This window comes from Prionailurus viverrinus, chromosome C2 (genome assembly GCF_022837055.1).
Source record: "Prionailurus viverrinus isolate Anna chromosome C2, UM_Priviv_1.0, whole genome shotgun sequence".
Classification (NCBI taxonomy): Eukaryota; Metazoa; Chordata; class Mammalia; order Carnivora; family Felidae; genus Prionailurus; species Prionailurus viverrinus.
Genome location: NC_062569.1, coordinates 96,660,918 through 96,733,006, shown reverse-complemented (window position 1 = coordinate 96,733,006; position 72,089 = coordinate 96,660,918). Strand labels below are relative to the sequence as shown.

Here is a 72,089-nt window from a genome sequence, read left to right as displayed (position 1 = left end):
TAAAAATAAGGTAGAGGAAAGCATCTGAAATCATTCCAGTTTTTGCTTGACTTAAACATCATCCAGCCATTAAAAAAAAAAGTTATAGAGAGCAAAGGTGAGGTTACTTGTTAAGTCTACCTTTAAACATAGGGTTCTTGAGCTACTTGAGTGCATTCCAGATAAAAATACCTAGTAGGCAGTTGGATATAAGAATCTAGATTACCATAAAGATTCCTAAGGAAATGTAAAAAAGAAAAAAAATGTGCCTAATGATCAAATCACAAATGGTTTAAAACAGTTATAATGAAAAAAAAGTTATAGTAACTACTATTTACATCTATGAACATCTCCACTTGAAATCAAGACAGGTATATGTGTATTTCCAGATTTTGCCAATGTACAGTCTATCTCATATTACTACACAGCAACTTTATGTCTCTATATTTTTATTGTTTATTTTTCCAAGTTCAAAAACGTGCAGCCATCTCCTCTCACAAACTACATCAAATCTGTTAACAAATTGTCTTGTATTGCCTTCAAAACATGTCCAAAATTAGACCTACTGCTATTGTTGTCCAAGCCTATCACTTGGATTATTTCAATAGTCTTTTAAGAGTTAACTTTGTTTCTTCCCTTCCTGAATCTCCCATACTGTCAACACAGGAACCAGTGATCTTTTTAAAATGTAATGCATATATGATCAATTGATGTTGAAACAACCCAGTGAGCTAACAAAATGCGGAAAGTCTTTCCACGTGGACCTCTATGAAAAATAAAAACAAGAACAAAATCCCTCCTCAATCCGTACTGCACTTTACATACAAAAATGTATTTGAAATACATCACAAACCTAAATGCAAAAGCTAATATTATAAAACTTTTAGGTGAAAGTATAAAATACCACTGAGAACTTGTGAAAACATGTTAAACAAGACATACAAAGTATTGATCTGAAAAGAAAAAAAAACATTAATGGATTTCATCAAAAGTAAAAATTTACGCTCATCAAAAGATCCCATTAAGACAATGAAATAGGCAAACTGCACCCTGGTAAAAATATTTAGAATGCATATATCTAAAAACAGCACTTTTGTGAGGTTATATGCAGAACTTCCACAAATCAACAATACAAAGACAAGAGACTCATTTATAAAATAGACAAAGCCCATGAACTAGCATGTCACAAAGAAAATATAGAAATGGCCAGTAAGTTGGCATTGATGTTCATCATTAACTAACAGAAAAATGCAAATTAAAACAACAAAGACCAGGGGCGCCTGGGTGGCGCAGTCGGTTAAGCGTCCGACTTCAGCCAGGTCACGATCTCGCGGTCCGTGAGTTCGAGCCCCGCGTCAGGCTCTGGGCTGATGGCTCGGAGCCTGGAGCCTGTTTCCGATTCTGTGTCTCCCTCTCTCTCTACCCCTCCATGCTCTGTCTCTCTCTGTCCCCAAACTAAATAAACATTGACAAAAAAAAAATTAAAAAAAAAAAAAAACAACAAAGACCATTTCACACCCACATGTATGAATACAATTTGAAAAAAATATTACTAATATCAATGGAGAACAACCACAATCCTAAAACAATGCTGGTGGGAGTATAAAATGATAACCACTTTGGAGAACTATTTGGAAGTTTACTATAAAGTTGAATATGTGTCTACCCTTGGCCCAGCTCCCCAGCTAGGTATATACTCCAAACAAATAAAAACATATGGTCTCAAAAATACATTATAGCAACCTTACTAATAAGAAGTGAAAACTGGAAACAGCCCAAATATCCATCAACAGGAAAAGGGATACATACAAAATATAAACAAATAAACATTAGAATGCTGTGCAGCAATAAAAAGAAATAGACTATTAATTTATGTAACAACAAAGATGTCTCTCATAGACATTGAGTTGAGCAAGAGATGCCAGACAGAAAAAGAGGACATACTAAATGATTCCATTAATGTAGCTTTAAGAACAGGAAAAGAGAAGAATTGAATGGAAATGGAATGAGGGTACTTTCTTGTGTGATAAGAATGTTCTCTATTTTATTCTGAGCAGTGGTTATGTGGATATATACAAATAAATAATTGTCAAGATTCTTGGAGCTGAAAATTTAACACCAGTGCATTTTATTGTGATAAATTTTGTTTCGTTAAGTTAAAGGAAAGAAAATAAAAATAATTAAAAACACGGGAGAGTATGCAGTCCTATAAGTCAGTCAACATTTTTACAAAAGCCTTACAGGTCTGAACATAATTTTCCTTCCCTCAGACCCACCCTGTTACTTTCAGCCCTCATCTCTTACCATACTCCCTTCCTTCCTTCAGTTCCAGCCGCTCTGGCCTCCTTGCTGTTCCTTGAACATACCAAGCAGAGCCAGCCTAAGGGCCTTCATACCTGCTGTTCCCTTCTTGTGAAAAACCCTTCTCCAGAGCTCACAGTTTCTTCCACTGCTTCCAGATGTCTGCCCAAATGACATCTTATCATAAAACCTTTCCTGCCAACCCTAGTAAATATATAGAAATAACTTCACACACACACACACACACACACACACACACACACACACACACACCCCTATATACTACCACCATTAACAGAATCCCCTTTCATCTTAACTGCTTTATTTTTTCTCTGCAGCAGTTAACACTGTCCTACTTATAAAATTTACTTATTTCGTTTTTACCAATTATCTCTCCTAAGTAGATAGAGGAAGTGTTCATTAGAGCTGGGACTTTTTATGTATACTTCTTCATCTTCATATATCTAGAACTGTGCATTATATAATAAACTCTTGAAATATATTTGCTGAGTAACTATTACTTCAACATAGCTAATTTCTTTTAAACCTTAAATAAGTCATAAAATATGAAAAAAAAATAGAATGCATGGCCAAGGAACAGAAGGGATGAATGAAAATATATGCAACTATGTAAAGGTGAAAATAATAATAGGGCACCTAAAGTTTTGAAAAGTTTGTGAGTCAGGAAGTAGTCAAAGTCTACACGTTTGAATATGTGCTTAACCTCATTCACATCTGCAAGTATTCTGGTTGTAAAGACACACTGCCTCATCATAGTACTGCATGTGATGGTATTCAGTGTTGTAAGAGACCTGTTAATCGTGTCTGAATGAAATAGGAAGCTGTGAAGCATGTGGGGCTATGAGAAAAGGTGTTTTTTTTTAATCCATCCAAGTTGTATTTATGTTCATAAAATAAAAGTATGATAATGCCAATTTTAGTGAAATAAAACACTTTGGATCTTAATAGAAAGTACACGGAAGTCTATTTAGAGCTTTCCTTTGTAAATAATTATGTATTATTTTAATTTTCTAAATTAAATTCTGACTGTTGGAGTGTAGCTAATCCATCTTTTTTCTTTGAGAACTTAGCAAGAAGTGTGCTCCTGTCATCTCAGTTCCACTTCAAAAAATTTTTTCTTAATGTTTATTTATTTTTGAGAGAGAGAGAGAGAGAAGAGAGAGAGAGAGAGAGAGAGAGAGAGAGAGAGCGAGCATGAGCGGGGATGGGGAAGAGAGATAGGGAGGCACAGAATCCAAAGCAAGTTCCAGGCTCTGAGCTGTCAGCACAGAGCCTGATGCAGGGCTCGAACCTACCGACCAGCAGATCATGACCTGAACTGAAGTCGGACGCTCAACTGACTGAGCCACCCAGGTGCCCCACCTCAGTTCTACTTCATAATGAGCAAAATAAATGGGCAAAACAAATATAGAAATTAAAATAAAGGAAAGGGCCCTTAGATAGATGATAGATATCCAAGATGAAGACATGAATCTGGAATCTGAGAAAGTAGGTAAAGGATATTATGACATTTCATAGAAATGCTATGAAAGCATCTAAACAAAAGCAATTATTTCATATCCTTCTAGTTTATTCAACAACCAAAAATAAATGTTAGCCTAGAAGTTGTAAGGATTGAATTAGAAACTCTGTAAATATAGTAGGAGACAAGAAGTAGTCGCTGAAACACACAATTTTGAACAGCTTAAAATTAGAAGGAAGCTTACCAAAGAGAGGACTGGGATGGGTGACTTGCCAAGTGTGGTACTAATGTAAGTTCTATCTGTGGCTGTCCTTAATTCTAAAGTCCAAAGTATGTAGAAGAAAGGTCTCTATCTACTACCTTCTAAGTCAGAATTTTTACTGGAAATTATTGTGCATTATAGGAACTGAATGTCTGAGCCTTTTCACTCCCCGTTTCATCATGCAATCTAGGTCATAATGTACTGATCTGCACCTCTAAGTTTGAAATTCATAAAATCATACCATATGCATATGCCATATTGTCATATTTCAAGAAAAATAATTGATACGTCACAAACACTTAGGTACATTTTAAATACACACACACACACACACACATACAGAACACTGAGGGTGTAGAAAACAAGATGGGAAACTTACATTTTTATATTTTATTATTATTATATTATATTTTAATAATCTACTTTAGCTAGTGTCAAAGACTGATCTTTAATGCCAGGTTATTTTCATTGAGAACTGTGATGCAAAGTTCTAGCACATACATTATAAGCACATCAACAATGTCCTGGATGGCATCTTCTCATGTGGCAGAATTCTTCTAAGAAATTCACACTCTTTCCAAGCCTTTATCCTTAGGAACAGTAGTACTCTTAGAAAAAAAAAATCTGACACAGGATATATCTTTTTACACAAAGTAAGAAAGTAGAACAGAAAGTTATCTTGTGGGTAGCTTTTCCTTTTCTCTACTCTCAAGCAAGAATCAATGAACTGTCAACTAACACTTGGCTTACGGATTTGGGAAAGAAAGTAGATTTAAGGATTTAGGAAGCAGAGGAATTCTTGTAAAATTCATGCCTGAAGAATTTAATTTAAAATAAATGGGAGGAAAAAAGCACAGCCCCATCCAAAAGACACAGGGATGACAAAAGATTTAAAATAGGAACTCCTAACCTTATAGACTTCTTAGTCTTGAGGTTAGATGTCATTAATGAAATGATAGAACCCTGGGGACATTAGCCAGGAAAGATCTAAATAAATAAAAGGAAATAAAAATATGTGTTTGGGCATGGGGGAAACAAAATAATACTGAGTGGAGGGTGGCAGGTGGGTTAAGGAGACAGGACTAGTCATGAAAAATCTGAGTGATAATGGCCTGATTGTGTTAAAAGCATTGTATGCATTCAGGATACTGAAAAATATAAGGAAACTCTTAGGGTAAAAGTAGAATGTAATTGCAGGACCATAAAAGCGGAAGTGAGCCATGCAAGAGAATCATCACACCATTACCAAGGACCATCATTGGTACTCTAATGATTAATTGCTTAATAAAGCTCTTCTCCTCTAGAGTCAACCTATATTTATTACAAAATAAATAGACTTCTTTGGCTTCGCTTTTTGCCTACTTAAAGCTGGGAAAACCACCAAGTGTTATGGTTTAGCCAATGCCCAGGTATACACTAGGTGCTCAAAAAATTCCTGTAATTTGATATCTAGGTTATGACAAAAGTTCCACAATAAAGTAAAATCATTCTTACTTAACATGGTTTAAAAGGCTTCGTTATTTTAGGTGGGTAGAAAATATTAAGAAAAATCACCCGAAATGGAAAAGAGTAGCATGTTTATTCCAATTAAGGAACCATTAAATATTAGCAAAGATCTCAAAAGTTTCAGAAGTCCTGCTCTATTGGATTCTACCTTTGTAAAGAGTGCTATGTATACTCTTAGAGACAGAAAGGGAAGATTATCTGTCATGTAGGATACAAATCATGCTTGCTCAGAAATGCTGTCTTAATAGTAAATCAGTAGAAATTACTGCCTAGAAGAAGATATTATTCATTTTCAACAAGCTATCATTTGCAGGTGAGAACATATTTATCTTATTAATATGTACAATACAAGTATAATTCACCTGACTGAAGTGTTTATGTTTAGCCCCTGGCAAAATGCGTATCTTCATGGCTCCCTCTTACTTTTCGGAATAACATTCCATGCCTTCTAAACTTTTAGCCCACCAAACCCACCATCTCCTGTCCTAACCAACTCGGAGTATGCATTTCAACATCTATGCCTGCCTTCAAGTCTGATACTCTGGTCCATTTTACTTAAATACATAACTAGTACCTGTTTTTCATATGTCTACCCACTAAAGTGTGTCCTGTCTCCTCTAGTTGGAAGGAAATCCCAGGTTATTCTGAATAGATCCATGCTAAGCTGTTAAGATCTGATCATAGGAGCTACTGCTGCTCCTCTTAATATTTTGATCAGGGGATAATTCCTTAACTGAAAGGTGGAATTGCAGCGGTCTGTGGCAAACTAGTACAGGAAACTTTCTGTTGCAGAACTTTATGAACCAATACAGTCTTTCTCAGAGAGGGTACATAGAGAGATGAGGACGCATCTCAAAGGGATACATATATTATATAGATATAGATATAGATATAGATATAGATATAGATATAGATATGCAGTGGTAGTTGTGCTTCAACTATAAAGCTGTATTCTATAATCATTTGTAAAGTAAATTCAATGGTCATTAGTTTATTCATTTTGTGGTGAAATTGTGGGTTTCTTCCTAAGTCTGTACTAGCAAACTTACTAATGCATTAACGAAAATAACTTAGAAGTATTTTCTTTTTTTAATTTTTTTAACATTTATTTCTTCTTGAGAGAGAGAGAGAGAGAGAGAGAGAGAGAGCGCGCATGAGGGGGGGAGGGGCAGAGAGAGAGGGAGACACAGAATCTGAAGCACGCTCTAGGCTCTGAGCTGTCAGCATAGAGTCTTGACAAGGGACTCAAACTCACAAACCGTGAGATCATGACCTGAGCCGAAGTTGGATGCCCAAGCAACTGAGTGATGCAGGCACCCCAACTTAGAAGTATTTTCAAGACACATACTTACCCTCCAGAAAAAGTTATCGTTATATAGTATACGTAAAGGATATAACAAGACTGGAGAATCTATTATAATTCCATTTTCCATAGATCTCAGCATCCCTTGCTATTAATTTTCATTTTCACTCATTCATTTATTCATTTAATCAACAATGAGGTCTCATTATATGTCCAATGCTGAGTTTGATGCTGAATATGGAGATTTTTCTTCTAGAGCTCCTTTACTAAAGTAAAAGGCTAAAGTTCCGTTAAGGAATAAGATGTGTGCTTGGGGTGGAGTATTCATACATAGGGAGAAGAACTTGTACATGATAGCCAAAAAATGAATCAATTTTTAGAGTGTGGCAAGAATATATATATTCTAAAAGATATACATAGGAGCAAGGAAATATTGGAAAAGGAAAGGGACAACATCTGTCTCCTAAGATAATACTTGATTAGAGTTTTATTCCAAAATCCAAATACAAATGTTGGAGAGAATGGATTTTGCCATGATGATTATAGAATTTCTAAATATTCTATCAACACAAACATTTTTAGTAGTGATCCAATGATATTTTGTTTAGTGCAGGCTGTCCTAAGTACCCTGTTTATGCTTTGCATCATATAAGGTATCCAGTTCAACATAATACTATCATGTGCTGTTGACATTTTACATACAGGTGCAAAAATATTATTTATTTGGCTTTAGGGAAGAGAATGAAGGAGAGGCTGAAGGTGGGTGATAGGATAGTCTGGGTAAATTGGCAGCCAGTCAGATGGATAAAGTAAATTCTAGAAAGAGGAAAATATAAAGAGTGATTTCTCAAGTGTAAGTTAAGTCCAAGCTGAAACTGAGGCAAAAAGACCAATAGGATTTATATGTAATGACAAGTGATAAGTGATCACCATAATGCTTTTCCTGGAATGGAGTCCTGCTAATCTCCCCTCTCTCACACCAACTGCTGTGGCTGTTCTAATGCTGTTTGAAATGGTATGTGTGTAAGCACAAGCAACTGTATTGTCAAGAAGGGATTTTTTTCTTATTTCTGTCTTTAAAAAACCAAAACGTCTTTTGGTTAGTCATCTTTAATATTTGGAAAGAAGAATATTAATGCTTTCATTGTTATTTTTATTTATGATTCAACAAATGGATTGAATGTGGATAGATTTATTTGTGTGGTGGGGAACTGGGATGTGGTGACTTGAAAATAAGACTGCAAACCACCTTATCTTTGGATCAGAAAAATGTGCCTCGAGAGAAAAATCCATTTCATTACAGATTTTACAAATGCCTTAAAACAAAAACAAAAATATGAATTTAACTGCTAGCTTTCTGCTTGCTCACTTTGCAGTGTCTTCCAGAGTCAAGAGAGGAATAGTAAATGAATATTTAACCAAAATGTTCTGAACAAATGCTTTCCTTATATACATAGTCTCAGTACACAGTCGCTGCTTTGCTGACCTCACTCTTACTACCTGACAATTTATGGCACGTCAATTATATTTGACTGAGATCACATTTTGTCTTTCTCTCTTTCCTTTATTCTATATCATTAAGCACTCAGATTTAGTCATTTAAGAGTCAGCTCAAACGTTACGTGCAGTGTCAAACTTTTAGGACATGTCCCTCCTTAGTCAGAATCAGTTTCTCCTTCTTAAGAATTCCCATAGTAATTTGTTTATACTTCTCTTCTTTCTACCCCTGACACCTTCCTACCCCTAACAGCTAGAAGGCAGAGATGTTACCGTACTCTATTTCTCTATCCCAAAGAGCCTAGAAGATGGAGAGACAGGTTGAAGAAGGGACTAAAAAGGCCTAAAAAGCACATATTTAGTGATAGCTCAGATATACTGAGTGCCCATCCATGCCAAAATATTAGATTAAATATGTTGCATATTCATCTCATATAATCAAACAATTGCTAGCTAGTGCCAAGCACTTTACATAAACCATTGTTTTCAGTGCTCACAGAAACTCCTTAAATTGTAGTTCTTAATATCACCATGTTACAAGCAGTGGAAGGAAGACTCAGAGAGGTTAAATAATCTGCCCAATGTCAACCAACCAGCAAATTACAGAAGGCATATGAAGCCTAGTTGGAATGATTCCAAAGTCCATGATCTAAATAGCCATGAAACACAATTAATTTGTGGAGAGCTAAGGACTCTGGCAGATGTAATCTAACTGTTAACAATATACACTCTTAGGACAGATGATGACGGTAGCTGGTCTGCAGCTAGTCTGGAGACTGGAGAGATGAACTGCAGTCATGAGAAAAATTAGAGAAAATGCTGCAAAGGCAGTGACAAGATGGAAAACTTATTCCCATGTGTGATAATAGATAACAACCCTGGGCTTATGGAATATGACTCAGAGTTCATTCTGGTACAAAGCTTAGCTTCAGACCAGATATAATTTCAGTTTCTCTAGGCATCAATCAGAACAGCAGTTAACTTGAGATACGGGCCCACTTTCATGTGGACCTGAAGCTATGAGACAGTTCCAGAATCTCCAGGGCCAGCTTGTGGGAGTCCTCTAGGCTTCATTAAGCCAAAGGAAAAGTTCCAGGTGAGAGTCATTGGTAACCTGGACTCTCCAAATCCTGCGAATAACTGGCCAGACTAAAAATGCACCCTCCATGGAGAGTTCTTATTCAAAGATCACTAGAGAGTCATACATACTGGCTCACATTCTGAATGGCCCACAGCTCCTTCCCAGGAGACAGACAGAGAAATAGAGCTGCCAATCATGAAGGAACCTTCTAGAGTGGAAGATGTCAGTGTTTTTGAAGTGAGAAGAAGCACTGCAGTCCAGGTAAGAGTTAGTTAGGATGTCTGTTGGTATGTGACACACCAGTCTGAGTTCTAATCATACAGGTGGTCTTCTAATTGTGGTTCATACCTCTCTGTGAAGGTTTTTATGTCACATAACAACTACAACACAACGACAAGTGAAACAAAAGTAACAGCACCAGCAGTGACAATGACAGTTACAGAATAGTTACCACAAGCCAGGGACTCTTATGTACTTTACTTCTATTAACTCCTATAAGAAAGATAAATATAGAGAGATGTGTATATAAATAAAATAGACATAAGCCATACATAACCCCAACTCATGTTAATTCTCACATATAACCTATGACCAAATCATCCAATTATCAGACAAAATCCAGAAAGCCTCAACACTGGAGTCCACACATTCCAGGTTTGGGGATATTCATGTCAGTAATCATGTGACAAAACTTAGTGTAAGAATGGAAGCAAACCTTTTAGGATTTTTCTAGCATTAGATGAGGGCAGGAATCAGTTCAACTTAGAGAATAGCATTCCACATATGGAATTTGAGATCATAAAAACTGAGATCATTGTTTAACCAAAAGTAAATTCTGAGGGATATTATTACTGGTAGAGAGATACCAGGTAATAGTAACATTTTATGCTGGAAGGATACTTGGGAAGACTTAAAAATTAAGAAAAGAAATCTAATAAATAGATGTGTATGAATAGGAAATAAATTGTTCCAATTATCTGACAAGCATGAAGAGTATTCTGGCAGCTAAATAAAATGTTCTGTTGGCCTCTTACAATTTGCCAACCAATATCTCTTCTGCTTAATGTCACCCACTTCCATCTAAAAATAATGTTTGATTCACATCCAGGTAGGAAAACATGTCCCTTGGATTCAGAAACAAAAGATCTAATGGTCTAGGATATGGCTCGGGAGGAAACGAGGTACCACTTGCATGTTGCATTGGCAAGGTTTCTTTGCAATCCCACCAAATATTTGTGCCAATTGTAGTCTTTTATTCTTTTGTTAAGATCTTTTTTTTAAGTTTATTTATTTATTTGGGGAGAGAAAGTGTGTGAGCTTGAGAGGGGCAGAGAGAGAGGGGGAGAGAGAGAATCCCAAGCAGGCTCTGAACTGTCAGCGCAGAGCCCAATGTGGGGTTTGAATTCACGAACCATTAGATCATGACTCGAGCCAAAATCAAGAGTCTAAAGCTTAACTAACTGAGACACTCAGGAGCCCCCAATGGTAGTCTTTAATTTCCCTATCTATATACAATCAAACATATCTCAGGTTCGTACTCTCACTTTCCAAATATCTACTCGGACATCTCCTAATAGCATATCTATTTACTTCATGCCTATTAAAATCTTAAAAAAAATTCTTATCACCTCTTACCTACTCTAAGATCAGTCTCATTCTTTAGACATACTTTCTAGTCTATGTATATCTACTTACAGTTTGGGCTCTGAAGCACCTCTTGCTAAATAATCTTTGAGGGTAAAATCTAATAAGGTAATGCTGAGATGAAGTTAGACTATGAGATGGTGAGTATAGATGTTATTTCTTCCAGCTTTACCAAAACTCTAAATACAGACAAGCTTTTAGAAATAAGAAGGCAGTAATAGAAATATATTGACACATGGTTGTATCACACATAAGAAATTTTCATTTACTTGTTCCTTACATCAAGATCTTAAGTTTGTCTTATTTTCTGTGTATATATATTTATTTATATGATATACATGAATACATATTATATATAAATATACATATATGTGCCCATATATATACACATACCTATACTTACATGTTTGTGTGCATGCACATCTATATTATTTTAAGCTTACAAAATGTAATCCAATTTGTAGATGTCTCGAAATTGCTAAAGAAGTAAGGAATAATTTCACAATCAGTGATCAGTAATCAACAGTCCATGATTTAAAACAAAAATGACTTCTGTAAGAAAGAAATATCTTAAAGCATGACCTGGGAGGATGCCACAACTCTACAATGATATTTTTAGGTGTTATATATTATTTGGAGGAAAAAAAGATCTTCAGTGTCTGAATTCACAATGGCAACCTGTCTTCCTACATGTATAATAATTCAAGAAGTGTAGGATATCAAATGAGTTCAAGGACTAGGGGATTGGGTTGACAGCTGTCATTTCCAGTTGTTTCAACCAAAACCCTATTTAAATCCCCCAATGTAGCTTAGCTTTTCCACATTCTAGTTTTTAATTTGTAAATCGGGATTTAAAGTGTTTAACCTCTTTGGAGCATATTTAACAATTTCCAGTGACATTAGATCACAGTAATTAGTATTTGTAAAGAGATTTGGGATTCTGGATGAAAGCAGTTATAAAAGTGCAGAATACTAGCATGTCTGTATATCATGAGACAATCTTAAGCAAAACAGATATAGAACAATGTGGTAATCAAAGATAAATCAAGGAATCAAGTACATTAAGCCTTCACCTTAACAACAACAGTAGTATTTTTTCCTTGGTTTTCAAGAAGAGTTTACTTTAGCAAATATATTTTAAAAAATGTCAAATATATTAAGTCAACATTTTTGTAGATAGACACATGTAGGCTTTTTCTTTTTTCTTCCCTGAAAGATGGGATTAGGCAAAGCAGCGGTAGCTGTCGGAAGCTCAAACTCCCTGCCTCCCAGAATGGGTACTTGTAATTAAAAGCTTAGCTCACCTTATCCTTCCAGTTTCCCAGGCGAAAAGTCAAAGCCTGCATTTAATTGCATATATATATGTGCATGTTTCTAAAACCAAAGCTCCAAAGAGAGTCAGTACTTAGGAGGCAAGAAGGCGATGCACAGACAGATATTTGACACAGAATCAAAAATAAAGAAAAATAGAGAAAACGGGATGATGAGACAACAGAAGTCTGGCACTTCTCTTTTGGCTTGTTACCAGCTAGAATGGGGAGTGCTTGTTGTTTGGCATTTCTATATAGATAAGCAGCAATAATAAACTGACCTAAGTATGCTCTATTGCCTGAAGGTTTGCCATAAGCATTTTCCATCTTTTGGTTGGTATATTTAATCAGAGTGCTGTCAGAACCGGAATTAGAAAGTAGCAGAATCATTCTGTTGAGGGAAATCCAGTACCAAGTAAGACCACTGGAGCCTATCTGTGGCATGACAGGAAGGCTGGGTGAATTACTGGGAGAATGGTAATTCAGGGATCAGCACTATGACCAACCTGAAGGGAAGAAAAAATGTGCAAATCTCAAGAACTCTGGGCCAGACGCCAAAGTATCTTTTTAAACAGAAAAAGGACAACAAGATAAGAGTTTCCAACAGTAGCTAATAAGCAAGGGCTAGAAGGTAGGAGTATGGTGGTAATGATCATAGGGGGACTGGAGATTAAACAGAGAACATCCAGCCTTTGAGAAGGTTGGATATAGAACCTCAAATACTCACTTGGAAATAAAGAATATTTTAACCGGAAATAAAGACCATATCATGATCAGCAACAGCAAATTGGACTCAGTGATGAGACCTGCTATGGGCTAAAAGACAAAGCCTGAGGATTATAGATCCAAAAGGACGTTAAGGGTTATCTATACTCACACATGTTAATGTTAAGGGTTAAGGGTTATCTACATGCCCAGCACACAGTAGGTTCTTAATAAGAATGAATGCATCTTCCTTGTACAAATGGAGTAACTTAGTCCCAGACCAGGGAAGTGACCTGCCAAAGTTAAAATATTAGTGCATCATCACAGTTAGAATCCAGCTCTCTTCCAAGTCTGCAACATTTAACACTAAACTCTGCTACCTAACTCTGGGGAGCAATATGGAGATTTCCTGTTGCTGAGGGTTAAGTAAGTCCTGGAGCTGAGGTAAATGGGAATCAGCAAGCCCAGGCAGGCTTTTATGAACTGACACTAAAACTTTAGAAAAGACAAATCATCTTTGTATCAAGATGATTGTGACAAATGCTATGGTCATTACTATTTGTATGGTGATGGGGTTTTCTACAGTGTGGTTTTGGAAAAGATGCTATTCAAGAGCTTAAACTAGTGAAAAAGCATAGAGTTTTTAAAACGTTAGTAACTAGGGGGTCACTGAGGTGAAATGTGCCTGTCGGGACCAGAGCTACAGAGCACTAATTCTGTACTGGAATAAGTGAACAGCCTAAATTGGCCTCACAAGTTGGATATTTTAATTTCCTTTTTGGCCTCTCTGAGTTCCTATGATCCTTAGAGGTCTGGCCTGATTGACCTCTGGTGAAACTGCTGAAGTAAGTAACCTATTTCCCCTCTCAGGGTCTCAACCCTCATCCAAACATTCATCTTGCTGAGGATCCTGCTCAACTATAGCAATTAATTTCCCTAAGGTATTTGCTGATAAAACTGCAGTATTGTCTTTTAGTAGGTCTTCCTTCCTTCCTTCCTTCCTTCCTTCCTTCCTTCCTCCCTCCCTCCCTTCCTTCCTTCCTTCCAAACAGCGTGTGCTTAATATGGCACAATCTTTTTTTTTTTTTTAAGAGAGAGCAGGCACACAAGCAGGGGAGGGGCAGAAAGAGAGGGAGACACAGAATCCAAAGCAGACACCAGGCTCAGAGCTGTCAGCACAGAGCCTGACACAGGGTTTGAACCTACGAACCGGGAGACCATGACCTGAGTTGAAGTAGGATGCTTAATTGACTGAGCTAGCCAGGCACCCCTGTCACAGTCTTTTAATAGGCAGGGAAATAAATCCATTATTGAGTAAACTCAGTCATAGACAGGATGAGTGAATAAAAAAAAAATGAGGATCAGTATTATCTTTTTATTCCTACCCAAATCACACAATAAAGCAAAACCCTATTATAGCTTAGCCCTAGAAACTATGAAGGACTAAAAAGGGAGCCTATGCTACATGCCCCAGTAGACATGGTTTATTTTTTGAGTGGGGGTGGGGAAGATGAGCAAACTCACTGGACTTAACCATAGAGAAAATGGAGAAAACTGTTTTGTTAAATTTCCAAATGAGACAGAGACACTCCTTTGTTCACAGTGCTACAATCTGGGCTGCAAAGTAACTTGGTAAGATGCTCTAAACTGAAAACCTCACTCATCCCCTTGTGAAATTTTACATGGCTTTAGAGAAAGCAATTTCTTTCTTTTAATAACAACTCTCATCTTAAGTTGTGCCTCAAATACCAGTTTTCTATTTCATTTCAGAAGTTCCTTCTTCAGAAAATCATCTTTGTTATTCTGTTCTCTCAATCTCTGCTAAGAACTAGGAGATCTTGTCTCTGAGTAGTTTGCTCAGCAATCTCTAGTATATCCTCTCCTACAAAGGGACACACTATCCCTCTACTTCCAGAAAACATAAGACCACAGGCTTATTGATTTATAGCTTGTTTAGCTGGTGTCTCCTAGCAACTGTTTAAGATACAGAGAGGAAGAGTTTTTCAAGTCATAGAATCCCTTAGAACACAATAACATGGAACTTTAAATTCTTTCAGCAAATAAAAAGGAAACAACAGCAAACATTAGAAAGAGGTTGAAGAAAACAGAAAACCAGAGTAGGGACAGAAGGTCTTCTTCACCTAAGCTCTGTATGGATTTATCTCTTTTTGTTGTACTTGTGTTATGATGGTCATATTATATAGAAACATGGCTATCCTCTGAAGTCTGTGTAGAACCAAGGGCACTGTATGACAGGTGAGGCCAGGGAAGAAACTGTCAACTGTTGGAGAGGAGGCTTCAATTTAGTTCATAATACGTGTTGGCCTCTCTTGATCTATACTTTAGATAGTCTGGTACAAAGCAATATAGTGTTAGGTGCTGGCTACTATGAAACACTCAAGAAATAACAAACTTTTATGAAGAAATCATCAGTAACCCAAGAAAGTAAGATATGGTTTTTCAAATCAGATGATATCCAAAAAAGATTCTTAGATTATTCTTTGTGGCCCATTTATGGACACTAAAGAATCCATGAGTTTTATTAATTATATACAGATGTGTTGCATGAGTATTTATCTGTAGTGTAATCAGTAAGAAAATCTATGATTTACATTAGATTCTCAAATGTCTATAAAAGCACAAGAAGAAGACTTTTATCCTCTGTTGACTTTCCTTTACTAGTATATTGCCTGAATATACTGGACTTGTCTCAGCTATGGTAGGGATATTAGGTGAAGAGTTATTTATACAGGCTAAGACCAGGGTATTTACAGAGAAATCAAGTCTTATACGCACTTTTGAGCTAGTGGCATCATTAGTAAGAAAATCCATGGGGAAAGTAGCCTGCAGAGGCAAAGTGGTATTGCATGGTTCAGGTCCTCTTTTTTTTTTTCTTTATTATTTAAGAATAGTTGACATACGGTGTTATATTAGTTTCAGTTGCACAGCATAGTGATTTTACAATTCTATACATTACACAATATTCACCAAGATAAGTATATTACCATCTGTCACCATACAACATTATTACATAATTTTTTACTATACTCCCTATGCTGTATTTTCATCTCTGTGATTTATTTTAGAATGAATGAATTCAGTAAAGTTGCAGGAGAAAAAATTAATACACCCAAACCTGTTGCATTTCTATGTAGCAGGAAGAGAAATTAAGAAAGCAATCCCGTTTATAGTTGGACCAAAAAGAATAACATACGAGGAATAAATTTAACCAGGAAGGTCTAGCCCCTTTTTTTCTCAGTAATTAAGAATATCAACAGCATGAGTCCGTAAATTTTGAGTGTTACTTTTACCCCTCAAATTTTTTTTTCTGATAAGAACCAAGAGGATTTCTGTAAAAATGACATCTAATGCAGCAGATGCAAATGATATGCAAATGAAAGGCCAATTGGCACCTGCTATTTTCTTTTAGCAGAAATCACAGATTTTAAATAATAGATCTGAACTATAAATATACTAAACTATCATTCTATTTCCATGAAGAGATGGTAATGAAAGGCAAACTTCAATCAGTATTTGCTGGACCATCAAGGAAGCACACATACTAGCTTGCGTCAGTTTACTTAAGTGTATATTGTAGCTGCCCTGCCTACCTCACAGGATAGTCATAAGGGTCAGAAGGGCCAAGTGATTCAAAGAATATGAAAGCATTTTACAAACACCAAAGAGTGGTTCATTATTGCCATGTATATATGTTAGCACCTGGATCCCTTAAGCATTCCCTGGTGGAAAGGAAAAATGGCTCAAACATCAGACAGTCTGGAAAAATGAATCATAATTCAAAATTTGTACTCTCTTATACTCAACAATTCAACTAGGAATGTAACCCAAAATTATATAACAATATATAATCATATTAATATCAACATTGTATTTTTAAGGTTCACGAGTATTGTTTACAAGAATGTAAAAATTGAAATAACCAAAATGCTCATTAATAAGCAGGTGATCAAACATAATAATTTTAATATATAATGTAGCCATTATATATGTAGGTCTATCCTTGTTAACCTAGAAATCTCTCCATAATATATTTATTTAAAAATGAGAGAGTATATGACTTAGTTTTCTTCTATATTAGCAAAGAAAAATATTGAAAAGCTATATAAATCAAAAGTTAAAAGTGGATGTCTGAGGAGAGGGGTCTAATAAGAGATTATTTTATCTTTTCTTTCTCTCGTACCAAATCCATACTTGTATAATATATGGATGGATTGCCTTAATGATCAGAAAAAGTGAATAAAGCTATTTTCATTTTGTATTTTTCATTTTTAAAATATTTTACCTTTTTCCTTGGATTATGAATTTACATTTTATTTTTTGGTAACCTCTATACCCGACATGGGGCTTGAACTCATGAGATTAAGAGTCATATGCTCTTCCCATTGAGCCAGTCAGGCATGCACCTTTTTTTCATTTTTAAATGAGAAAGAACAGTCTTCAAAGCTTTTAGCTCCTCAGAGGCCCAAATACGTAGACCCAAAACAGCTCCCACCCACCATTGTCAAAATTCAAGCATGAAGAGGCAAACTAGTGAGTACTGCAGAAACATATACCACCTGCTTCACAGCTATGTCTTACATCCACGGTGCTTATCATTGGCATTAAAGCAAGCATGGCCAACAACCCATCAAATTTCCAAAGACCAAATTGATATTTTTCCTTCCTTCTTTCCTCTCTCTTCTCTGCCTACTCAGTTTTCCTAATTCTAGGCAAATTCTCTTTATAACTTCATATCAAAGGAAAGAAAGACTGTTTGCTGGAAAGATTGGAGAGGCAACTACAGGTGACCCTTGAACAACATAGGGGTTAGGGATGTCAACCCCCTCCCCCCAACACAACACACACTGTTAACTAGATGCCTTACTGATAACATAAACAGTTGATTAACACATTTTCTACATGTATTATGTATTATACTCTTACAATAATCACTAAATTTTTCTCAGTTTTCTTCTCTTCCCTTCTCTTTCTTTTTTTTCTTCCTTTCTCTTTCTTTCTTTCTTTCTTTCTTTCTTTCTTTCTTTCTTTCTTTCTTGATATTTTAGGCTATATAGTTTGTCTACAGGTTTCTTCAAATTGTCACAAATATCAAAAAAAATCCCAATACATATATTGAAAAACATCTGTGTTTAAGTGAACCCATACAGTCCAAATCTTTGTTGTTCCAGGGTCAATTGTATTAGCAAGTTTCTCTTGTTTTAGACTTGAATTCCAATTCCTACCATATCAATATAGAGGGCTGGGAGGAGGGAAAGAAGTAGTATGTTTTGAGCCTTGAAAACATGCCAGTTCTTTTAATGTAAATAACTTTTACTTAAAGTTCAAAATTACCCAAGAAGTAGATTTCTTTTTCTTTTTTTCTTTTTTTCAGATACTAAAACCAATGAACAATGAATAACTTGCTCAAGGTCACCTGAGTCCTATATGGCATAACCCATTTCTGATCTTAGATCTGTATGACTCCAAAGCCAAGGAGTGTGCATCCTTAATTCAATAAACCTTATTGTCTACTACATGCCAATCACTGCATTAGGTACAGAGACTATGTAGCCGTGGTCTTTGCCTTGGACCTCACAGACTAAGAGGAGACTCTGGGAAGACAATGAGATGACACAATGATTTGTGTCATTATTTCTATAATAATATGGGGATAGCAGTTCTTAAGCTGTTATCAGATATTTATTTTACAAACACAAACTCAGAAAACAAACACTAAAACAAAACTCCTGAGATAAATCTGGCCTGTCCTAGGTAGCACACCCACTCTCTCCATTTCTATGCTATGTGTAATACACAAATTACTAAATACATGTAATCTCTGATTATATTAACAGTTTTATATTATATATGCAGATTGTGTTGTACTGATTTGGTGTTCAAAGTAAATGTTGACAACTGTTATTAATATTCACTTACCTAAATTTACAAGTTGATCTAAGGAAGTTGGCTTGAAACATATGCTAATTTTTTTAAAGGAACAATTTTTAATTAGGGAAGATTTGAAAATCTAGGGAATGTGTTTTAATTCCTTGAGGAGTTAAAGAAAATAGATATTAAAATAAATAAAGGAAGTAAGCTAAGCATAGTAACCATCAATTAAAAATATATATACAAGTTTCAGGGAGGATCATAGTAACACAGGTCATGCTCATTACTGAATTATAGATTTGTCATACCATGTCTTCGTTGCAAATCTGTAGCTCAAATTTCTCAATGTTCATTCATGACATTCCAGAAAAATGCTATTTATTTATGTATGGATTCTTTAACAATAGAATAAAATATAAGAAATGAATATTTGTGTCATATTTAGTTAGCTTTTACATATGGTGCTGATTTCTTTCTTTTAGTCCTGTGGTAGCATTTTGCATTTCATACCTGCTATATTAGCAGCCTTGGTGAAAAGATATGAGATTTTCAAATGAGAGATGGATATCCATTCCCATTCCTGTAAAAATGAACAAGTATATACGGAAGAGTAAGAAAATGAAAGCCTAGAGATACTTATCATTTTCTCTTTTGTAAGGCTTAATGTACAGAGCCAAAATACAAATGAAGATGGGGACCTGGGTATACCCTACCCTCTGGAATTTGAGGCTGCCCCACACAACTGCCTGTCATGTTGACCAGGGGTCCCTATTGTGAAGCTCTGGATTGAATATTAATGGTGCTCAAAATCTAACTCTATTTCCTTCTTTCTTCCTTCTAAGTTGTGAATACGAATACATTAGCATCTCTGGCTGAATGAGTACCTAGCAGCAACCTCACAATATATCTAAGGTAAAACAGAAAACATAAAAAAGCTACTTTTGAATGCTAAGTCAACAATGCTGTTCAAATGGATGGGATGTCAGTAATTGCACCTAAAAATACTATTCACTATGTTATTTCTCCTTAAAAGGTGGTATGTGTCAAAATGAAAGCTGCTGACTTTGGCTTAGACTTCTACCACTCATCAAGGGCAGCATGGAACCTGACATAGGAATCAACACAGACCTCAAAAGCACCCAAAAGGGCAAGAGAGCTTCACAGCTGCTCTACGATAAACTCTCTACTTACTTAACAGCACTTTGTAAACCCAAACTACTAGAATGTCTCTAACTGTTCAGTGTCAGTACATTGTCAAAATGACTGGTACCACTTGATATCTTTTTAATTTGCAGCTTTCTAGTACTATTTGAGAAATGGAATATTTTTGATATTATGCAGCCATCGCCCCATAACAACCAAGTTTTAATTTCATACAAGGAGCATACAAAGTGGACACAGGGGAAATGTGCAGTTTGGTGCACACAGGATAGGGAGTAACATCCCACAGGATGGCATTTTAATCATTGCTCCCCAATTCAGGGTTCTAGGAGGCTTGTTATTTTCCAAGTCCAAACTAACCATTCAACTGCACAACTTTTACAAAGGCAGAAAGGAAAGAGGGGTACAGACTGCAGAATGATTTATTGGAGTTGTAATGCTAGGACAGCACAAAAACCCCATAAATATTCTTCTTAATGTTTTACTTTATATGACAGCCTTCAAGCGATATATCATCTGACAATTTTCAAGATGGCTATATAAACACATTCTTTGCTGCAGTCTAATATATGATGAAGTCTCTGCAGGCTAATATATGGAACAGAGTGTGTTTTAGTGTGCATAGTCTTGATAATTGAGATTTCTGTACCTAAAAAATCTATCTTGACTTTGTACAGTGGGTTTCTTTTTAACATCTCAAAAGAAAAAAAAAAGTGAAAGCAAAAGCAAAAAACAAACAAACAAAAAAACAGTCAAGAGTAGTACCACACCTGTGTTTCCATTCTTACCCAACCAACCCTGAGTATCTGTAATTTTTTGCGTAAGCAGAACTCACAGCACTACAATCTCTTTTCTCATCTTTATGGAGCCCTATACCAAACCTAAAGTTTGACAGTACCTTTTAAACTACATGTTTAAAATTAGACATACGATATTTTTTTCTTGGTAAGGCAGCCATCAAAGACACTAAAAGTATAATAATGCTGCAGAAAGAATCCTAGTACCCACTGAAATGAGAAACTATAACACAAACAATTATTTATTATTTTGTTTCCAAAAATTGGCCAGGGGGGTGACAGAGTGGCTCAGTCAGTTAAGCATCGGACTCTTGACTTTGGCTCAGGTCATGATCTCGCGGTTCGTTAGATAGAGCTGTGAGCCAGGTTCCACGCTTACAGCATGGAACCTGCTAGGGGTTCTCTCCCCCTTTCTCTCAAAAATAAATAAACATTTTTAAAAATTTTTTAAAAATAATAAAAAATGGCCAGAATTTGAAACTCTGCATAACTTAAGCCTGAGCCATGCTGTACCTTGCAGCAGAGGAGTGGGGAGGAGGAAGCTGTCTAGAAACACAGAAATTTGTGCTCTGAAGAGGTATCCTAGGGTAGATGTGAGAATGCCAAGGGAAAAGAGCTGAAGACCAAACTGCTAGATCCAAAATAACACAGTGAATCCTCTAGGTTTAGGCTGGGTTTTCCAAAAGGTCTGATTAAAGAAAGGGAAACAAGGGAGTCCACGGAGGGATTGGCTCGATACCCAGCAGTAGGTGAGGGTACTGAGCCCTGCTGTCATGAGGTGCCACCAGGATTCAAGCAGGACACTGTGACTGAAGGTGCTGGGACTAGGATGTAGACCCTAAAGGCAGAAATCTGCAGGAGTGAGAAGGGGACCAGAGGCCTACACAACTGGGCTTGGGCTTTGGGTTTGTTACAAGGGGCTCAGAAGGGCAGGCAGCTCCGAAGAATGGAATGGAAATGTGGCAATGCACAGGGAAGGGGAGGGGTGGTGATTAGAGAAAGAAAGCTCAGCTTGGTGCTGATGCAGTCCTTGGGAGAAAAGGGACACCTGGCATAGGGCTACAGACTAATTTTCTTATTCCTGCTGGTAGAGAATTAGTTTCTAATATACCACCAGGCCTGAATCTTAATGATTCAGGAATTAGGCAAAGCTGAGCAATCTGTTGGGAGCTCTTCAGTAGCCACAGCTGGGAGTACAGTGGCAGAAACTGACAAAGGAGTCCATACATAGCAGGGATCTTTTTTTATTTTAGGAAATTTAAAATAAATGGGAGAATCCATTTAAAGGGACACATTCGATGCTTCAAGAATACACAACGCTTAACTATTTCGAGGAAGAGAATCTGTCACAGTGACTTTTTTTGTCAGTTGCAAATATATAAGCCACATGTCCAAGAATTATTCTGTAGGGTACATTCAGTCTGGTCTGACCATGCTTTTAAACAAAATGTGTTTCTAGGGAAAGTCTCAATGCAAGTCCTCAGTTCTGTTTTCAGTATCAGAAGAAACGCAGAATTGTGGCTACTTCCTCACAAAAGAAGAACTTGGGAGAAGAGGGTGTGGAAGTGTCAATAAGATGATCTTTAAGGTCACTTGTAACTTCAGCATTCAATTATTCTATCACGCATTCATTCATGTAGCACATGGGCAGTACCAGAGGCTGCATCTCTAAGGAAAGGATTCTTCCATCTGCACACGGACTATTTGGAGAGGAGGACACTCTTCGATGCTTATTTGCTTTGACTGTGGTTAGCCAGGAGTGAGGAGTCTGCAATCTCCCCATCCTCCACTAATCCAAACTATCCACTTGCCAGGGAGGTGCTAGTTTACTGAAAAGAAGAAAAACTGCTCTAAAATCAAATCAGATGAATTCTGTAGTAATGCATACTCATTGAATCAGAATCTCTCCTGGAAAGGCAGAAGTTGGAAAGCCTCGGGTAGAGCAACTGAGCCTGATTTAGTCACAAAGCTTCCTAATCCCATCTATAGAGCACAAATGCACATAGCATCATTTCCCTTCATGAAGATAAACTCAGTTTCCCAAATGTCTTTGAAGAGAGAAAAAAAAGGACTTTTCTAGCAACAGAGCTGACAAAAACTACATAGACACTGCTGATTTTTATTTACTGGATCAATTAAGTATTCTTTTAGAAATTCTTGAATGTCCTATGACTACTTTAATAGATGTTTCTCATCTTATGCAGTTTTAATTCAACAACCATTGAGGGAACAAAAGAGATTAAAAGTAGAGGAAAGTTGGGGGGGGGGAAGGCAGGGAGTTGGGGGAGTGCCCCTGGGTTGGGGGGAGTTAAGCCTCCAGCTCTTGATCTCAGGTCAGGTCATGATCTCATGATCTCATGATCTCATGATCTCATGATAGGATTGAGCCCTGCACTGGGCTTTGCACTGATAGCCTGGAGCCTTTCTGGGATTCTCTCTCTCCCTCTCTCTCTGTCTCTCTCTCTGCCCCTCCCCCACTTGGGCGCTCACATGCTCTCTCTCTCTCAAAATGAAATGAAATAAAATAAAATGAAATAAAGTAAGATTAAAGTAACAGTATCTGCTCTCATGGTACTTACCACCTTTATCTGTACTGTTCAGTACAGTAGTCACTAGCCACATGTGACTACTGAGCACTTGAAAGGTGACTGATCTCTATCGAGATTTAATACAATGTTAAATACATGTGAGGTTTCCAATATTTGGAACAACAACAACAACAAAAAAAACAGAATGAGAAACATTCATTAATTTTTATGTAGATTAAATGCTGAATGATAAATATTTTGTATACATTGGATTAAATAAAACATATTAAAATTAATTGTGTCCTTAGGCCCTAATGTAAATGCTATGGGCTTTGGATGATAATGATATATCAATGTAGGTTCATTAATTATATAACAGAATTGCCATTCCAATAGGTGATGTTGATAACAGGGAGGCTGTTTGGGGGCAGGGGATGTATGTGAAATCTTCACATTCTGCTCAATCTTCTTGTGAATCCAAAACTGCTTTAAAAAATAAATAGCATTTTTTCAAAAAGAAAAAAATAATGATTTCCTTTTTTAGCATTTCTTAACCTGGCTACCAGAAAATTTAAAATTACATATGTGGCTCACATTAGTGGCTTGCATTTTATATGTTTTGGACAGCACTGATCTATAATATGGTTGATATAGAGCCAGTAAACCCAAACCTATGAGACAGTGTATCAAGTGCTAGAAAGGGCTACAAGTAAAATATAATGGAAACTTGTAGAGAGTGTAAGTTATCAAAAGGAGATTTTCCCAAACTCTCTGCCCCCAAACCTGCACATAATTGGGAATTCACACCTTACTTTCTGTCTTTTCCTGTTGCCACAAATAATTAATTAACTTCCTGTTTAAGGCTAATTCTTAGTTTGCTTTACTTTCTTCCCTGAGACTTACAAGAATTTTCCCTCTCTTCTACATTTTCAATTTCGATCTTTCTACTGGACCTTTCTCTGTAGTATGTAAACATATGATCTTTCATAATTTAAAATATTCCTTTTTCACCCCATATTTACCTTTAGCTTCCAATGTCCTTTTTTTTTTTTCACTGTTTCACAATCTTCCTATAATAGCTCTCACTTGGAGTGTCACCATTTTACACTCATTCCCACCTCAATCCAGGGTAGTCTGGCTATACCCCCAGAGTTCCACTGAAGATGTTTTTTCCAGAGCTCACACTGATTCCTTTTAGGGCAAATTTAATAGGCACTTCTCATTCCTTATCTTACACAACTTCTTAGGAGCATTTAACTCTTGCTTATCTTTAACTTATTTCCTGCTACTGTGCCATCACACCCTCTTGCTTTTTCTCCCTTTGCTTTTCTGGCCATTTCTGCTTAGACTCCTGGACCATTTCTTAAATATTGGTATTCTTCAACTTCATGTTTTAGCTTCACACTCCTGCATACTACTCTGTTGTTAAGTTAGTGACCACAGCATTCTGAAGATTCTCAGATCTAAATTTTCAAATTATAGGTCTCTCCTTTCTTGTTCTGTATACCCAGGTTCCCACTGGATCAACGTTGCTATTGTAGTTTGATAACAACTATTATAAACTCTACTTCCTCCCTGTATCAGCTTCCATCACTTTTTTAATTTGTTTTATGTTCATATTATTTGGAAATTCTCTCCATTCCTCAAATGTTCTGTGTATTTTGTTTCATTTCATTTCATTTTATTTTTATTTTTTATTTTTTTAACGTTTATTTATTTTTGAGACAGAGAGAGACAAAGCATGAACGGGGGAGGGTCAGAGAGAGGGAGACACAGAACCTGAAACAGGCTCCAGGCTCTCAGCTGTCAGCCCAGAGCCGACGCAGGGCTCGAACTCATGGACCGCAAGATCATGACCTGAGCCGAAGTCAGCCGCTTAACCGACTGAGCCACCCAGGTGCCCCTATTTTATTTTATTTTATGTTGGGGCCTTAACACATGTTTCCTATCTGCATGGAACCTTTTTCCCTCATCCTTATTCATCATTCCTACATTTGGTAAACTCTGATCCCAGCCTTGGCATAAATGTCACTTTTTCACAGAATCCTTTCACTGCTGAAGACTAGGCCAAGTTCCCCTCGAACCCATAGAACCTTGTGGGTCCTCCCTCATAGTACTCTTTGCACATTGCTATGTTTCTCTTTTGCCTCTCCTTGGGCTTAAAAATCCTGAAGGCAAAAAAAAAAAAAAAAAAAAAAACAAAACAAAACAACTATCGCTAAATTATTCACAATTGTATTTCTAGTAACTAATGGTCTTACTAACACATAGTTTGTCATCAGTAAAACTCTACTGGAAAGAAGAAAAGAAGTTCAGATGGACAGAATAAATGATTTTCTGGTACAAATAGCATTTGTGCTGGATCTTGAAAGATGATGAAATTTTATCAGTTCAGTAGGCATTATTTTATACAGTGGAAATAAAAGCAATTGGCCAATACGGACAGGAATCCAGGAAACACTTTATAGGCCAGTTTAGAAGCAGATACACATATTTAAAATAGTATCTTGTTATGAAATCTTGTTATGAAAGACCTTGAATGCCAGGCTAAATTTGCCCTTCATTTTCAAGTTATCACAGGGAGGAGTAACATAATTGGTGATATTTATGAAAAAAAATAAGTAGCAGGAAGAGTGGTCCAAGATGGCATTGCAGGAAGATTCCAAACTCCCACGGACACACCGAATCTACAGCTACATATGGATCATTTCCCTCTGGAATAGATCTGAAAACTAGATAAACAGGTTTTCCATAACACAGGATAAAAGGATCACATCTGGAGAAGTAGGAACAACAGACACACAGTCTCACCAAAATCCCCACCCCTGGTACAATGACACACAAAGAGAGGGATCTCACCAGTCTTACCAGATTTTCCTGGAGGAGCAAGGGGTGAATGCCCCTCATCAGGACTCCCGACCCTTGAGCTCCGCACCAGAGAAATGAGCTCCTTGGCTTAGAAAAACAATGGAGTTGCTGGCCAAAGTGCTATAAAAAACTGAGATTCTACTTTAAAAGACTTGCATACTATCTCACTTGACCTGGGATACAGTGCAAAGCACCAATTAGAAAAGCACCTGGAATGTATGTGAAGGAGATTCATTTGTTGTTTTGGGGGCATCTGCTGGAGGCGCAGGGGAAACCAGTGAGGCTCTCTGGAGACGAGATGCTGGCAGATGACACTTGTGCCAGTCTCCACCTACACTTAGCACAGGCAGACATGCTTGGCATGGTACCCTCCTATTGCTTTGCATGTGAATGGTCATGGCATTTTCCCACTCCCCTGCTCAAATCAGGAAGCAAGAGCAGTTTTAAACTCCCCAGCACCCTACCAGGGGCCATCAAGTATAGGTAGTTACAGCATTTTCCTGCCCCAACCTGGTCTGCTGGGCATGCACACACAGCACAGTTTCCTGTAGCATCTCTGAAGACCATCGGTATACCCAGACAAGACATTTTCTGGCTGGCTGCCTTTCACAAGCCAGTGAGTGTCCCTGTCTCCCACATTCTACAGTGGTCCTGCTAAAGACAGGGTGTCTGTGAAAATCACTTAGGGGATGTGGTTATTTGCCTGGCCATCATGGCCAAAGGGACTAGTGGTACTGAGTTCCAAGAAACTATAATAAACAGAAAGAGAGTTCTTGACAAGCCAACACTCCCAGTGCACTCCACAGACAGCAGACACATGCACCGCTAGTCTTCTTGTGAAAAAGGCCTATTTACTTATCATAGAGCTTCAGCCTGAGTGACAGGCTTCAAGTTTTCCACACATCTAGAGGCGATGGAGGCACTCCAAGGTAATGTAATCAGGGAGACACCATCCTTGCACACTCTCTTGGTTTTACTACAGTTCAAGAAGGCCTCCCTGAGGCTCTTGGTTTGCTCAGTCAGTTAAGTATCTGACTTCATCTCAGATCATGATGCTGTGAATTCGTGAGTTTGAACCCCACCTTGGGTTCTCTGCTGTCAGCACAGAGCCTGCTTTGGATCCTCTGTTTCTCTTTCTCTCTGACCCTCCTCTGCCTCATACATGCTCTCTCTCTCTCTCTCAAAAATAAATAAACATTAAATTTTTTTTATGTTAAAAAAAAAAGAAGGCCTCCTATAAAGGACCTTATCCATTCATCTGCAGCCCCAATTTTTACAACCCTTGCCCAAGTGATACTACTATATCTCCCAAGCTGGAGGTCATCAGAGTATGACTGTGGCCCCATAGGTCTGTATATATTTGCATATTTTAAAAGCTGATGCCTGACGGTTTTGAATCTGTTTGAAACCAAATGCTAAGTGAGATTCCTCCCAAGGAACACTGACAGGTCTTGACATACTTTCAACAATGTGGGGACATATCAAATATAAATCAGGCTGTTTAGACAATCACAATGTTTGACAGAAAAGAACTAGGACAAGAGTGAATGAGAAGTCTTACCACCTACCCAAGGGCACTCCTTTAAGACTGCAAGAGGTAGCTATTTCACCTAATAAATGAAAATACAGAGAGCCAAGCAAAATGAGGAAACAAAAATAATATCCAAGTGAAGAAACAAAATCAAACCTCAGAAAAAAAAACCTAATGATATGAAGATAAATAATCTACTTGATAAAGAATTCAAAGTAGTGGTCATAAAGATACACACTAAAGTAAAAAAAAAAAAAAAAAAAAAAAGAATAGATGAGCACAATGAGGACTTCAACCAAAAAACGGAAACTAATAAGGTAGCAAACAGAAGTCAAAGAGTTGAAGAATACAATGACTGAACTAAAAAATACACTACAAGGGTTCAACAGCAGACTAAATGAAACCGAAGAACAGATCAATGAGCTGGAAGACAAAGCATTGGAACTCATCCAGACAGAACAACAACAACAACAACAAAAGGAATTTTGAAAAAGTGAAGATAACTTAAGAGATCAATAGGACAGCATTGAGCAGGATAATATTCACATTATAAGAGTCCGAGAAGGAGAAAAGAACATGAAGGGGCAGAAAAGTTAGAAGAAATTATGGCTAAAAACTCCCCTAATCCAGAGAAGGAAACAGACATCCAGGTCCAGGCATCCCAGAGAATTCCAAGTTAGACGAACAAAAGGAGATCCAAACCAAGACACATAAGAATTAAAAGTTAAAAGTTAAAGATAGATTGGGTGCCTGGGTGGCTCAGTTGGTTAAGCGCCGACTTTGGCTCAGGTCATGATCTCACGGTTTGTGAGTTTGAGCTCTGTGTTGGGATCTGTGCTGACAGCTCAGAGCCTAGAGCCTGCTTCGGATTCTATGTCTCCCTGTCTCTTTCTGCCCCTTCCCCACTCACCCTCTGTCTCTCTCACTCAAGAGTAAATAAAAAACAAAAAACAAAAAACATTTTTTTTAAGTTAAAGATAGAAAGAGAATCTTAAAACCAGCAAGAGAAAACCAACTTATGTACAACAGAAACCCCATAGGCTATAAGGAGATTTTTCAGTAGAAGCTTTGCAGGCCAGAAAGGAGTGGCATGACATAATTAAAGTGCTAAAAGAAATACAACAACAGTAAAAACTTCCAATCAAGAAATCTCCACCTGGCAAGGTTATCTATCATTCAGAATTGAAGGAGAGATGGGAGAGTTTTCCAGATAAGCAAAAGCTAAATCACCACTAAAATGGCCCTACCAGAAATGTTAAAAGGACTTTACGCTGAAAAGAAATGGCACTAATAACAAGAAAATAAATGAAAATAAAAATTTCACTGGAAAAGGTAAATATGTAGTAAGGGTAGTAGGTAAATAACTTATAAAGCTAGTACAAAGGTTAAAAGATAAAAAGTAAAATTAACTAAAACTATAGTTAAGGGGTACATAAAATAAAATCTGTAAAATGTGGGATCTAAAACATAAAAAATTAGGGGTGGATAAATTTAAGTTGCTATCCAACCTAAAATATATACATAGGATGCTATTTGTCAACCTCATGGTAACCACACAGCAAAAACTTATGGCAAACGCACAGAGGAAATGAGAAAGAAATATAAACATAATATTAAAAGAAGACATTATACCACAAGGGAAGGGGGAAGGAAACAAAACAAAAACCAAAGAAAAAACCAAAAACGAAACAAAAACAAAAAAATTGAAAAGAAAACAAAAACAAAAAGAAAGGAACAAAGAAGAACTAAAAAAACAGCCAGAAAACAATTAACAAAATGCCAATAAATATATTCCTATCAATAATTACCTAAAATTATAAGGCTGTAATATCTGGGAAAAGATATTACATCCAAATGGGAGGGGGGAAAAAAGCTGGTGTAGGTATACTCCTATCAGACAAAATAGATTTTAAAATAAAGATTGTATTAAAAGACAAAGAAGGACATTTCATAATAATAAGGGGCCAATCCAACAAAAAGATATAACATTTATAAAGATGTTATATCCCAACATAAGAACACAAAAATAAATAAATCTAATATTAACAGACATAAAGGGGAAAATCAAAAGCAATACTGTATGGTAGGGAACTTCAGCACCCCACTAGCATCAGTGGATAGATCATCCAGACAGAAAAATCAGTAAGAAAACATTGGCCTTAAACAACACATTAAATTAGAAGTACTTAATAGGTATATACAAAACATTCCATTCAAAAGCAAGAGAATACATGTTCTTCTCAGGTGCATATGGGACATTCTCCAGGATGGATCATATGTTAGAACACAAAACAAGTCTCAATAAATTCAAAAAGAAAACTTCTCAAGCACCTTTTCTGATTACAATTGTATGACACTAAAAATCAACTAAAGAAGAAAACAAACAAACAAACAAATTAAACAACATGCTAGTGAACAACATGCTAGTGAACAACCACTAGGCCATCATAGAATCAAAGGGGCAATTTTTTTAAAAAACACCCAGAGACAAACAAAAGCAGAAATATGACGTACCACAGTTTACGAGATGTAGCAAAAGTTGTTGCTAAGGAAGCTCATAGCAATGCAGGCCTACTTCAAAGAAACAAGAAAAATCATAAATAAACAATTGAACATTACACCTCAAAGAACTAGAAAAACAACACATAAAGCTGAACATTAGTAGAAGGAAGGAAATAGTAAAGATCAGAGCAGAAGTAAGTGAAATAGAGACAAAAAAAAAAGCAATAGAAACAAAATCAATAAAAGTAAGAACTGTTTCTTTGAAAAGATAAGCAAAATTGCCCAGCCTTTACCTAGATATGACAAGAAAAAAAAATGTCAGATAAATAAAACCAGAAATTAAAGAAAAGCTGCAACTGATACCACAGAAATACAAAGTTTTATAAGAGACTACTGTAAATAATCATACACCAACAAATTGTACAACCTAGAAGAAATGAAAAAAATTCTAGGAACATACAGTCTCCCGTGAGAATCAGGAAAAATAGAAAAATCTGAAGACCGATTACTAGTAAGAAAATTGAATCAGTAATAAAAAAATCACCTTGTTAACAAAAGTCCTGGACTAGATGACTTTACTGATGAATTCTACCAAACATTCAAAAAAGGTTTAATACCTCTTATTTTCAAACTCTTCTAAAAAACTGAAAAGAAGGGAACACTTCCACATTCATTTTGTGAGGCCAGAACTACCTGGATACCAAATCAAGACCCCCCCACGTCCACCCCCCCAAAAAACTAAAGAAAGAAAATTATGGGCCAGTATTCCTGGTGCATATAGGTGCAAAAATCCTCAACCAACTGGTAGCAAATCAAACTCAACAATACGTTAAAAGGGATCACACACCATGATCCAGTGGCATTTATTCTAGGGATAGCAAGGATGGTTCAACATCTGCAAATCAACCAACATGATACATCACATTAACAAAATTAAAGATAGAAATCAAATGACGATTTCAAAGATGCATAAAATACAAATTGACAAAACTCAACATCAATTTAGGATAAAAATTCTTAATTAAGAAGGCAGAGAAGAAATGAACCTCAATATAATAAAGACTACCTACATAGGACAACTCAACAATTTATATTATACTCAATGGAGAAAAGCTAAAAGATTTTCTTCTATGATCAGGAATAAGACAAGGATACCCACTCTCCTTATTTTTATTCAGTAGAGTGTTTTAGTCCTAGCTGTAGCAATTAGGCCAGAAAAATAAAAGGCATACAAATTGCAAAGGAAGACATAAAACTGCCCCTATTTGCAGATGACATAATAGTGTGTGTGTGTGTGTATGTTTAATCCTAATGACCCCACCCAAAAATGTTAGAACAAATGAATTCCATAAAGTTGTATGGTACAAAATTAATATGCAAAAAATCTGTTGTGTTTCGATACACTAAGAGGAAACTATCAGAAAGTGAAATCAAGACAACAATCCTATTTACAATAACAACAAAAACAATAAAATATGTAGGAATAAATTTAACCAAGGAAATGAAAGACCTCTACACTGAGAACTATAAAGCATCAATGAAAGAAATTGAAGAGAACACAAATAAATGGAAATATATTCTGCGCTCATGGGTTGAAAGGATTAATATTGTTAAAATGTCCATACTACCCAAAGCAATTTACATACTCAATGTAATTTTTATCACAATTCCAATTGGATTTTTTAAACAACTCGAATGAATAATCCTAAAATTCAGATGGAATCACAAAAGACCCTAAAGACCCACAACAATCTTGAGAATGATGGAAAATGTTGGAGGTATCACCTTCTTGGATTTTAAACTATACTACAAAGCTATAGTAATCAAAACAGTACAGTATTGGCATAAAAACAGACAAATAGAAGAAAGAGCTCAGAAAAAAACCCATGCAGGGACGCCTGTGTGGCGCAGTCGGTTAAGCGTCCGACTTCAGCCAGGTCACGATCTCGCGGTCCGTGAGTTCGAGCCCCGAGTCAGGCTATGGGCTGACGGCTCGGAGCCTGGAGCCTGTTTCCGATTCTGTGTCTCCCTCTCTCTCTGCCCCTTCCCCGTTTATGCTCTGTCTCTCTCTGTCCCAAAAATAAATAAAAAACGTTGAAAAAAAATTCAAAAAAAAAAAAAAAAAGAAAAAAACCCATGCATATATGGTCAATTAATTAATGACAAAGGAGGCAAGAATATGCAAAGGGGGAAGGATATTACCTTCAATCAGGGTGTTGGGAAAGCTGGACAGCTAAATGCAAAAGAATGAAACTAGGCCACTATCTTACATCACGTACAAAAAATTAACTCAAAATGGATTAAAGACTTGAATGTAAGACCTTAAATTATAAAACTCCTGAAAGAACACAGACAGTAAGCTCCTTGACACCAATCTTATCAATGTTTTGTTTGTTTGCTTGCTGCTTTGTTTTTGGTTCTGCCTCTAAAGGCAAGGGCAAAAAAAGCAAAAATAAGTGAAACTACATTAAACTAAAAAGCTTTTGCACAGTGAAAGAAACCATCAACAAAGTTAAAAAGCAACCTACTGAATGGGAGAAGATATTTACAAGTAATATGTGATAAGGGGTAATATCAAAAAATCAACTCAATAACAACAACAACAACAAAATAATTGATTAAAAAATAGGCAGAGAATTGGAATAGACATTCTGTCTAAATAACACATACAGAGAGCCAAAAGGCACGTGAAAAGATGGTCAACATTACCAATCAGGGAAATGCAAATCAAAACCACAATGAGATACCACTTTTCACCTGTCAGAATGGCTGTCATCAGAAAGACAAGAAATAACAAGTGTTGGTGAAGATGTAGAGAAAAAGAAACCCTTGTGCATTGTGTTGGTGGCACTGCAATTGATACAGCCAGTATGGAAAAAAAGTATGGAGTTTCCTAAAAAATTAAAAATAAAACCACCATATGATACAGCAGTTCCATCCTGGGTATCTATCCAAAGAAAACAAAAACACTAGTTTGGAAGGATATATGCAGCACTCATTTTGGTTATTGCAGCATTATTCACAATAAACAAGATATGGAAATAATCTAGATGTCCACTGATTGCTGAATTCACAAAGAAGTTGTGGTATACATACACAGACAATGGTGCCACTCAGCCATTAAAAAAAAAAATCTTGCCATTTGCAACATGGATGGACCTTGAGGATATTATATTAAATGAAATACATCCAGTCAGACAGAGAAAAACAAATACTGCGTGATTTTGATTAACGGTGGAATCTAAAAAAACTAAATAAACAAGGAAACAAAACAAAACCCAGAGTCATAGGTACATTAAAAAAAAAAAAAATTGGTAGTTGCCAGAGGGGGAAATAGGGTGGGGGCAAAATTGGTGAAGGGAATCAAGAAGTACAAACTTCAAGTTGTAAAACAGTTAAGTCATTAGATGTAACATACAGTATGGGGAGTATAGTCCATAATATTTTATTACTTTTGTATGGTGATGGATTGTAACTAGAGTTATTGAAGCATCCACTTTACAATGTATAAAAAGGTCAAATCACTATGCTGTATACATGAAACTAATGTGACATTGTATATCAGTTATATTTCAATAAAAGAAAAGTAGCAGTATTACATAGAATGGATAAGAGTGAAGATCTTGATGTTTTAATAATACTGAAAGCTAAAATCTCTCACTATACTTTAAATATTTGGGATGATGGAAATTAGAAGAAAAAGGAAAGATGGATGGGTGACGAAGAGAAATAAGAAGAAAGCTTAGCATCTCAGTGAGGGCAGGCAAGTAGAAACAAGTGACATCAGGCCAAAATAGAAATAGGCCTTGAACATAACCACAGTTTTCTTCAAGCACAAATGGTCACTAGGAACCTCATAATCCTGCTAATGTGTAAATACAGCCACATGTGTTTGTGAAAGCAAATATCAGGTCTGGCTCTTGAAAGCCTCCTGCAGCTGGATCAGCAGAGAGAGAACAAAAATTTGTTTTTTCATTTAGGACAAGAGAAATAAGTTCAGAAAGAACAAGTTAAGTACCATCTCCACCCAGACATTTGGACTAGATTGATGGATTCTCAGAAAATGGAAAGTGCTGGTCTTTCTCCCTTGAAGAATGATAGGTGAGATAAAATGGCTCTAACTAATGTATTATGAAGGACAAGCCATTTTCTCTAGGTCCTCGTGAAAACCAAACCATTATGTAGGATTTTATATAGGAATTACTGGTTTGAATAAAAACATCACAAAATGGAAAATGGCATAAACTGTCAAGGGTCTTTCAAAAACTACTCAGAAAACTTGGCTATACTTTCTAGAAACTTGGGCTACCTGTTCCAGAAAACATGCATCATATGCATTCAATAGCCTTGTTCCCCTCAAAACATTTACTATCTCTCCATTTTGATGAGGTAAAAGGGCTCTTGGCTGTAGCATAGGAAGAGAAAGAGGAAGACAGAAAACCCTACTGCATGTTGAATTACTTTGTGCTTAAATTCAAATCACCTAGTTCAATATGCATGTGTTACAGATAGTTCTAGGAGGGCATTTTGCTATAAGCTAATGAAATGAGAGACATGGGGAGCAGAGGGCATCACTGGAAGCCACAGACCTCAGTTCTGGGGCTCATTTTGTTTCTGCTAGACAACTATTGTAATTAACAGTCAACACTCTTATAATTGTATAATATTTAAGATCTATCTAGACCTAACATTGTTGTATAATAAAAAATTTGTTTGGTCTTTGTTCCAGGTTCCCAGCACAGAGCTTCTGAAACCCTTGGTGTTTCCTGAGTTGTCGAGTGTTTATTATTCATAAAGCCCTTGGCTCATAAATGAGACTACACTAATGAGACTAACATAGGCCTCCAGATAGCTATGGCCTGGGGCATGGTCATCAGCAAGACCAACCCCTTGATCAGAGAGTTGGGACTTTGAGTCAGGCTGAACTCTGGAGAGAGGAATGAAGCTAGACATTGAGTTCAACATGCCACCAATGATTTAATCAATTGAACCCCAAGATACCCTCTGGACACAGGCTCAGTAGAACTTCCTGGTTAATGGATGCACTGATGCACCAGGAGGGTGACCCACACTAATTTCATGAGGAGAAGGCATGGAAGCTCTGAGTTTTGAGGCCTCCCAAACTGTACCTTATGTATCTCTTCATTTGGCTGGCCTAGATTTTTATCCTTTACAATAAAATTTTAATAGTAAGTACAACACTTTCCTGAGTTCTTTGTGGTATTATAGTAAATTATTGACCTAAGGGGGTCATAAGAGTCCCTGAATTTGAAGCCCTTCAATTGGAAGTGACAGTGGCCAGGAGACTCCCAATACACAGCTGCTATCTGAAGTAAGTGTAGTCCTCATGGGAACCATATCCTTAAACCAGTGGAATTTTACACTTTAGTGATGGAATTGAATTGCAGTACAACAACTGATGTCACAATAAACAGTATTTGCTTGCGCAAGATCAGAACTAACTAATGCTAAAAGGAGCAGGGAACCAGTCTCTCATTTAACTTTTAGCACATATGCTTGAAGGGAGGTGTGACTGACATAAGACTGGTAAGTCCTCACAAATTTGAGTTAGAGACATGACTACTGATGAATCTGGTGGTTTTTATGACCTGAAGTGAATGGTAAGGACAAAGAGCATGATGGCACCTTGTAACCTTGTTGCTCTTAGAATCCTCAAAATGATGAATCAAAATAATACAAGTATTAGAAATACGTTTAGTAGATTCTAGGTCAGTTTGTATACTGAAGCATCTCATTTGTATCTCATAGACAATCTAAAGCCAGTAACATGAAACTATACTTGATAGCTGATGACCACTTCCATTTTCTGTCTCATATGTAACCTGCTGAATCATACTCCAAATTCACAAGATTTCATTTTAATTCTGCCCATAGCATGTGGGTGGAAGAAGGAAAGAAGTGGGACAGGGCTGGTCATGGTATTAGATTTCTGGTTTCATGCTACCTACTTCTCAAAAGGCTCATACATCAAAAGGTAGTGAGTGATGAGAGGAAAAAAAAAACACCATCAGGTCTCTCTCTTTCATAAAGGAGTTTAGACTTTCAACATGATGAATTCTCTTTGATAAAAGAATAAAGAGATGCATTGTCTCTAGAGGAAGCTGCTGGGGTTTCCATGGTCTTCACAACAGGCAAAGTGCCAGCTATCCATACCTCCTGTCTCCTCCTTGTTTTGTCTCTTCCACATACAAAATGAAAGACACAGATGTCCAATTCTACTCAAATATTTTCTTTTAAACTACAGAGATAAACTGCCACCTTCCTCTATTTGAAGGACTGAACTTTTGTGAGAAAAGAAATCACAGAAAGACAGTTTTGTTAGAAGCTGCTGAATAATAAGGCCCAGAGATAGGAACAGGACATGTGGCCCTTTAACCATCATCATAAGTGTCAGTGCTGTAGCCATTCAGTTATTTTCCCAAAGGAGCAAACACACCTGATCCTTTGGCTATACCACATTCTATCTTTCTCCCCCTTCCTCTAAAGTTTTAATTAAATATGTAATGTTTAAGTGTTCTCAGGAATATGAGAAAATGTAATCCTAGGTCAGTTAGTATTTGCTTTTCCAGGGACAAAATGAGTTTCCCTGCCTGGTTCTGGATCCAGTAAGGATTGCATGTGACCTCAGAGTTTCACAGGGAACCTGCTTGTATCTCAAGAGCTGAATTATCCTTAGAATCTTAGTGTTACTTAAGACTAAATGCATCCTAAGAATGGAAATTTAGAATTTGAGCAGTCTGAGTGCCTTTCACCTAACAAAATCAGCTATTGTTTGGAAAATTACCCATTCGAGTTTTCCAGTTCTTCCTGCAGCCTATTTGTGCAGAAAAACACACTTCTAGATACATGCAAGAAAATTCACACATCACATCCAGCCAAAGTCTGTAGTAAACTACATTCACACCCTATTCCTTTACCCATTAAGTTTCAAAACATACAAAACATTTGTGAAGTCACAGTTCCTAGATTCTTGTTTATACTAGAAAACCCCATCCATGGCCTGTATACATTTTAAAACTTATGACTGCCATCGGTTTATCAGGTGACACATTAAATTGACTGTGACTATAAATATATCAGAGTATATGATGGAAATTCAAAGCTTAGATTCGGATTCTATGGCATGGCCACAGAGTCTCTATGCATGCCAGTTAGAAGTTATTCCTACATCCCTTCCAGTTTCTATATGAAATCTGTACATTTTCTCTGGATAGCATCCATGTTGATGATGGGGAATCATTAAAATAGATATGACATAATTTTTTAGTCTTGAGCTGTGCTCAGACACAGCTAGCTCATACACAAAGACATTGACCATTCTTTAGTTTCCACCCTGTGCGTATCTGTCTGTTTTCCTGTGTAGTGGAAATAGTGTATAACTTAAAGTCAAAGAGATCCAACCCTTCATCTCTCACTTTCTAGTGAGTGATTTTGATATGTTAATGTTGGATACGTGATAGCACTGTTTTAGTTCCTGCACATATAAAAATGAGGATAAGGATGCCTATGTTACAGGATTATTTTATGAATTGAATACAAAGTTATATTAAACACTCAGCATAAAGGTGGCCTATAACAAGTGCTAAACACATGTTAGATTCCTGTTCATGCAGAAAAGTCACAGGCCCAAGGCATCATCTGAATACAAAAGGAACACATTAGAATAGATGAGCCAAGGTCAGGAATGTTTTCCTTCCCAGGTGGAGAACTAGTGTGCAGTTATGTATGAACTTTTCCTTAATTGTCAACTCCACATCCAAGAACTTATACGCTGTTCCCTAGATAGCCCTACAAAAGAGAAAGAGTGAGGAAAAAAGGTGAAAACATGTGCCCCTCCCTCTTCTACTACACTGTCATTTTGGTTTAAATATCATCATTTGCATATTTTTTATCTGAACTGAGAAAGGCAACCTTCTCACACCTAATCACCAGGAAGCAGCAGGCAGCAGCATTGGAAGCTTTTATCAATACGCCAAATTTTATTTTAGTTTATAATTTAAAAAGTGAGAGTGAGGTGACAGAGATAGTATCCTTTCAAAGGTTTTTCTCTTTTTTAAAACAAAAAGTTCTCTTTCTCTCTTTTGTGAGATGGAGTAGGAAGAGTAAAAACATGGTAATGAAGTGAAAAAATAAAATGAGAAATAATCAAGACCCAGAAAGGAAAAAGTAGCGATATCATGGACCCCACCTCCTCCTTTATATATACAATCAGAATGGCTAAGGAACATAAGGCTAGAGGAAACAAAAAAGATTAACTGGGGTGGGACATAGATTAGAAGAGAGAACAATATCAACAATCCTCCTTCTTTAGTTAAAAATCATCATTTTTTGAGAAAAAAATGTTAAACTTGAGTGCCTATAGAATTAAACTAGAAGTTAAAAAATATATAGATCTGACTTCAATCTATCTTTTGGGAACAAAAATTCCAATGTGACAACTCCTCCTTCTCCTCTTCTTCCTATTACTACTACAAATAACAACAAAAATATATTTTCTTTAATATATAACACACAATGTTTACTTAAAAGTCAATTCCAAACAAATAAATAAATTATCAAACAAATAATTAAGTAAAGTGCAATTTCAGGCAGGTGCCTGAAAATTTGATGGGATTAGATGGGAGTGTGATAACATCTGTGAGCTCTCTTACCCTATGAATAACCAGTAGTGTTTCTACTGTGCTTTTTGCACATCTAACCACAATGTCCATTTCCTCTATAATCTCTCCACGTATGTTTAGAATGACAACATAGAATTTCTTATTTCCTTTTGTCCTACCTCTTCACCCCTTGAGGAGCTGGGGTCTTTGCTAAGAGTATAAATCCAGACATTTTATTTTCATAATAACTTATGAAAGTAATGCTATATGATTTGACCAATATCATCAAGAGACAGATGTCTTTGGTCATAGATGCACTACTCTGAGGGTTAGATCTTACAGAAATATCTACTAAAGATGTGCAATAAACCCTTGGTACCCCCTTCCAAGACAATCTTATGACCACAAAAACCATTGGGTGTGCTTTGTTGGATGGAGCCAATACCCTTTGGTAGAACTGGGAATAAAATCAAATGACCAAGGAAAACATGAAACAGTATAAAAACAAAGGTAAATCAAAGAAGACACTATAGATGTCATTTGTCTTAATGGAAAAATTAAAAGAATAGGAAAGGAAGACTTTTCAACATCCTTAGGTCTCTCTATCAAATCTAATGCCACCCTGCATTCCTATCTGGCTCTATGCCTTAGCTTGAACTACTCATACTTCCTGGTTTCCATGACATCACCCTTTGTGGATGCTCTTTGTCAATCTCCTGTGCATGTTCTGTTTCCTGTACTTACTATATAAATATTGGTACTTCTCAAAGTGTGGTTCTGATTCTTCCGGTTTTCTCACTCTTAGAAACTTCACAGGACAGTTCTTTCTAGTCCCATGGCATCAATTGCCAAATATATACAGATGACTAACACACACACATACACACATGCACATACCAGATGTCTCCTGAGTTCTACACATGAATATCCAACTATGTAATTATGTGCTTACACACAGGCACTTCTGAAAAATCAGCATGTCAAAGCTAAAATTCTCGCCCTTAACAAATTTGCTTCTAACTATCATATCTCCATAGTTGCTCAAGTCTGATATTAAGCTGTCATTCTTGACTCCTTTCATTCTGTCTGCCCCTCAATCCAATCAATAACTGAATCTTATGGAATCTAGCTCATAAATCTCTCAAATCTTTCTATTTCTCTCCATTGTTACTGTCACCACTGTCATTCAAGGCGACATTATATTTCTCTCAGAGCACTAAAATATTCTCCTAATTGGTCTCTTTATCACTGGTGTTACTCTCCTCAAATACATTTTCTACTTGTAGTCAGAGCAGCATTTCAAAAACACACAATTTTACATGGCATCCTTCTTATTAGTCTTTAATAGCTTTTCACTTTATTTCAAATGTAGTCAATATCCTCCCACCTTCCACAACATACACACACACTACTCACTTCTCTAGCACCATTTCTAGTTTCTCTTTCACTAACCACATACTCCAGTAGTAATAAATGTACCCCATATCCTCAAAAACACTATGTATCCTCTCTCTTTTTACTTGAAACACTCTTCCCCTCTCAGCATCTGAATACTTATGTACTAGTGAATATGATTAAGTTTATCCGAAGAAGACATACAAATGGCCAACAGGTACATGAAAGGTGCTCAACATTACTAATTATTAGTGGAATGCAAATCAAAACCACAACGGGATATCACCTCATATCTGCTAGATTGATCATCATCAAAAAGACAAGCTATAACTAATGTTTGTGAGCATGTGGAGAAGAAGGGACCCTTGTGAACTGTTGGCGGGAATATAAATTGGTGCAGCCACTATGGAGAACAGTATGGAAGTTCCTCAAAAACATTAAAAATGGAATTGCTATATGATCCAGCAATCCTACTTCTGGATATTTATCTAAAGGACATGAAAACAGGACCTTGCAGAAACACCTAAATTCCCATATTCACTGAGCATTTATTATAACAGCCAAGTCATGGGAGCAACCTAAGTGTTCATCACTGGATGAATGGATAAAAAAGATATGAGATAGGTAGATGATAGATAGGAAGGTAGATAGATAGATAGATAGATAGGGAGATAGGTATTCAGACATGAGAAAGAAAAACATCCTGCCATTTGCAACAACATGGATGGAACTTGAAGGCATAAATGCAGTAAGTCAGATAGAGACAAATAAATATTATATGATGCCAATTATATGTGGAATCTAAAAAATGCTGAGCTCATAGAAACAGAGACTAGAATGGTGGTTACGAGGTGCTAGGGGCTGGGGGAAGGAGAGATACTGGTCAAAGAATACAAACTTCCAGTTAGAAGATGACTAAGTTCCAGGGGTGCCTGGGTGGCTCAATCGCTTAAGCGTCTGACTCTTGGTTTTGACTCAGGTCATGGTCTCATAGTTTCAGGGGTTCGAGCCCCACATCAGGCTCTGTGCTGACAGTACAGAGCCTGCTTGGGATTCTCTCTCTCCCTCTCTCTGTCTTCCCCTTTCCTTCTCACACTCTTTCTCTTTCTTTCTCTCTCTCTCTCTCAAAAATAAATAGATAAAACTTAAAACTCAGAAGATGAGTAAGTTCTGGGGATCTAATGTACAACATTGTATTCATAATTGCTAATACTGTATTAAATACTTGAAAGTTACTAAGAGAATAAATCCTAATATCTTTGCACCTATAAATGAAAGACAGTGTTACCTTAGAGAATAGTTGGGATTAGAACACATATGTAAAAGTGTTCTGTAAAACTAATACTTGAAGAAGTCTGGGTGAAGATGGCAAGATAGGGACAATTATCTGCTCCCCATGGAGCCCACTGAAAGCTAGAAGACAAACAAAAAGTGGAGAAAAATATCCCACCTCCTGTGTAACTAGCAGATAACAATTTTGGCTCAAAACTTGTAAAGAATATTTCATTAATGCATAGATCAAAAGCAATGTCTCAGTGGGATCCCTTGCATGGGAGCCACAGTAGCACCCCAAGGACTCTTTCCTTGGGGACGAGGAGAATAGAAAGAGAACAGACAGCACAGACGAGGTCATCTGTGACAGACCTTACTCATCTTCTGAGTTTTAAGTTTTATCTATTTATTTTTGAGGTGTATGCCATCTCTTTAGGGGCAGGTAGGATGGGCTTCAGGGTGGAATGTGGGCAGAGAAGAGATGGATAAGAGATAGGTAAAAATAGGTGGGTAAAAGCTAAACCACCACAGAAGGCCATACATTGCCAAGTTGATGGGGAGCATGTACAACTCTTGCTGATCAGGAAGGCAGAACCTAAAAGAATGAAGACATGTGACATTGGTAGAGAATTTGTGAATTAAAAGAGAAAAATATTCTGAGACAACTTACTCATGTTAGAGATTTTGCTTTCCTAAATTATTCTGGTCACTATTTTAAACAGATGGCTACTTTTTAAAATAATAATGATGAAAACCTTATGTATCCTACCCAAAGGATATAAAGAAAGCTGTGCTTGAAAGAACATTTATATAATTAAATTCTTATATCTCTTTAAAAGAAACAGCATGGCACAAAAACAGACACATAGACCAATGGAATAGAATAGAAACCCCAGAACTAGACCCACAAACGTATGGCCAACTCATCTTTGACAAAGCAGGAAAGAACATCCAATGAAAAAAAGACAGCCTCTTTCACAAATGGTGCTGCGAGAACTGGACAGCAACATGCAGAAGGTTGAAACTAGACCACTCTCTCACACCATTCACAAAAATAAACTCAAAATGGATAAAGGACCTAAATGTGAGACAGGAAACCATCAAAACCTTAGAGGAGAAAGCAGGAAAAGACCTCTCTGATCTCAGCCGTAGCAATCTCTTACTCGACACATCCCCAAAGGCAAGGGAATTAAAAGCAAAAGTGAATTACTGGGACCTTATGAAGATAAAAAGCTTCTGCACAGCAAAGGAAACAACCAACAAAACTAAAAGGCAACCAACGGAATGGGAAAAGATATTCGCAAATGACATATCGGACAAAGGGCTAGTATTCAAAATCTATAAAGAGCTCACCAAACTCCACACCCGAAAAACAAATAACCCAGTGAAGAAATGGGCAGAAAACATGAATAGACACTTCTCTAAAGAAGACATCCGGATGGCCAACAGGCACATGAAAAGATGTTCAGCGTCGCTCCTTATCAGAGAAATACAAATCAAAACCACACTCAGGTATCACCTCACGCCAGTCAGAGTGGCCAAAATGAACAAATCAGGAGACTATAGATGCTGGAGAGGATGTGGAGAAATGGGAACCCTCCTGCACTGTTGGTGGGAATGCAAATTGGTGCAGCCGCTCTGGAAAGCAGTGTGGAGGTTCCTCAGAAAATTAAAAATAGACCTACCCTATGACCCAGCAATAGCACTGCTAGGAATTTATCCAAGGGATACAGGAGTACTGATGCATAGGGCCACTTGTACCCCAATGTTCATAGCAGCACTCTCAACAATAGCCAAAGTATGGAAAGAGCCTAAATGTCCATCAACTGATGAATGGATAAAGAAATTGTGGTTTATATACACAATGGAATATTACGTGGCAATGAGAAAAAATGAAATATGGCCTTTTGTAGCAACGTGGATGGAACTGGAGAGTGTGATGCTAAGTGAAATAAGCCATACAGAGAAAGACAGATACCATATGGTTTCACTCTTATGTGGATCCTGAGAAACTTAACAGGAACCCATGGGGGAGGGAAAGGAAAAAAAAAAAAAAAGAGGTTAGAATGGGAGAGAGCCAAAGTATAAGAGACTGTTAAAAACTGAGAACAAACTGAGGGTTGATGGGGGGTGGGAGGGAGGAAAGGGTGGGTGATGGGTATTGAGGAGGGCACCTTTTGGGATGAGCACTGGTGTTGTATGGAAACCAATTTGTCAATAAATTTCATAAAAAAAATAATAAAAAAAATAAAAGAAACAGCAAAAATACATGGATTAATTATTCAATTAAAGAAATAAGAGCAATACAATACAAATTAACAGAAACAAAAGGAATATATTAATAAAGGTAAAAGCCAAATAAAAATTAGCAAATTAAAAACTATAAAACCAGTAATAAATTAATGTACTTTTTTGAGGGGGGGGGAAGAAGACTAATACAGTACTATTTAACTTAGCCAATAAAATAAGAGGAAAAAAAACCCACAAAAACCCATAAATAAGAATGGGAAACTATTCACAAATGCATAAAACACTGAAAAATGCAGAAGAAGCATAGTAAGAGATTTTTTTCTTCAATCTATACTGATATTTGCAAAACTTGGGTGCAAAGCAAAACTAAGCCAGAATAAAGTTGTAATATATATTGTGCCATCAAAAAGAAGATTAAATAGCAACCCATAGACTAGGAGAAGACATTTGTAAATACATTTATAACAAAGGACTCAGAGATCATGATCATTATATAAAGGTAACTCAAAAAATCAATTAAAAACATAATCCAATAGAGAAGATTTAACCAAATGATTTAACAAAACTTGACAGAAAAGGCAATCCAAATGGCCAATAAACACATCAAAGGTGGTCAATTTCATTAGTCTTCAGAAAAATGGGAATTAAAAACCCCAACACACAGCAATACCCACAAAACAGAATAACTGAAATTAAACAGAAATTACCAAGGATCGGTAGGGAAATCGGAACAATCAGAAGCCCATAAGCTGTTGGCAGAAATATAAATTTGTGTATCCATTTGGAAAACTTTTTTGCAGTATCTACTATACCTGAGTACACTCATTCTACCACTCAATAAGACTACTTCTTGCTATATATTCGATTGATACACACTCATAATATAAAGAAAAATACTGGAATGTGAAGGACAGAAATATTCATAAAGCCTCTAACTGAAAACTACCCAAAATGCTTATAAACGAAAGAATGAAAACTGCACTGTGGTATTTTCACAATTCACAAAATAGAATACTACACAGTAATAAGAATAAATATACAATGTAGTAATATGAATCTCACAATTATAATGCCAAGAGAAAGAACTCAGGCAAAAGGTATTTAGCGTATAATTCCATTTACATGAAGAACAAAAGTAGGCAGAGCCAATGTATGATAATAGAAGTTAGAAAAGAGGTTACCCCTAGGGGTGGGATAGCAACTAGAATGGGTACCAAAGGGCTGCTGGATGCTGGTAAATTTCTGTTCATGATTTCTGTGTCGGTTGCAAAGTTATGCTTAGTGAAAATTCATTGAGTGGTTCCTTAAATTAAAAAGCAAAAACAAGGGGCGCCTGGGTGGCGCAGTCGGTTAAGCGTCCGACTTCAGCCAGGTCACGATCTCGCGGTCCGGGAGTTCGAGCCCCGCGTCAGGCTCTGGGCTGATGGCTCAGAGCCTGGAGCCTGTTTCCGATTCTGTGTCTCCCTCTCTCTCTGCCCCTCCCCCTTTCAAGCTCTGTCTCTCTCTGTCCCAAAAATAAATAAACGTTGAAAAAAAAAAAAAAGCAAAAACAAAATCAAAAGCCTCTGGAGAACCTAGCACGATGTTCAGTATAGAAAAAGGCTAGAAAAGAAGGCCCACTCATCTTTTGGGATGAGCACTGGGTGTTGTATGGAAACTAATTTGACAATAAATTTCATATAATAAAAAAATAAAAATAAAAAAGGCCCACTCTTTTTTTCTTGAACTACCCCCCCCCTTACCCCCATCACAACAAAACAAAATAAGACAAAACAAAACAAAACAAAACCTTCCAGTCTTTGCCACTTATGAAAAATCCTCCTGGTACTATATAATGGTAAAATTCACACGACATAATTCACCATCTTATCCATTTTTTAAGTTTAGTGGCATTTAGTATATTAACAATGAGGGGCAATGAATGCTTTCCTCTATCTGGTTCCAAAATATTTTCATCACCTCAAAAGAAATCCTATAACCATTAACCAGTCATTTCTCACATCCCCCTCCTGACTTCTGCTGTAACCATTAATCTCCTGTTTCTATGGATTTGCCTTATTGCGGGTTTTGGATATAAATGGAAACATGCAGTACATGACCCCTTCTGTCTGACTTCTTTCATTTTGTGTAATGTTTTCAAGGTTTGTCTATGTTGTCGTATGTAGCATGTAGTACTTTTTCCTTTTATGGCTGAATAATATTCCATTGTATGGAGATACCACATTTCATTTACCCACTTATTACTCGGTAGACATTTGTGTTGTTTCTACAGTTTGGTTCTTGTGAGTACTGCTGCTATAAAATACTATGTACAAGTCTTTGTTTACACATCTATATTAGTCTGCTAAGACTGCCATAAAAAATACCATAGGGGGCACCTGGGTGGCTCAGTCGGTTAAGCGTCTGACTTCAGCTCAGGTCATGATCTCGTGGTTCATGAGTTCAAGCCCCGTGTCAGGCTCTGTGCTGACAGCTCGGAGCCTGGAGCCTGTTTCCGATTCTGTGCCTCCCTCTCTCTCTCTCTGACCCTCCCCCGTTCATGCTCTGTGTCTCTCTGTCTCAAAAATAAATAAACGTTTAAAAAAAATTTTTAAAATACCATAGATTGGGTGGCATGAACAGGATTTTTTTTTTTTCCTCACAGTTCTGGAAGCTGGAAGACCAGAATCAAGTTTCCGGCAGGATTGGTTTTCCTTAGATTTTTCTCTTTCAGTTGCAGATAGCTGCCTTCTCACTGTGTCCTCATATGGACTTTCCTCTGTGCATATACAATCTTGGAATCTCTTTATTCTCATAAGAACACCTGTCATATTGGAATAGAGTCATACCATTATGACCTCAGCTAACCTGAATTACCTCTTTGAAGTCCTTATCTCCAAATATAGCTACAATGTAGTTACATCAGGAGTTAGGGCTTTCATATATGAATTTGTGGGAGTAGAGGGAGGGGGGGTAATACAGTCCTTAACAACATCTTCAGGTTGAGGTATATCCAAGAGCAGAATTGTTGGGGAATATGCTAATTTTATATTTAACTTTTTGAGGAACCACTAAAATGTTTTCCAGAGTGGCTGCACCATCTTACATTTCCACCAGCAATATATGAGGTTTTAATTTTTCCATATCCTCTAGAACACTTCTTATTTTCCATTTTAAAGTAACTACAGTCATCCCAGTAGTATGAGGCAGCATCTCATTGTGGTTTTGATTTGCATTTCCCTCATGCATTTTCCTAACAATGTTGACAATCTTTTTACTTGTTTATTAGCCATTTATATATCTTTGAAGAATAGTCTATTCAAGTCCTTTGCCCATTTTTTTAAATTGGGTAGTTTGCATTTTAGTTGTTGAGTTTTAAGAGTTGGATTTTTGTTAATGTTGCACTTTATATGTGCATACATCCGATAAGCTCATATATAATAAACACACACACATAAAATTTCTTTCTCTCAAAATGAAAGCCAATATCATGTTTAGATGTAAAACATTTCAATGTATTCCTATTAAAGTTAGTACCAAGTATATTTAGTATCACAAATATTTAACACTGTTCTGTAATCAAGAGATCATTATAAATAGACAAGATAAACAAATAAGGTATGTACTAATAGTAAACCAGAAGCAACATTGTCATTATTTAGAGTTAGTATATTTATGGGCCTGTAAAACCAGAGAACTGCAAGAGCATTAAACCAATAAGAGAAGTTTGACAAGAGTCTGAGTGTAAAGTTAACATATAAAAACCAATAGCTTTTCTACATACAAGCAAATGCCAGTATAAATATAAAGAAAGCAAGCATCCCACTTACAGCAGCATTGTGTTATGCATACAGTGCAGAATTACACTTAAAAAGCCACTGACCACCTTTAAAGTTCAGTTTTATTATCAATAAAATGGCTATAATGATCTTCAATCTGTCCTACTTCAGAGAGTTAGAGTAAGGATCAAATGAGGAAGAGCTTGCTGGGTGAGGTCCAGAGGATTACACGGACACTGCTGCACTAGGGCATGGCAGAACTGGATCGGCTGTGTCCCATACTAATTTCACTGGACAAACTCACATGTATTTGATCTCTTTCAAAGTCTTTGGAAGCTCCTGACTCAAGAGGTATTTGAACTCTGATTTGTCTCATCAATTAATATGTTGTTTTCTTTCCAGGTAGCTGTGCAGTCATCCAAAAGAACTAAAAGTGGGATTAACTGTTATGACAAGATTTAAAATAGCTGGGAATTATATTAGTTCTTACAAAAGAAGGGAAATGAAGCACAGAAACAACCTAAGAGTACTGATTGTTTTACATATGAAAAGAAGGTAAGAATGCTTCGGAGGAAACAACATTATTGCATGGTTCTGAATTATTAGGATAGGTTTACTTGTAAAGTTTGCCTGTGTTCAGCATTATCTTCTCTAAGGCTAAGGACATAAAATAGGAGATATATTGTGATAGTCATCATCAAGTCACTTGAGATAGGAATTCTATGAGTGTACCCAGTTCTGAGTATGGACTAGAATCACCTAAGAAGCTATTTTAAATATCTGGGGCGCCTGGGTGGCTTGGTCGGTTAAGCGTCCGACTTCGGCTCAGGTCATGACGGTCCGTGAGTTTGAGCCCCGCGTGGGGCTCTGTGCTGACCGCTCGGAGCCTGGAGCCTGTTTCTGATTCTGTGTCTCCCTCTCTCTCTGCTCCTCCCCTGTTCATGCTCTGTCTCTCTTTGTCTCAAAAATAAATAAACATTAAAAAAAATTTAAAAAAAATTAAAAAAAATAAAAAATAAAAAAATAAATTAAAAAAAATAAGTATCAATGCTCAGGCTCCACCTGCAGAGATTCTCATTTAAATGGTCTAGATTGTGACCAGAGTATTGGTCTTTTATAAAGTATTGAAGATGATTCTAATGTGCAGCCATAAATGAGAGCCATGTAGTCAATGGGCCTGAATGGAATATTCACTTTACACCTTCTCCATTTAACTGCCTTCTATCTATCTCTCTTCTTTTTTTTTTCTTTTCTTCTAGAAAACTATGAAATGCTGAACTTTCAGGCCATCTTTCAATTAAGTGACATGTGACATAAACGTCTTTCATTTATTTTTTTCAAATTACAAATTACCCAAGTCTCACATAACTGGTGAGGTAAATGAAAGATGGTTAGTATCCATAATGTCACATTTCAGATAGGCCCTGGCAGATGTTTAACCTCAGTAACAGCACAGCCACCCATCAACAGGGAAGAGTGCTGTATTCAAGTGAAATTGTTTAAGGGAATTTAGAGAAACAGATAATAACTAACTTACATTTGGATTTGGCTAAGGGGCCATGGGTTAAGACCTGAAAATTATATGCCTAAAATAGATCTTTAATATTGGCCAGCCATCTGGATCTTAACTTTATGTATTATCCAAAAATCATTGCATCCTTAGTAGACCAAATATCTCTGTAAATTAAGGGAATATTCATTTCTTCACATATGGTATAGCCTCAAGTATACTGCTTATGCTGCATAAAATAATAAAGAAATAATCCATTCAGGGAGCAGTTTAATAGTGACACTGATTTCTGGGCAATCAGATATTCTCCAGTCATCTCCCAACCAAATTCAGAAGAATTTAAATTTTACTATAATCAAAAATCGGAACCAAAACCCTCACATGCACGCATGCGTGAACGCGTGTGCGCACGCGCACACACACACACAATTGCTTTTTTTTTAATCCAAAAGTTGAGGCTTACCTTAAGAAAATATGTATACTAAGTATTTTAAAGAATTCCTCATGAGGCAAACTTTGCTGGAGAGAAAAGGTAAATAACTTAGAGAATCTTTACCTCTTTACCTGATACCTAGTTGTTAGAACATGTACCTCTGTTTTTCCTTATCAATGAAGACAGCATTGCTGAGGATCAAAGTGGCTCTTAATTATCAACCAATCTGAGAACTTACTATCTGTTTCAGTTCCTTGAATGCAGGCACCCATGGAGTTAGAAAAACTCAGGGAATACTTATCATTTAGAGCTATCCCTCAGAATCTACTCCAGGTCTAATTTACTGCTGGTTCTGGAGTTCCCTCTAGTGAGCTTTGTGCCAGGTTTATGACCAACTGAGGGATGTCATGTCATGAGTAGGACAGAATATGATACCTCCACACCCAATATAGACAACTACATAGTTTCATAAGCAAACTATTTGCCTATGATCTTCTCAATTTAGCCATTTTGGCCTCAGAATAGTAGCTACCTTGAATCTTGTCTCACTGAAATACCATGGGAATCAGATTCAAGGGGAATTATAAATTGGGTATTGCATTAGTCAGATTCTCTGGGTTGTGAACAACAAAAATTGACTTCAGTATATTTTAGGGGAAAAGCCTACTTAAGAACAATATATTGAGTGACTTGTATAAACACAGTTTAGGAAAGACAGGGACCCAGACATTTCCCAGGATTTTGATTTGCAGAAACTTGAAAAACATTTCATCAGGGCCCTTCCATCCAAACAATTGATTTTCAGCCATTTTATCCCTTTGGGTCAATCAGACTGTCATGGACATTTGTAAGCAGTCTCATTTTAATCCTTTCACAACTCGAAGATACTGTAAGTATTATGTCATTTCACTTGAGAGGAATTTGCCTCAACTAGTTAGTGCCAGAACTATACTCAAAACTGCACTCAAGACCATATACTCAAAACCAAATTTCCTAAGTCAAAATTTTATGTTCTTTACCTTCTCATATTGCTTTCATGAATTAGAATAAAATTGTTGGAAAGACACTGAAGTGAATATTGTCGTGTGTTCTCCTTTCCCAGGAGAGTTTGCTGTGAGATGCTGAGATGCTACAAGGAGGTTTAGAAGAAATGAAGGGATTGGGGGCGCTCTTAAGAAGCAGTATCAGATATAGCACGGCCTTTGGAATCCTTTCTTACAATTTGAATTCTGGCCTTTCTCCTATTACCTGCATGACCTTGAGCAACCTTACTGCATCTATAATATAGACATAGAAATACCGGTCTATAGTCTTAAAAGAATTAAATGTGATGATGTAAGTAAATCTCAGTCATAGAGTGAAACTATGTGATTTAAATAGAATAGGGGAAGAAAGAGAAATAGAAAATAATAGAAACTAGTAAAAAAATAGAAATAGGGAAAAACCAAACTGAAATAGAGCTCATCTAGGGAATATATGTCACTAAACCAGAGTCTGGTGTTGTCTGAAGATGATACATAATAGAGATAATCAACAGGTCTGTTAGGGTTTGATTATAATGCTATATTTTGAGTGGCCTTATAAGAAGTATAGGATACGAAACTTAGGGACAACTGCAAGGAGCAAAATATAGCTGATGGGGCACTGTGATTATTTGCCAAGGAGGAGATGAGATTCCATGCTACGCCAGAGTTGGAAATATCACCTTAACAAGCATGGACAGCCCCCAATGGACTATAAAATTCATTTGGTGGCTGTGATAATTCAAAAGAGCCAGGTGGCACATCAGTAACAAGGGAAGACATAAATTTTAATTTATGAGGCTCATCAATGTCCTGGTCAGAGAGGGACAAACTCTCTACTCTTCGGCTCAGTAATCCAATCTAATGGGAAGAGAAAGTATTTTGAAGTGACGCTCATCAGTACTAAAGAATCTTTTTAAAAAATGTGTGTCAGTGTGTGTGTGTGTGTGTGTGTGTGGATTTGGTAGCTAAATTGTTGATGGGGTAGTTGGGTGGGGAAACAGTCAGTAGAGTTTTTAATTATATATAAGCTAACACTTCTCCTCCTCAAGGCGATTGCTTCTTTATTCAAAGTCTGATGGCTTTATGACTACCTTCAGTAAAAGTATGGCTGACCAGGCTTTGTGTCCTGCCAGGAAAGAAAACTTGCTTATGTAATAAAAACATCACTCTAAAATGGAAATATATTTTCCTTTACTAACATACTCTAAAAAGTAATTATCTTGTTTGAGAAAACACATAAAATATGACAGGCACAATTCATGGAATTGCTAAGTATTCTCTGTGGCAGACACAGTCCATGTTGCTTCATACAAAGCAGGCCTTCCTATATAAAATCTTGTATACTTACACACATAAACCACATGTCTGACTTTCTAGCGCATTGCCCAGATCAAGCAGTTGCTCAACAGAGATTTAAGAGACTGAGGCCTACCTAGTATACTTTAAAAACTTATACCCTATATCTATCTTTTATCTACCTATCTTCTATATGAATCCGTATACATACATGTATATGATACATAGGTATGTATACATATATTTGCAATATATATATATAGATCTATATATTTATATAAACTGTTCTTTACCTCACTGCCACTCCCATCACAGCCATTGCCACCTCAGCATGGCACTATTACAATGATACCTAACCACCAGCCCCCATTTCTCACCACTGTCCAAACTGGCCCTCACATTTGTCAATAGAGCTATCTTTCTCAAGTACAAAACCACCCCTAAAAATAATATCACCATTTGTTTCCTCTTGGATTCATCTCCATACCCTCACTTCATTCCACTTCCCTGGCTTTATTTTCTACTGTAGCACTTGCTAGCATCTGATGATATTTGTATGTTTTTATTTTAGTTTACTTGCCTGTTGTCATTCTCTGTTCATATTACATGAGCTCAGCAGAAGCTGATACTTTGATGTATTCAGTTCTCTGTCATTAGTGTTTGGAACAGGGCCTGGCACTAATAGGGGCTTAAAACATATTTTTCCAATAATGAATGGATTCCTCTATTGCTTAGGTAGAGCACAGTGCCTGATACAGAGCAAGCAATCCAAGATGTTTGTTGAATAAATGAATGAACACATGAACATACCAAAATTGAAAATCTGTCTAAGAGATGTCTAAAGACTAAGGACACCTGAGTGGCTCAGTGGGGCGCCTGGATAGCTCAGTTGGTTAGGCGTCCAACTTCAGCTTAGGTCACGATCTCACAGTTTGTGGTTTCAAGCCCAGCAGTGAGGCACTGGGCTGACAGATTGGAGCCTGGAGCCTGCTTAAGATTCTGTGTCTCCCTCTTGTTGCCCCTCCCCGACTTAAGCGCATGCACTCTTCCTCTCTCTCTCTGTCTCTGTTTCTCAAAAATAAATAAACATTAAGAAATTCAAAAAATAATGAAGACTAATTCTCCTCCTCTCTCTATTCTCTCTCTCCTTCCCTCATTCAGCCTTATGGTTTTGCAGTTAATGATAAAGTCTATGTGAATTCTCAGGTTGAACGAGACACAATAGGGGGAGCAGAGGCCCTCTTCTGCCTATTTAACCAACCCATCCAGGTCCCAGCATGCCTTTACTCCCCACCCCTTGAAAAACTGGCATGAACCAGAAATTAATAAATTGACAATATTCTGCTTATATATGTAATCAATTATCACTCTGCCTACTCATTCATTTCTTTCTGGGCTTCCTCCAAAAGCTCTAAATCTAACAGACAGTGGGGAACAACTGTGAGGCTATTATCAAAACGATTTAAATGAGAATAAAAGGCTTCCAAAAACAGAAGCAAAATATTCACAAGATCCACACTCCCTCTCCACTGAACTAAGCCATTATATGCATATTTGCAGAACACACTTTACAAGAAATCTAAAGAATTTTGTTGGAAATCCCTTTAAAATCCATTTTCCTAATGCCAAGAATCATGAGAGTTACATTAAATCTAACCTATTTGAATCAGATCTCTCCCTTAAAAAAATTAATGGAGACCTTCTAAGATCAATTACTTAAGGTACTTCTCATCTTTCTTACTACAATAGCCCTTCTATTCACAATTTCATGGTTATATACAAGTTTTAGCTCATTTTTTTAATGTAAGGAAAAAATGATCACAAATTTCGTTGAAAAAAATGTTAAAAGGTGCAAATAACTCTAAAACAACTGATCACTCATTCACTACATATTTATTGAGTGTCCACCATGTGTCAGGTGCTGTTCTAGGGGCTTCAGATATAGCAGTGAACAAAAGAGACACATATTAATGCCTCAAGACACTACATTCTAGCTGGACAGGGGGGCATGGGTATATTACAAAATTAAAAAGTTAAATATATAATTTGTTAAACAGATGTGCTATGGAGTCACACGAAGCAAGAAAGGAAATGGAGAGGTTGAATGAGTTAGTTTATTTTATTTAATTTTATAAAAATTTTATTTAAATCCAAGTGAGTTAACATATAGTGTAAGAATGGTTTCAGGAGTAGAATTTAGTGATTCATCACTTACACACAATACCCAGTGCTCATCCCCACAAGTTCCCTCCTTAATGCCCATCACCCATTTAGCCCACTCCCCTACCTAACCCCCCTCCAGCAACCCTTAGTTTGTATTTAAGACACAGTTTATTTATTTTAAATAAAGGGCCAAGAAAACCTCAATAAGAAGATAGTATCTAAGTAAAGACTGAATGGAGGTAAGGGAGGGGCCAAGTGGTTATCTGGAGAAAAGACTCAGATATAACACCTCATCTTTGATTTCATCTTTGTACTTAAAAAGCACATCTGTGTGTGCTATGTTACTTATGGAAGAGATTTGTTTTTGTTTATTTATTTATTTTTGAGAGAGAGAGAAAGAGAGAGCGAGCGAGCAAGGGAGGGGCAGACAGAGAGGGAGACAATTCCAAGCATGCTCCACACTGTCAGCATGGAGCCTGATGTGGGGCATGAACTCACACTCATGAACAGTGAGATCATAACCTGAGCTGAAACCAAGAGCCAGAGGGACACTTAACCCACTGAGCCACCTGGTGCCCCTAGAGATTTTGGAGTGAGGAGTAAAATGATCTACCTGAAGGGCATAAGTTGAATTTTAGAAGTTTACCTTCTCTTTTCAAATGTGTGGTTCACCTCTTTTCTTTCTGGACAAATTCATTTTTCTTCACTGTATTTCTTTTACTCTCTTTTTTTTAATAATGAGAATATGAAAACATTTGGATAGAACTGTCATGAGATTGTTTCCACTGTGCAATGATCAAGGCATTCGTTGCATAATTATTAGAAAACCAAGTGGGTTTTGTTGTTGTTGTTGTTGTTGTTGTTGTTGTTTTAAATGTTTTATTTATTTTTGAGACAGAGAGAGACAGAGCATGAACAGGGGAGGGTCAGAGAGAGAGGGAGACACAGAATCTGAAGCAGGCTCCAGGCTCTGAGCTGTCAGCACAGAGCCTGATGCGGGGCTCAAACTCACAGACAGTGAGATCATGACCTCAGCCGAAGTAGAACGATCAACCGACTGAGCCACCCAGGCGCCCCTGTTTTTGTTTTGTTTTGTTTTGTTTTGTTTTGTTTTGTTTTTAGCACAGTCTAGCATGCTCACATTGTTCATGATCCAGAAACAGGTGGGAAACCTGAACATTAACTGTTCTCTCTGCCGAAGGCTCATTTGGTTCCTTGTCTTAAACTTTAAAAAGGAAATACATAAGCAAAATTGGTGGTTAGTTATTAGCTTCGGGCAACTTATTCAAGCTTAGATACCCCCACCCCTGTTGGACCCTTCCTATAGTCAACTTGATACTGACCAAAGCACATCAAATTATTTGCAAAAAGAAGGCCTGTTATGGATAAGCTGTACCCAAGACTCATGGAATAAGAGATTGAATTGGAAGCATGGCAGATAAATCTCTAATGCTAAAATTCAGCCTTGTAACATAGACAGAAACACTAAGACACAACAAGTGGCTTGCCAGAATTACACCAGAAAAGAAAGTAAAAGTGTGGATATCACAAAGAAGGAAAAAAAAACTGTGATAAGAGGTTCATAACAAAAAAGGCACAGAAGTTCATCATGTTAATATGGTACAGTTAAAGCATATTGCATTTAGAAAGAGTTGAAAGGTATGGGCTACTAAAGAAAAAGGCAATGCAATGTTGTTTGGCAATATTTTATTTATCATGTTATTGTGTGACATCATCCTAACCTCCAAGGCTTTCCTCTTCTCTTACCTCATTTCCTTCTCTAAGCAGTATTGCTTCCCTTGATCCTTGATTTTTCCCTTTCCTTTGCCTCCCATATCCTTACTCCTTTTCAAGGCTCAGATCGGGAATCCTCTCTTCCGGGAAATCTTTTGTTATTCTCCAGACTAGACAGAGGGACTATCCTACATTGTCCCATAGCTTTTTCTATGTAGCTCATCATAAAAAAGGGGACAATGATATTTATATATTTCCAAGCCCTGGAATAGTCCTATAACAGTCATAAATTAATGTTCGCTGAATGCATAATTAAATGTATGCCAGACAATCTATTGGGATCCTGAATAACAAAGAAAAATAAAATGGGATGGCTGTAAGAGCTAACAGTTTATTTATATTTGGTTGTGGATTTCTCTGATAGTTTATATGATGATATAAATTCCTTGAATAAAGATACTTTTGAATTATGACTTGAACAGCCCTAATGTTTCATTTGTACTTAAATTTGAAGGAGCTTGTTTATTTGAGTTGGATTTGAACACAATTTGATACCACATTACCAAATTCAAGGGATCCAACCCACCTTTCAATTAAGTGAAAGGAGCAGTGACTTACAGGAACTGTAAATGTATTAAAAATGTCACAATCACTTTTTTATAGAGCAACATAAAAATGTAATTCAGGTACTTTAAAAAAACTGACACAGACTAAGCAGAAAGATGAGCCAGAGGGGATTACTTAGTGATCTAAAACTTAGCTCGGCAATATCTCGAACCTCAGCTTCAAATCCAGCCTGGGTCAAGACAACCTGTCATTCTCCAGAGACCGAACACTGCCTATCTCTTAGTTCACTGTGTGTGTTTTCATACTGCTTGAGGACTCCATGTACTCTAAAAACCTCATGGAATTTTCTTATAAATGATAATGCTATCCCTAATAAGCTTAGCCAAATTCAGAGAGCTTCTTGATATATAACTGGCAGCTCTGGATAATGCCCTCGGGTTGTTAGCCATTCTACAAAAATCAAATTCAGTCAACACTTCAAAATTTGAGTTTGCTAGAAAGTTACCTCATGCCACTTTTTCCCCCTCACCCAATGTCCCACCACGTAGTGTCTAATCACTATTAACTGATTCTGCATGAGTAACAATCTGTTCTTAAAACCAGTGAGAAACATGTCTTTGTGTTTTCTAGCATACAGGGGGAGTGACCCAGTAAGGTTTCTCACTTCTATGCTGCCAACATTTTGTGTACCATCCACATGACAGTACAGAGTAGAAGGAGAGACATCTGCATAACTTGGAAATTTTATGATTGATAGTCATTGTCTTGTCAGTTGAAGACATGTGCATGATGAGTATTTATGATATAAGGAGATTCCTAGTTATAGAGACATAGGTTTATTCTGATAAAGAACTTTCAAGATTCCAAACACCATTTCCTTTAGGGCAAGAAGATTAGTGCTGATATTTCAGAACACAGTCTTATTATATTCTGGATCCAGTTATTAAGTAGGAAAAGAAAAGACATTTGGCTCTCAGTACATGAACACATATGTGTACACATGCACATAAGTGCACAAACACACATTTAGGTAATTCAGATTCCTGGTGTAGAGAGAGCTGATGCATTCATAGGGGCAGAGAGGGCCACCAGGTCTCAAGGGAATAGAAGCAGAGAAATTAAACAATTGTCTGACTGACTCACAATTATCCCTCAGCCAAGGAAATGAAGGTGTGCAATAGCATCATAGGAGCTTTCAGCCATGCATGAACAAAACTGTAGTTAAAATTAAGCCAAATAACTTGTGACCTTAGAGAAGAGATGGAGAATCTTAAAGGGAGGCATATATCAATGAGCAAATTGAATTTCAGGCCATGAGGATGCTTGGATTCAATTTGACCATTTTCCTGAGGCTTTTCAAAGGAATGACAAAGCAAGTAACTCTTTGTAAAATCATGACCATCTCAAACTAAAGAGAATCACATTCTTCTCTCAAGTGCCCACCTGATTTCTGGAGGTACTTCTGAATAGGATAGAGCTGAGCGTCCCTTGCTGTGTTGAGAAGACTGAAGCAAGCTTGCAGAAATAGAAAATTTTACTAGCCTGAAACCTTTTTAGGTGGGAAGCAGCTGGGAAAAATCACCTCCATTGGACACCATATCACATGTAATCAAGGTAAGGTTCATCTTCAGGAAAAGTTTTAGAAAAAGTGCAAGTAAAGTGGAGTCCAGGGAGAATAGTGAAAGGACTGAACTTGGAGATGGATCAGGGATGATTTTATGTGTGTCTACAGGCATGTACCCATGCTCACTGTTTATCAGGCATGTACAGGCGTGTATATCAGCCTGTAAACTTACCTGTGAACTCTAATTGGTCTTTGTTTTTGTTTGTTTGTTTTATTTATAATTTCTTTAGCACCAGCCATCTCCTGCCTGCAAAGTTACTTTCCATCTAACTTTCAGGCAATGGGCCTAGAAACTATATGCAATATCTAAGACATGGCTTAATCCTGGGTGTGGTAGGCAGAATGCCACCCCCCACCCCAAATGTCCGCACATCCTAATCCTTGGAATCTGAATTTGTTACTTCACATGGCAATTTTGTAAGTGCGATTAATTAAGGACCTTGAGATGGAGAGATTATCATGAATTACATTGGGGGACCCAACATAATAAAAAAAATTCCACAAAATATGGAAGAGGATGGTATACCACTTAGAGAAGGAAACAACAGAACAAAGTAGAGGTAACAACAGAAGTAGAGGTCAGCATGATGTGGGGCCAAAGGCCAGTGAAAGCATGTAGCCTCTGGGAGCTGGAAAAATCAAGGCAAGATTCTCCTCTGGAGCCTCTAGGAAAGATAAAGCCTTGTTGGACCATTTGAGACTTCTGACATCCAAAACTCTAAGATAATATACTCATGTTATTTTAAGCCACACAGTTTGCGCAATAGGAAATAGGAAACTACTATACTAGGTGAGCCTCTTCTCAGATATTCTTCTACAGGAATATCATATTTTGACCATTCACTTAGTTACCACTCATTTGTCATTCATTCTCTCATTTGCCTTATGGTGACACTGTTATATTCTTCTAATTCTTCTAGGTTCTGGCAAGACAAACATCTAAAGCCTATCTTAAAATTGACTGGGAAGATATAGTAGGAATAAGGGTAGAAATGTGCCCAGCCTATGGGTGGGGTCCAAATGACAGGAAAGTCAGTTCTGCTTTGGAAAATGATTAGAAGATACTTTCTCAAATGGAAATTTGAAAGGTGTTTTGTTAGTTGTCAAGAAAAAAAAAAATGAGAATAAAGATCACTCTAGGAACTCTAGGAAGGGGAGTAGGATGAGAAAAACTCCAGATGCTGAAAGAGCTAAATATGTTTTGGTGGGAATGTATGGTGTTAGCTTCCATGTTGATGGAGACAAAACTGAAGGTCTAAGTCTAGAATACAGGCTCTGAATTTTACCTTGTAAGTGGTGGAAAATATTAATAACAGCAGTAGCAATTCTAAATATATGTTTTAGGAAGTTACTTAGGTGGTAAGCCAGAGTCAGAGAGACCAGTTAAAAAGTTAAAAGGTGGGGCGCCTGGGTGGCGCAGTCGGTTAAGCGTCCGACTTCAGCCAGGTCACGATCTCGCGGTCCGGGAGTTCGAGCCCCGGGCTGATGGCTCAGAGCCTGGAGCCTGTTTCCGATTCTGTGTCTCCCTCTCTCACTGCCCCTCCCCCATTCATGCTCTGTCTCTCTCTGTCCCAAAAATAAATAAACGTTGAAAAAAAAATTTAAAAAAAAAGTTAAAAGGTTATTGCAATGGCCCAAGGCAAAGGTAATGCAGACCAATCTAAAGTAGGAGCATTAAGAGATAGAAAGAATGACACTGAATCAAGAAATATTAAGAAGGTAGAATCAACTGGACTTGATGGTTAGTGAGATAGAGCAAGAAGAGAAAGGACAGAATTCAGGTGAAATCTGAGTTTGAGGCTTGGGTAGCTTGAGTACTGTTTTGCAAAAGAGGACATGAAGAAGGAGAGCCAGCTGGCTGGAAAGAGATAACAACTTAATCTCTATTTACAAGTCTTGGTTTCATGTATTCTTTCAGATTCTAATTACTTTATGAAATAATAACATGTTTCTTGAGAGGAGGGATCATATTTTCCATCTTTAGCATTCTCCTTGCCTACCATAATGGTGGACACATGATAAATTCTTGTTCAATTGAAAAGAATATCGTGCTCAGTAAGAAAGATGTGTGTTTTGAATCCAATTCAAATGTGGTGCTTGGGGGTTAAAATTACCCTGAAGGTCAATCAACATAGCTCTAGGCAAAGACAGATCTCTTAGAAATGGATTAATCAACTATTGATGTTAGAATTTTTTTTCTAGCATGATGCATTATCTTTAATGTTAAGGAAAAGAAACAACTCCCATGTATTCTAGCACTTTGATTTTAGGCATAACTACTGAACAGGGTGGAATTTCATTCTCTTTTTTGATAATCCAAGAAATAGAACAAGTATTTTTGCATACCTATTGTGTTCATTGAGTTCCCCTGACATACAGAAAGATGCATTTTTTTTTTTTTATTCTATTAAAAATCAAATCAGGGGCACCTGGGTGGCTCAGTCAGTTAAGCATCCAACTTCAGCTCAGGTCATGATCTCATGGTTCATGAATTTGAGCCCCCCCCCTCCCCCATCAGGCTCTGTGCTAATAGCTCAGAGTGTGGAGTGAGTCTGCTTCAGATTCTGTGTCTCCCTCTCTCTGTCCCTTCCCTGCTCACACTCTGTCTCTCTCTCTATCAAAAATAAATAAACATTAAAAAAATCAAATCAAATTTCTGCTAAGTTGATCAAATCCTCTGCAGTACAATTAATGACTAAAAGTTTAAAACACTGAACTATGAACACCACAGCTAATCCAGTCACAGTGGCAGACATGGCACAATGAAAGAAATTTTAATTCTCCCAGAGTTGAACCTACTTAACCAAAGAGGTTTTTATTTTTATTTCAATTGTACACAATCCTAATTTACCAGTTAATACATCAGTTATTCCTTCTATGGAGGAAAAGCATCCTAAATTTTTCTTATTCTAATATTACATGGGAGTTAAGACCTTGAACAAACAGCCCCTAGAACTGAATACTGAGTGTAATACTCTAGAAAGACAGCAACACGCTCAGCGGCCAAACAGGTTAGTCTTAATTATATGGTAATATGCAGAACAAACATGGTGTCATGGCACTTGGGGAAAACAGCTGGTGAGAATTTTCTGGATGCTTTCATTGTATTTTCCTGGCCTAAGCAATAACAAACAATAGGTCAGGTTGTAAGAGTTCATTGTTAGCCCATGGTACGCAGCAAAGAAAATGGTGATATTTCCTGGCAAAGAATGTATCAGCAAGAATCATTTTGAAGATTTAATCTTATGACCAGAGTTAACAATTGTCTCACTATTTCTTGAATATGGAGATCTCAGAGAGTAAATGGTTTATTGTTCTGACAATATAGAGCAGATTTTAATGTTTGAAAAAAAAATTGGACCTATTAATCCTGGTGTGTGTTACTCTTAAATCCAAGGAAATGAAGAAACATTGATATAATTTCTGCCTTTCAAGAATGAAAATATCTATTAACCACAGAGTACCCAGCAGCATACACAACCAGCACCCCTAGAGATACTTAGCCTGACATAAGAATTGTGTTTTGCTAGCTAAATGCTGATTCCCTCTTGGTATTATGCAATTTACTTCAAACAGACTGCTTGATCCAGCAGCTAAGAAGTCAGATGAAAATCTTCAGTAAGGACGTACTGAAATAAAAGAGCAGATAGAGGTAAAAAGGCCAGGCGCAAAAAGGCAGAAACAGGAAGAATAAGTACCAATTGCTTTTAGCAGTGCTTAAAAGTTACTGGGCTTTTTGGTCAAATGCATATTCTGATTCAGAAGATCTGAGATGGGGCATTGTAACAAGTTCCCAGGACATGCTGCTTATCCCAGGAACACATTCTAAGTACCAAGAGTAGCACTTTTCTAGTGCTTGAGAAAGCTCAAACCACCAAAATAATACCTGCCCCCAATCATTCCTTCATGTTCTCTTTTATGGGATACAGTTTTTGTTTCTCTCTAATATCATTTCATTTGTTCTTTTTTTAGTGCCTTATTATGTGTGCTATCTCATGTACTGGTCTGGTGTTTGGACAAAGAATAAACTCAATGTCCTGACACCATCTTTTCCTTTACCACTATTTCCCAATTAGACGATGGAGTAGGCATTGTATCTTTTGGCCACCTGCCTGATAACCTAAGAGTAGAACTTCCTACTTACCTTCGAAAATGGCAAAAGGAAGAATACATGACAGAATTCTCAAAAATTAAGCCAGTGAAGAGAAAAAATGCAAACACACAAACTAAAAAACAAACCAAAACCAAAACCAAAACCAAAACTGCCAGCCTCCAAGAAGGATAGAGCTGTGATCATTAAAAGTAATTTTAGGGGTTCCTGGGTGGCTCAGTCAGTTGAACGTCTGCCTTTGGCTCGGGTCATAATCTCACAGTTTGCATTGGGCTCTCTGCTGTCAGCACAGAGACTGCTTCGGATCCTCTGTCCCCTCTCTCCCTGTTCCCCCCAACCACCTTAAAAATACATAAGCATTTTAAAAAAAGGTAATTTTAAAATTTCTGAGAAACATCCTTCATGCTTCAGTTCTCTTGTGAGAAAGACTGGATTGGACCAGAAGGTCTGCTGTTCGTGGGACATTCAAGTCTGTCTCTGTTGCTGTTTGAATATTTCTTCAGCTGAGGAAGAAATATTTCCTGTAAATCTTATGCATAAAAGCCAGACTCTCTTGCCAACTAGGAAGACAGGGGGAAAATAAAGAGCAGGGTAAGGGTAAGGAAAAGAAGAGGCACTTCAACACCTGTTTCCTCTCTTAAGACATACTCCTCCTACTAGAAGGAAAACAACCAAACCAGCTCTTTACTTTCCCCTTATACCATTTCTGCCAGAGAAGGGGGGAAAAGGAAGAAGTTAAAAAAAGTAAAGGAATTAAATAAATATCATATTACACAGAAGGCAAGAGTTGTATAACACAATGTCAGTCAGTTTACGCAGATTTGTAGAGTGATATTATAAACCTTTGGCGTTTAGTCCTGGGAAAATATTGCTGCAGCTTACATGAGGAGTCCACATTTGCAAAATAGAGTGTGATATGCATTGTAAAGGGCCTCAGTCTTCACCCTTTTGACCAGGGTAGTACAGGAAGAGGTGGTTTGCCCCTGTCTGCTTTATGGTCAGCATCCGTCAAATGGCAATCCTAACAGGAAAAGCATGCATAGCTCTCATGCAGGAATTAAGATTGACGGAGTTTGTGAACAACAAGCAAACTGTCGTCACCATCATTACAACTGCTACCAATCTAGAGGCACGATGGACAATGACCTAGGAAAAGGAGATGAATGGAAGAAAAGCAGAGGGGAAATAAGCACTAGGCATGAGAAAGCCAAAGACCTGGGAAGGAATACAATCAAACCACAGGCATCTGACCTCATTCTCAAAGAAGTGAATAATACATTTCATGTAAGTGGGTGAATGCAGGTAGTCAGCAACGGACGCAAGATCCTCTGCTGTTTTCCTACTCTTATGTTGTCAGGCTCGCCCATCATACATCCCTCATTCTTGTCCATCATACATCCCATAAGCTGACAGAAAGGAAAACAAAATCAAACAAGGCAGGAGAAAAGAAAAGAGGGAAAAAAAAAGAAAAAAGAAAAAGCCTTACTCTCAGTACTTTAATACAAGGGAAAACAAAGGAGGGGCACAGAGGAAGAAGAGATTAGAAAATGTATTAAATTCTCCCCCTCGCCTCAGATATGGTGTTTCTGCACATTACTAGACTTGCTCCTGAGCAAGAGAATATAATTTACCCCATGGCCACAAGCATGGCCTGGATAATAGGAATACTCGGGGGTAGCAATTCTGTAGATGTAAAAGGTACAAATTCAAAAGAATAAGAGAAAACATGGGAATGAAGAATAAAATAAAAGATTAGCAAGAGCCAGAGAAAGATAAAAGAAAGTGCAAGAGAAAAATGGTTCATTTGTAGAACTGATACATTAAAATAAACTCTAAAACATTGTCCCAGGTTTCAAAGACATCAAGGGGATTTTAAAAGAGGACAGACCTACCAGGGAACTGAGTAAATTATGTAATATGTAAAGCTAACTTACAGAATAAGAATAAGAAGATCTACCATTTGTTAAACTCCTACTATGTGCCAGGCATTCTCTTGGGGCTTTATATTCATTAAATCCATGAATGTTTGCCACTGTCATCTGATAGGGGCTGCCCAGAACGCTCAAATTCACTGAACTTTCCTCCCCATCCCTGCCACAGCCCTCACTTTCATTACAGCTTGAAATTGCAATTGAAAGTTAGTCCTTGATTTCTACTATTACAATATAAGAATGTAAAGGATAATGCCACATTTTTCAGAAAAAATTTAGCCTGGGTTAGCCATCAGGTAGCTGAGAGAAGGTAAGGTTAGTCATGAAGAGGAGATGAGAATAAAGAAGACAAGGGAATAGAATGTGTTCTCATCATTGAGGATCCAGGGTTCTGAAAAAAGAGATTCGTAACTATAGGCACCTGTTTCCTAGTCCATCATTTTACCTGGAGCTGGTGCCAATGGTATGTGGGGGGTGGGGGTAGAATGAGTACATTAATAATAAATATGTATCTCTGAGGAGAGAGGAGAACCTTGCTTTTGTGACAATCAGAATATTCCCAATATTCTGAAAGAGTGGGGAAGTTACATAGCTTTAAATAAAACTAATTTAAACACACACGCAAACACACACACATACACACACACCTTGAGGATCTATCTGGCTTTGTTGAGCTGAAAAGCTGTTATAGGTAATCTATTCTAATCTCATCTCATTTTGTAGGTGGGGAAACCATGGCCCAGTGAGATCAAGTGGCTTGCTCACCCCATTCCATGTAGCAGTCAGCAGCAGGCCTAAAATAGATGTCTGATGACATTCACCCAATATCTTCAATATTACTCCCCACATCAAACAGCTCTACACAACACTAAAGAAAGTATACTTTGGATCAAAGTAAGACAGAGATTAGGCAAACACTTCCAGACCTATATAACAATGGTTACTGGGCCACTGTGAATCTTACGAGACAGTGGAGGAAAATGGGGTTCCTAATCAAACAGGGGCAAAACACGCATAACCCAAAATTATGCTAAAATTGTGGGTGGTTTTTTTTTGCCAACTGTATTATCATTTATATTTTATATTATTAGATTGCATATTGTGAGAATTAAATGAAATAATATATGTAAGAGGCCTAGCAAAGTATTGATTCTCATTTCTTCCCCCAATTATCAACAGATCATTTTGGGGGGAGGGGGGATATAAATGATTCACTCAGTCTTCTTGGACGCCTTCAAGATCTCCTCCAAGCATCCTAATTCTGTTTAAACTCTTATTCTCTTTTTTACAGATGGTGAAAAAAATAGAAGATATAAGATTTTTTTCTTGATTAATTACCCACCCCCAACCATAGAGGTGTGAGACGCTTACTCTGCCTTATTACTGCCATGCAAAGAAACAATGGCAACGCAAAATATCTGTGACATTTCTCTACAAACAGAAAAATTCTGAAATACAAGTAATATTGGTGTTGCATCTATATTTTATAAGGAAGAGACCACACATATTGTCCTGGGGAAGTACGTAGTCAGAGGTATTTGTGCACTTACCTTTATTGTTTTACATCACGTACCTCATTCTGGGTGGGCACACAGAGGAAAAAAAAATAGGTTCTGTCTGGCTTCCACAAAGTCCTTTCCCTGGCAATTTATATGCTTTCCTTTTCCAGTCTATACTGATTCTCAGAAGCAAAGATTCTCCTGATTCCAGGCCTCGGTTTTGAAGAAAATAGGATAGAGAATGAAAAATGTGTATTATTGAGCATGGCCTTTGTTCCAGGAACCATTGCTGATATTTATTTAATTCATATACCTATCTTTCCCTCTGGAAGGTAAAGCAGAACATTTGTATTGTGGCTCACTACTAGTACTAAGAAGAATGCCTGACCCATAGTAGGTGTTTAATACATACTTATTCAATGAATAAATGAGTAGTCCACCAAGCTGGGTAGCATTCTTTTCATCGTACTGTTAAATTGACTAAAATCCAGAAAGATTAAATTTCCTTGACGTGGTTCTAAAGTTAAACATTATGAAGAGCCTAAACTTAAATCTAAGTGGGACCAGGTCTCTAGTTTCTCTGCTATATTGCATTGGTAAAAGGACAAATGGATTATACACAGTTCATTAGTCTCTTATCTTAACAAGTTCAGAAGTAAAAGCATTCTATAGTAATAAAAATTATGTGAATATGATTCTCCCCAGTCTTTGATGTTACTGACCATCTTCCTTGCCCTCTGAGGAACTTAAGTCTTATTGAAACAACAACAACAACAAAAAGTCTATCTTGTAGCCTGCAGACATAAAAGATCAATGTCAACTCTATATATGGAGATAATTTTTTTTAAGATTTATTTATTTTTTTTTGAGAGAGAGAGAGAGAGAGAGAGAGAGAGAAAGTAGAGGAGAGGTTCAGAAGGGAAAAGAATCTTAAGCAGGCTCCATCCACAGAGCCCGACGTGGGGCTCAATGTGGGGCTCAATCCCATGACCTTAGAATCATGATCTGAGCCAGAATTAAGAGTCAGACCCTCAACTGACTGAGCCACCTAGGCACCCCCTGTACTGGGATAATTTCTAATGATCAAGGGCAATACCATCTTTGGCCAAAGATCTTGTGTCCCCGACCTTGCAAAAGATGAGTAGTGTGACTATAGACCAGTCATTCATTTCTGATTCTTATTTTTTTCATCTGTAAATATTAAGGTGTGGAAGAAGATAAATGTTAGTAGGAAAAATTGCATCTCTAATATTCTATGATTTCTTGTCCCTCAACCAGACAGCTCACATTTTAAGAATTGAGAAAATGTGAATTTTACCTTGCTTCTTCTCTCCTCAAGGAATCTCACGCATTTTTATAATTGTTACATAATTGTCTACATAGTCCACTCAAGGACATTATCAATTGGGGAAAAAATGGAGTACATTTGTCCTTGCCTAGTCACATGAACAGTTAAGATTGCTTTCAGTGGTGGTCCCTTATCCATCAGATAGATTTTTTTACGTATTTACCCCTTCTTTATTTTTAAAATTATTATTTTGATCAGGTAGATTTTTATAATTTTATTTATTTCTACTTTATGTTTCAAAAATATGTTTGCTATAGATTTAGGTTGGTTATGGAAGAAAACATGACAAATTTGAACTGTAGTGACTGCCACTAAACAGGTTTAACCAGCAGTTAGACCATTTTACTGATTTTCCATTACTCAGAATTATGGGCTTTGACCATGGGCTATAACAGAGAGGCAACAAATGTCAATAAGTGAAGTGGATCAGGCAAAACAACAACAACAACCACAACAACAACCACAACAAAATAATGAATAACAACTAGCATGGCCTCCATTTTGGGGGTGGTAACAGGAACTGACAGAGACCATGGTTAAATGAAGACCACAGATCCTGTCTAAAGGAGGCAGCTCCAGCTGAGTTTAGCCAAATTTTGTCATGTATACTTACTAGTCTAGTGTATCTAAATGTTATTATGTTTCTTAAGTCATAAATCTTAAGCCTTCTATGAAATGTTCCAGGTTTGTGTTTTGGGTTTTTTGTTTTTGTTTTTTTAGTGTTTTACGTTTATTTATTCATTTTGAGAGAGACAGAGACAGTGTGAGTGGGAGAGGTGCAGAGAGAGAAGAATCCTAAGCAGGCTCTGTACTGCCAGCACAGAGCCCAATGCGGGACTTGAACCCACGAAATCGTGAGATCATGGCCTGAGCCGAAACCAAGAGTCAGATGCTCAACCAACTTAGTCACCCAGGCAGCCCAAATGTTTCATTTTTAATATTGGCCCCATTTCTAAAAATAAACAAAAACTGTATAGGCCAGATAAAATAGATGGAATGAATTTGGATTTAAGTATTCTCACTTAGAGAGATCTTTTTCTGAGAATTAGTGTTTCCTTCCTGAGCAAGCAGAGTGTGTATCTGTGTGTATGTTTGTGTGTATCTGATTTAGCAAGTAGCTATTAGACACTAAAAAAAAAAAGGTGGGGGTGGTGCTGGGGGAGCATCTTGATAAAATAACCTGTGACCTCATGGGAAACACAAATGGAGTTCCCAAGACACCCTAGATTGTTCTGTTAGACAAAAGCTATCCCAGTCTATTCTGGGCAGTTTCTCTAGAAATAGGCTCCACATTAAAGACTTTGGGAAATATCCTGCTAGGAGTAGGAAGATGGCTAAGATTAGCTCCTGTGGATAAAGGATGAAGTGCCCTGATATGTGATGGAGGTGTATGATAATGGATTACACAAGAAAAGCCCCTCCTAAAGGTAGAAAGATCAAGGAATAAGACAGTAATGTTATAAATCAGCCTGTACACACAGATATATCTCCAAGCCAATACTAACTTCTAGAGCACATTTCTCTTAAACAATGAAAACTCTAGTACACAAGTTAAAAGTCTCTACCTATTTTCAATTTTAAAATAGTTTCTCAATGTTTTAGTGGTATGATGTAGTTGCACATATAGTTTTTTCAAGTACTATTGTATGGGGAAGTAATTGACAAGGCCATAATGAAAGAAGACCTACACTGCGTTCCTCTCCTTCTTTGTGGAGGCCACTTTAAGGGTCTCAGCTTTACACAAAAGGGTCTGCCACCCAGGACCTATATGCCACACCAGCAACAAGGGTGCAGTGGGCCATGGCACAGCAAAATATGACAGAAGAGAGAAAATACTAAGCAGAAGAGACAGCTGAAATGAAGAAGCAGGAGGGGGGTGGCACAAATGCCTCCTATCCCAGGTGTATTAAGTGATCAGAGAAGTGACAGTCACCATACAGTTCTGTTACAGCCATAAAATGAGACAACTGAGCCCCATCTGGGGTGAGATTAATTTTCTGTCCCTTATTTATCCCCTAATTTTTAAAAATTCCAAATATCACATCTACTATGAAAGAAGATTCCAAACATAAGTACTACTTTTCCTGCAATACAAGCAAATTTCCCGTTATCTCTTCTGAATCTTACTAGCAACACTGTCGTGTTCACAGAGTCGAATCCTTTTTTCTAAAGCAACATATTATAGGAATGAACTTTAAAGATGAAATAAGTGTAAGAGATATGATTATCTCTGCCACGCAACGAGAAACAATAATGAGGTAGTGTGGTTTTCTGTGTAGCACTTCCCTTACTATCATCCCATGCTATACTCTCCTTGGTTATTCTCATATTCCCATCTACCCTGAGAGTTAAAGAGAACATGGATAATTACTCCATCTATAGACTCAAAGGCATTCCCAAGTTCCCATTGTTGGGTGAACTGAACCCAGACCTTGATTCCTATGATTCCAATTACGGAGCTTTGCTAATTTGCCTATAAATCTTGACTTTGCATTCCCATCTCTCAAACTATCATTTTAGCATAAAAATATCAAAGGGAAGATATGAACTAATAATTAGCATATCACTTTAACAAGGCCTACATCTAAGAATCACCATGGTAAATGTGGGTAGTATATAGGACACAACCTCAGAAATATTCTCAGAATTCCAAGAAGTAAGAACACGCATACTTACTTTCGTGGCAGCTTTAACACTAGACAATGCATGTGCTATGAAGTAACCATTTCTCTCTTCCTCCTCCTTACAGCACAAAGTAACAGATGGGCTATCTCAACTAAAAATGTCAGCACTTTATTGACCAAGCTTCTCCTAGATTCCATAATAGCAATATGTGAATTATGATTTCTCTTTTCAGGGACTAAGGGGGCATAATTATTATTCAGGGAAACTTGCTTGCCTTTTTTCACGCTGCCATTTCAAATGTTATTCCATTTTTAAGACACTTGTATTTTTCTCATTCTACAATATTGTCCTATATAAGAAGTATTTCCTTCCTGACTCATAATTCAATGCTTAGACTATTAGACCATACCACCTGCTATAGGGTGACATGCATCTCATTAAAGATAGCTGCCGTTATTAATGATCAAGCACAGCTCAATGAGTACAGTAAAAACTTTAAACATAAGCATAAAGCAAAATGCTAAAGATAAATTAGGGCTGCAAGGAAACTCAGCTTCAATAAAGCATCTGGCTGAAATATCTATATTCAGCTTCAGTCTAATACACCAGAAAATACTGGATTTTGAGTATTAACTACAGGCCTTCTACATAACAAATATTCATATTTTTACTTCCCATCCATCCTACAAGTAAACCTAAACCAAAATCTTAAAGCATACCTAAAAACTTTAATAGGAACTCTATATAAATTCACAGAAATCATCTCTTTTGTTGGCCATATTTTATGAATTGGGTATTATCTGCATTAGCATGGTACAAGAAATATGTTAAATATTTTAAATGACTTGATTCAAATTTCCATTGTGCCTTCATATTGAGTAAAATAACAAAAAGCATTTCTCAAGATAGTATTGTTCATAGTTTACCATTGTTTCCTCCAAATGTGAGAAAGGGTCTAATTTATGACATTATGCTATGGTGTTTCCTTATCTTGTTAAATGATGCCATTTTCTGCCTTTCTCACCCAAACAGCATCTGCTAGTCACAAAACTAGAAACACATCTTTTAATTAAATGCTTATTTTATTTTCCCTAGGGACGATGGATTGTAGAATTACTTTCTCAAGATTTACTGTTTCCTTTCCCTTTATCTCAAGCCTGGATATACATTCAACATGTCCTCTGAAGTAACAACCGTCCCATCTGGCTGAGAAGTGATGGACACCGTTCCTTAATCACACCGTACACTCCGTTCTTGGCACCTCCATGCCCAAAAGATATCAACAAATTGGATGGAATTCAGAGAACAGCAAGAAAAATGATTAAAGAGATGGAGGCACTGGCTTATGAGTAAAGATGAAAGGACAAAATCTGTATAGCTTGGCAAAGCAACAACTGAGGTACCATATGATAACTGGCTACAAGTGTTTGAAGAAATGTAAACACCAAGAGAGGAGAGGGAACTTTTTAGGATGATCTACAGAATAAGCAGAGCAAAAGAACAGAATTGAAAAAATTGGAGATATTTCCTAAAGAGGGGATGTTTGCTCATCTGTTGCAGATGCTGATAAATACCAGAGTGAAGTCTAAAGAAAACAATGTGTATCTCATGCTTTTAGGTGGCAATCACGGTTGACCTACACCAATAAAGTGGCAATCTGTTTGTATGCACACATATAATATTTGTGCTGTCTTTTTCAGTTTACCAAGTGCTTCCACACACATCATGTCATTAAATTAACAGAATAACTTATGCCATTACTAATTAATGTTAAATAAGAAAAAGCAGAAGTTTCCTTCTGCCTAGGTATTGAGGCAAACAGGTAAATCACAAGCGAAACATATGCGACTCTGAATTTATAATCTGTTTGCTTTCTCAACACTCTATCTTCCAGAATTCCAATACAATTTAGACTATGCTCACTCACAATCTAGAAAAAGTATTTAAAGTTATGTCTAAAGCAACAGTCCTCATTCTACCTGTTCTCTTGCTGCTCTTTGCTGGAGGAGATTAGACATGAAGTATTACCTGGGCAAAATTTTGTGAGTAATCTTTTAATTCTATTGATGACCCAGTGGGAAAATGACTCCTGTTTGGCTACTCTCTTCCCTTGGGTGATGGGTTCCATCATGGCTTACTGCCTAATTCTGGTCAGCTGCAGCCCTCAGATCATTCATTAATGCAAAGTGTTAAGATTCACTTAATATTATACCCCACCCCATGTAAGAATAACCCGAATAAAATTCTTTAAAGAGTTGCAGCTCAAATGTGCTAAAAGATGTTATGTGTGTATTGTTCACTGGCTTCAGGTTGTGAATCCTTTCCAACCACCTACCTACCACATGTTAGGTTTCTGATGGAGATATACTTGTAAAGTAATTCAGTTATGAATATTATTATTTCTAACCAGAGCATTGGGTCCAAATCCCCTAAAGATTTCTAACATTGATGAATTGGTCTGGAGTATGTATGAGTTACAAAGGCACTTCTGTATAGATAAGAGTCTGAAGAATATTCTCTGTTTCATGCTTCCTTTCCCTGGTCCACATAATGATTTCCTATTAGCTTTCTCTAAGTTAT

General features: G+C 37.1%; 2 long non-coding RNA genes across 3 annotated transcripts; both read left to right on the top strand.

The window, feature by feature from the left end:
* Positions 1–15,147: 15,147 nt before the first annotated feature.
* On the top strand, positions 15,148–35,492 carry LOC125175530 (uncharacterized). 2 transcript variants are annotated; one of them, XR_007155858.1, is made up of 4 exons: positions 15,148–15,327; positions 19,803–19,872; positions 34,328–34,448; positions 35,077–35,492. It is a non-coding gene; the product is annotated as an uncharacterized LOC125175530 (long non-coding RNA). The 2 variants fall into 2 exon arrangements; XR_007155857.1 differs by having other exon boundaries at positions 15,148–15,516.
* A 323-nt stretch (positions 35,493–35,815) lies between these two features.
* Positions 35,816–50,818, top strand: LOC125174579 (uncharacterized). Its single transcript, XR_007155455.1, has 3 exons — positions 35,816–35,894; positions 48,046–48,198; positions 50,689–50,818. It is a non-coding gene; the product is annotated as an uncharacterized LOC125174579 (long non-coding RNA).
* Positions 50,819–72,089: the final 21,271 nt, after the last annotated feature.